Source organism: Pseudochaenichthys georgianus, chromosome 21, assembly GCF_902827115.2.
Source record: "Pseudochaenichthys georgianus chromosome 21, fPseGeo1.2, whole genome shotgun sequence".
In the NCBI taxonomy this organism is placed as follows: domain Eukaryota; kingdom Metazoa; phylum Chordata; class Actinopteri; order Perciformes; family Channichthyidae; genus Pseudochaenichthys; species Pseudochaenichthys georgianus.
Window position 1 is genome coordinate 25,401,392 of NC_047523.1, and position 71,532 is coordinate 25,472,923.

General features: G+C 41.0%; 4 protein-coding genes across 7 annotated transcripts; 2 read left to right on the forward strand and 2 right to left on the reverse strand.

Moving 5' to 3' along the window:
* Positions 1-17,366: 17,366 nt before the first annotated feature.
* ankrd10b (ankyrin repeat domain 10b) lies at positions 17,367-34,314 on the forward strand. The gene is made up of 6 exons (XM_034110519.2): positions 17,367-17,723; positions 18,530-18,682; positions 20,769-20,860; positions 30,387-30,652; positions 31,589-31,690; positions 33,654-34,314. The coding sequence occupies exons 1-6, from the start codon at positions 17,526-17,528 to the stop codon at positions 33,884-33,886; spliced, it is 1,044 nt and encodes a 347-aa protein (XP_033966410.1). The 5' UTR covers positions 17,367-17,525; the 3' UTR covers positions 33,887-34,314.
* Positions 34,315-35,061: 747 nt separating this feature from the next.
* On the forward strand, positions 35,062-40,773 carry ube2al (ubiquitin conjugating enzyme E2 A, like). Its single transcript, XM_034110664.2, has 6 exons — positions 35,062-35,264; positions 36,748-36,828; positions 36,923-36,948; positions 38,684-38,773; positions 38,853-38,941; positions 39,983-40,773. Exons 1-6 carry the CDS (start codon positions 35,221-35,223, stop codon positions 40,109-40,111), a joined length of 459 nt encoding a protein of 152 aa, XP_033966555.1. The 5' UTR covers positions 35,062-35,220; the 3' UTR covers positions 40,112-40,773.
* An 808-nt stretch (positions 40,774-41,581) lies between these two features.
* On the reverse strand, positions 41,582-45,347 carry ing1 (inhibitor of growth family, member 1). The gene is made up of 4 exons (XM_034110757.2): positions 45,182-45,347; positions 43,917-44,088; positions 43,213-43,361; positions 41,582-42,536 (listed from the first exon to the last, which is right to left on the reverse strand). The coding sequence occupies exons 2-4, from the start codon at positions 44,053-44,055 to the stop codon at positions 41,895-41,897; spliced, it is 930 nt and encodes a 309-aa protein (XP_033966648.1). The 5' UTR covers positions 44,056-44,088; positions 45,182-45,347; the 3' UTR covers positions 41,582-41,894.
* Positions 45,348-47,634: 2,287 nt separating this feature from the next.
* On the reverse strand, positions 47,635-56,295 carry naxd (NAD(P)HX dehydratase). 4 transcript variants are annotated; one of them, XM_034110465.2, is made up of 11 exons: positions 54,895-55,768; positions 54,341-54,787; positions 53,967-54,117; positions 53,812-53,857; positions 53,617-53,705; positions 52,845-52,953; positions 52,340-52,390; positions 52,132-52,236; positions 51,914-52,034; positions 51,668-51,791; positions 47,635-48,127 (listed from the first exon to the last, which is right to left on the reverse strand). In XM_034110465.2, the coding sequence occupies exons 1-11, from the start codon at positions 55,409-55,411 to the stop codon at positions 47,977-47,979; spliced, it is 1,911 nt and encodes a 636-aa protein (XP_033966356.1). In that variant the 5' UTR covers positions 55,412-55,768; the 3' UTR covers positions 47,635-47,976. The 4 variants fall into 4 exon arrangements, with proteins under 4 accessions (XP_033966356.1, XP_033966358.1, XP_033966357.1 ...); XM_034110467.2 differs by lacking the exons at positions 54,341-54,787; positions 54,895-55,768 and adding an exon at positions 56,116-56,295; XM_034110466.2 differs by lacking the exons at positions 54,341-54,787; positions 54,895-55,768 and adding an exon at positions 55,986-56,295.
* Positions 56,296-71,532: the final 15,237 nt, after the last annotated feature.

Sequence of the window (71,532 nt, forward strand, 5' to 3'; positions counted from 1 at the left end):
GACCAGTTTAAATGAGGCATGATTACTTACTTAGTGATGTACAATTCAATTAGACTCTTGTTTTGTATAGCGCTCACCCCACAAGTCAATATCCCACTAAACCTGCATGAGAATAACTAACACTGATAGAGGCTGCTGACATTACCAATGTGTGGATAAATTGCTGTTCAAATATTGTTAAACTTAAGCTCCCATGGTTTGTAATGCTGACTCCTACGATACTGGTTGGTCTGAGTCTGGGAAAAGATTAACAGCAGGAGGAAGCTGCTGTCTTGGGGGAAGGATTTGTACCTTTGACCTAGATAAAGAAAGGCAGGAAGAGGGAAATACTTGGGAAATGCGATGGCTTATTGCAGCACAGTCTGAACTTTATCCTGTGATTCTGCATGCTTTCTGAATGTTGTAAGCTACTTGCTTGGTGAGGAAATGAACAACACAGGGGTCCTCTACAGTGTATGTCAGAGGTATAAACACACACAAATGCACACACTGAATAATCCAACATTTATAATCTAGTTACAACTCAACATGTTTTAATCTGAGGACAGTTTAAATGGTGGCTGATACACTCAACAAGTTGTAATGGATATTTGCAGATGACTATGTTAACCATAAACACAACACATTTTAACTTGTTTATTTTATTTTAACTCCATGTTATTTGCACATATCCATAAAACAAAACCATAAGAGGAGAGATGTTTGATGGTGAATACACACATTCTTTTTGGAGAAATCATCAGTTTGGTGATAGTTCTCTCTTTTACTTGGTATGTGTCTAAGAGAAAGGAAAACTTTTCAATTTTTCTATTCAATTCAAATACTGAATTCTACACATCTGAGATATACAAATAAGACATCATCAACATACAGAGGTTTCTTATGATCATAATGTTTTGCTTTTAATATCTAGTATCTAATCTTTCACTATTTGTAAAGGTTTTAACCCTGTTAGCAAAAAGAAGCCATGAGGCATTGCTCCATTGTTAGGGTCTGAAAGTTACCATTCATTTGATAGTTCAATTGATCCTACAGGCTCTTCTTCACACAACTTCTCCCATCATTTTATGTGTGTACAAATGACAGAAACACTATGAATGCGGAAAGATTATGTCTTTAATTATCTTGCCCCTCTTTATATCAACAGTCCTTTCAGCCCTCTTTCCAGATGTAGATTGATGACATGTCACACAAACATGTTTTGTTAGCAGCCCTAACAATGATCAGCAATTATCTCCAGGTGTAGGGAAGGGCCCCAGGGTGGAACGATCAAATGCTTTTAATTGTTTTTAAATCGTTTTTTGAGAACGCATGGATGTAACCCCGTGTGACGGCCCCAGAGCCTGGGGCCTGTGAGTGTGCAGGTGTGTTGCAGGTCCTGCGATGGGGGTGGAGCTGAAGAGGCCAATCAGCATGACCGGGGACACCTGGCCGGAGCCGAGGTGCTACTTAAGCCCAGCTGCCCGCAGTCACAGGGCCTTCATGACTCTCTCCAATTATTCAAAAGATAAGATATCGAATTTAGAAAATAAAATCATTAACCCAATTTCAACATTTGAAGGTTTAGAGTCAAACTTGGTCAGTAAAATGACAACCTGATGACACATTAGATCCTGAGTAAAGATGTTTAAGGAACATGACATTACTTTGAGAAATAGGTAGAACCCTGTGTGTGAACTTTTTCTGATGACTTCACTTATTTTCTTAAGTCGAACATCTATAACCCATCAAACTCCCTGCTGTTTACCACACTGTTACCTAACACCTTTACGTCATTGCTCTTTCATCTGTGCAGGGCTGACTCAGTGGTGTATTTCAGACGTCAGCACATAATCCTTTGTACTCCTATCACACAATGTGAAGGGAAGACTGGGAAGACCATGTTTGTATGCATGACAAATGGGATGTGCTGTGCCTCAGACATACTCGCTCCTTGAATTCATCACATACAGAAATCTAATCTATTGTGTCAGTGTTGGGGCAGAGCTCACCTCATTCAGTAGGCTCATCATTATCGATGTATACGCTTAGTGGACGGAGGGAAACTTGTTTGGGGTCAGTCCCTCTGATCTGAGCAAACAGACAGTAGTCAGGCGAGATATTGACCATGGCTGATAAGCTATCAGTAGACATTCCTGCGTAGATGTGTAATCAGGGTCGGCGACAGAGATCAAGACATGAGAACTGACAGCTGGTTCATAAATTCACACAAGAGTGACGCATGGATAGACACAACGACTGATTAGACTGACCTAACTCTCATTAAAACTGAATGTGAATCTTCTACAAAAAGGCTTTAATGACTCTGCTTCAACTTCAACTTATAACCATCTATTACCAACGTTCCTTTTACTTTACTCTGAACGCTGTGTTCTTGTATAGTTATTTTGGTTTACAACGAATATTTTAGCCACTTACATACTTACTGTGCTTCCAGGCATTTTCAGGAGAGAGTTTGTCAGACATAAATCAATGTGTTACACGAGGGTGTGTTGGCAAGGTACAAAATAACCGTGTTGGCCTTATTGTACTGCCTGACAGCTTTAAAGTATTTGTTGTCAATCCAACAATGCAGTTCACTTTACACTAAAGCCGTACAGGAACAACTACAGCAGTACATTCACCACACTGATATGTATTGTACATTTGTTAATGCCGGTTGCTTCATGATGAACTTAGCTAAACATAATACTATCTCAAATTTGTACTTAACTTTATTAAAGCAGAGGACAAATAACGCGATTATGTTTCACACATGTGTTTTAACTAGGGATAAAACCAGTAAACTAGGGGGAATTGCATAGTTTTATAGAAAACTGTATCAGCAGTACTATCAAAACTCCCACAACACTGAGGTGGCATATTTCAATTGTTGATTAAGATCAAATTCCAATTGAAGAGATGTGCATTGGACTTTCACTTGGTGCAATAAAGACTCTCATAGTGCTGGTTGCTTTTGTAAGCTGTGAATAGATGTTTTCCTTTAGATAGATGAATAAAGATTAATTAAGTGTTCAGTACCCCTATGAGATCGATAACTGTTTTGAAAAAGATGCTGAAAATGTGTTAAACCAATGGAAATGTTTTAACACATTTGCAAGAGGTGATAAATACTAAGTGGACCCCAGTTTCATTACCTGTGTCTTAGTAATCAAGAAGAACAATACGTAAGTCTACATCATAGCTTATTGTAATGCATTCTTAACTAAATGAGTAGAACATGTTCCTGCATGTGGCAAAAAGTAATCTGATCTACATTTGGAACATCTGATCATTATTTCCTGTATCTATTTTACATTTTGTGTGTTATGCATATGATTTCATATGAATTGGGATGAGTTTCCAAAGTCATAAACGCTGACCTAAAAGTCACTTATGAAGAAAGGTGAAGGAGGTGACTTGGGGAAACTGGGAGATGAAGTGCCTTCACAGTGCATGTTAAACTGTTGTGCCACCGAAGTGGAGCCATCACACCATCACTGTAATATCAGTGTGACGCACGTCAATGGGATTCATTAACATTCCCTTCGTTCCAAAGACTTTCTTATAACAGAAAACAGCCCAGTGCATACTGTGATAAACTCCAGTCCACCACAACCACAGGATAAATTGCTTTATAAAAATGAATTGGTGGATATGTCCAGTGTTGGGGCTTATTTGTATATGCAAAACGAATCTTCAATGTTAATTAAAAAAACAATAATAATGTTAACAATTGTGATATCGCAACTTGTGTCATTTCTTAACTGTCTACACTGGTCAGAGCCTGAATGCATTTGTCTATTTCTTGTTTCTCACTCCCATCTTGTGGTTAATAAGAAACATAACACTTACTTCGAGTTCCCTAAGTGAAAATAGGCAATGGTAAATATTGTTTCTCTGTTTGTCTGTAGGAAGGAAACTGGAAAGAAATGATGGGCTGTGTAAGACATCCTGACTGTTGTCCATGGAGCCGGTCCTGGATGTAGTGCAGTAGGGTGGCGGTCACTGTTGCACTGAACCTTTTTGTCACAGTCTTTGGCTTGATGGCTGGTTGATGCACAACACCTAAAGCAAATGTTTGAATCCTTGAGATAGGCTTTTCTCTCATCCAGAGATGTATACCTGAAACCACGGCAATTCCTGAGAGGGTGTGGTTTGTGATGTAGTGGACATTGCTTATCTGGGTCGACAGCTCTTTTTGCTGCTGAGCTTTCATAGCTGTTATCAAAGTCTGCTGAGACCTCTGTCCTCCTTACAGAGACTGGCGTTCTCATGCTGGGTTTGAAAGGCTCCTCAATCTTGCTTATACTCGGACCACCTGTGAGCTGGGCAAAGCTTGGATCATTGAGTATCTTGGCCTGGTCACAAAGATACTTTGCAAAGATGAAGAAGGGTGGATACGATACTCTGTGTGTTCCTTTGTAACGTGATGCTAGAGAGACCCACTTGTCATGCAGGGAATATGGCAGCTTTTGGACGATGGGAGTGATGCCACGAGATGTGTCTAGGTAGCTCAGACCAGATAGAAATACATCTGTCTTGTCGGCTTCAAGCTCCAGAAGAATGTGTCCCAGCTCCCTCAACTTTTGATTTTCTCTGTTGTTGATTTTTGGGAAATCATCGACTTTTTTTGAGGAGTGCATTTTCTATTGCTTCAGGTGACCCATAACAATCTTCCAACTTTTGCCATAGTATATTGACACCTGCTGCCGCATTATGGATGTGAACCGATCTGATTCTCTTTGCATGTTCAGAGGATTTCGGTCCAAGCCATTTACACAGGAGGTCGAGCTCTTCTCTTGATGACAGGTTCGAGCCCTCTGTGGAACTCAGGAATGATGCTTTCCAGGCCCAATAGTTTTCCGGCTGGTCATCCAACTGCAATAGCCCGGAGCTAACCATTTCCCGACATATTAAATACTTGGCCAAATCTGCTGTAGCTGATGAACGAGACTCATTGGCTCTGGGTGAAACATCTGCATGTGGCTGAGCAGGTTGATGAACATGACTGGATGGTCTTGCTGCGTGTGACTGCTCATGATGGCTGTAGATGTTTCTGGATGGACCTTCAGCAGGGCTATATATCTGGCTGGCATCTCGCTCCTGATTGTGTGCATGTTGAGCAGGTAATGTAGGAAATCCACCTTCAATGAACTCACGTGGCTGTACCCCACCTCTTCCCATGTAGCCTTTAGCTTGCTCACGGTCGTCCATTGCGTGCTGGCGCCTCGGTGTGGGTATGGGTTGTGGTGGCTTTGAGTCTTGGTGAGAGTCAGGTGCTGGATTCCCTTTGTACCACTCAGTGCACGATCTGGATCTCGATATGCACCCTCAGCAGCTGCTTCGAGAACTTCAGCTTCAGCGATTTCAACAGGAGCAGCACTTTCTAGCCACAATGAGTTGAGACTAGCTTTAAGCTCAGCTTTCTTTTGAATCATGTCAGCTTCTCTTTGTGCAAAAGAAGCTTGGACACGTGCAGCCTCTGCTTTTGCACGAGCTCTAGCTGCCATGGTGTTGACTGAGGACATGCGGCTTGAACGTGAGGTGATGGAGCATTGTGATCGTGTTTCCCAGTCATCATTGTTGTCTGCCATCCTGTAGACCAGGGGTGTCAAACTCAAGGCCCAGGGGCCAAATCCGGCCCGTGACTTCATTTTCTGTGGCCCCACAAGAGCTTGCAAAGAATATAGTATGTTTGAATACGGTTACATGCTACTTTACAGAAGCACGTTGCCCATAAACTACATGTCCCACAATGCATCTCAAATCTGACCTTTTTCTCAGAAATTGATTTCTTCTTCAAAATATTCATATTTTCTCAGAATCTGACTTTTTTCCCAAAATGTTACTTTTCTGGCTTTTCTTTTTAAATCATTTTGTGACATTCTCACTGAGGAGACTTGCATTTTTTGCCCTAGACTTCTGCTTTCAGACGTAGTTAATTATGAAGTTATTACCCTATCCGATAATAATCCAATGCAGAGGCAATAATGTAATAATACATTATTTTATATATATTAAACATTTATATATGTATTACTATTTATATAGTCTTAAAGTTACAACCGGCCCTTTGAGTGCAACCATAATGCTGATGTGGCCCGAGATGAAAATGAGTTTGACACCCGTGCTGTGTAGCTTTGATGACAGGAGAATGCAGTTGTTTCTACTGGTATCCCATCTTCTGTGGCAAATCCTACAGGCGTGGTTGTCTTTTACTATTTTGCCCTTGCAAGAATATTTTGGAATTGCAGGCTTGGCAGATAGCTTAACACGATCAGGAATAAACACCCAGGAGACAGCAGGTCAGTTTAGGATGTTTACTGATTAAATTCCATTTCCATTTTCTTTCCATTTTAGTAAAACTGAAATACAAACAAAATACACAGTCACGAGACGTTGTCACATTAAGCACTAAATACAGATAAACAAGTGTAGGAGCCATATGTTAAAATGTATATTTGAATATTATTATCATTTGTTGTTAGTGCTAGTATATAATTTATTGGAACCAGCCGTGTGCAATTAACGGCATAGACGACCGCAGCTGTTCGTGATTACGAGACGTTATAGCCGACGTCAGCTGCTGGTGATTGAGGTGTGAGAAGGAGAAAGAAGCACCGAGCAACATAGTTTTTTGACCTGAGAGAATATGTGTTTGTACTTGATACCTTTTTGTGTAAGTAAAAAACAAACTATCCTGAGACGTATTTTGTCCGAGTCAAGCTTATTTGCTATCTGTGAGCCGAATTTTGGATTACTGGAACTACATTTGTCAAAAAAACTACGCTCTGGAGAAGCCGAGCTATGAAGGAGGGATTCCAGTGACGGCGACGCATGAAAGGAGAAGATAAAGACTGCTCTTCCACACACGGATAGGAGATCGGCGCATTCAGTGGGACATCCGAGGAACAAAAGACGGTGAAGTGGCCTGTTATGTTAATGTTTGAAGACGGATGGGAGATCGCTACACAGAAGAGGGATACTGAATGGATCAGCTGATTTCAACTACCTTTGCTTTTCGTTTGTAAAAGACATTTAAATAAGTTGTTCTTTAAGAAAGACAGTGCAACAAAGACATTTTCTATAAAAACGAAGCGTTTACTGTTGGACACCTTCAGTTGAGTTTAAGTACTGAATAAGTTTAATTTGAAAGAGCCATGGAAGAACTAACCGAAAGGAGCCACAAGAGGGAGCTAAAGCCCACGGAAAAGGCCAAACAGGCTAAATGGATTAAGGAGAGCGAAGCTGGGCCAGCTGACCAAGAAGGTTAATGAACTGAAACGTCTTAAAGAAAATGTTAGCAATGTGGATAAAATGGAAGACGAAATCCTGAATGAATTTGCTAAATTATATGGAGAGTTTAATGACATTAACAAAGAGTTTGTAACTCTCTTACCTCAAGAGGAGGTGTCTGAAGACCAGCAACACTGGTTTAATCCCAAATCAGCAAACATTGAACAGTTTGTACATATAACTGAAACATGGATTAAAGGAGGCGATGTTCTACCAGGTCAAAGTCCCTGACCATGATGCTGATCTTCTGCGTTTCTTATGGTGGCAGGATGGTGATCTGGACAAACCGATGGAAGACTACAGAATGACAGTGCATCTGTTTGGTGCTACCTCGTCTCCCAGCTGTGCATCATATGCACTAAGAAGAACAGCACAGGATGGAGGAAGCAAAACAACACCCGAGGTGGTGGAAACGGTTCTCAGAAACTATGTGGATGACTGTTTAAAGTCTGTGGATTCAGAAGACCATGCTGTTGCTTTGGCCAGGGACCTCAGAAATCTGTGCGCCAATGGAGGTTTCAGGCTTACAAAGTGGGTCAGCAACAGTAGGGCCGTCTTGTCGTCCATCCCTAAAGAAGACAGAACAACGGAAGTCAAAGATCTTGACCTGAAGCATAAGCAGCTTCCTATGGAAAGTGCCTTTGGTACTCAGTGGTGCACTGAATCAGACACCTTCAGGTTCAAAGTGCAACCACAGGACAAACCAGCTACAAGACGAGGAATCTTGTCCATCGTTAGCTCCATCTACGACCCCCTTGGGTTCCTGGCCCCATTGGTACTGCCAGCGAAGCTCCTTCTGAGAGACCTTTGCAGGGAAAAGAGAGGTTGGGATGAGAAGATAGACAGTGGGCAGGCCCAGAAATGGATGAAGTGGTTGGCCGACCTTGAGCAGCTGTCAACGTTTTATGTGCAGAGATGCGTCAAACCGGCAGAGGTTGAACCCATGAAGATGGCACAGCTCCACCACTTTTCCGATGCCAGCATGGATGCATATGGAACAGCTACCTACATCGTGCAGACAAACAATCAAGGCAAAAGAAAGGTTTCCTTGCTGATCGGAAAGTCCAGAGTCGCCCCACTGAAACACATCACCATTCCGAGAATGGAGTTGACAGCAGCAGCAGCAGTCGTCGCCGTCAAGGTCGACAAGATGCTAAGAAGAGAACTTCAGGTTAAACTGGAGCAATCTATCTTCTGGACAGACAGTACTACTGTACTGAAATATATTGAGAACGAACCATCTCGCTTCAAAACTTTTGTCGCAAACAGGATCTCAATCATTCGTGAGGCTACTACACCAAGCCAATGGAGATATGTGAACACCTCTGTGAACCCTGCGGATCAAGCTTCAAGAGGTCTGAAAGTTGAGAGTTTTATCCAAAGTAAGAACTGGATACAAGGCCCACGTTTCCTGTGGAAAAATGAAAGTGAGTGGCCAGAAAGACCAGATCTGTCAAGCAACGTACTGGAAGATGACGATGAGGTAAAGAAGGCACCTGCAGTCTGTCTTACAATAATAGACGAAGGAGTTGCCACAGTGAACAAGCTCATTGATCATTATTCAAAATGGTGTAAGCTGAAGAGAGCAGTGGGATGGTTTCTCCGGATTAAAGATCTGCTGCTGCAACTCAGTGGAAAAAGGAAAGAGTTCCAAGCCGCCTTTATTAAGTCAGAAGACAACCCTGCAAATCAAGAAACCGTTCTTAAGCAGCAGATGAAGAAATGCAGAGCCACACTAAACAAAGATCTGCTCACCGTGGAACATTTGGAGTTAGCTGAAAAAGCGCTTGTTCGCTTCAGCCAAAGGCAGGCATATCTGGAGGAGATCAAAGCTTTGGCGAAAGGACAGACACATGTTAAGATGAGTAGTCCACTCAGCAGATTGGATCCTGTTCTGGAAGACGGCATACTTAGAGTAGGTGGACGGCTAAACAACTCTGCTATGCCAGAGGAGGCTAAGCGCCCCCTCATCCTCTCTAAGAACCAACGTGTCGCTACTCTCCTTTTGCAACACATCCACAGAGAAGTTGGACATGGAGGCAGGAATCATACACTCTCAAAGTTAAGGCAGAAGTACTGGATTCCAAAGGCTAACGCAGCAGTAAGAAGGATCATAACTGATTGTACAGTGTGCAGGAGACTACATGCCAAGGCTGGACAGCAGAAAATGGCCGACCTGCCCAAAGATCGTGTATTGCCAGATGACCCCCCCCCCCTTTACCAATGTCGGAGTAGACTACTTCGGACCCTTTGAAATTAAGCGGGGACGCAGCTTGGTGAAACGGTATGGCGTGATCTTCACTTGTCTGGCAATCAGAGCAGTGCACATCGAGGTGGCTTACTCCCTTGATACCGATTCTTGCATCAATGCTTTGCGCCGCTTTATCAGCAGAAGAGGACAGGTGGCGATGATACGTTCTGATAACGGCACCAATTTTGTTGGAGCAGAAAGAGAGCTACGTGAAGCCATTGAAGAGCTGAATCAGTCCAAAATACACAATGCAATGTTACAAAAAGGAGTCAAGTGGATTTTCAATTCCCCAGGTGCTTCCCACCACGGAGGAGTGTGGGAAAGACAAATACGCACTGTTAGGAACATTCTTAATTCAGTGCTCTAACAGCAAGCCATGGATGATGAGGGCCTTCAGACCGTGCTATGTGAGGTGGAGTCCATTATCAATGATTGCCCCATCACAAAGATTTCAGATGACCCCAATGACCTTGAGGCACTCACACCAAACCACTTGTTACTCAAGTCTAAATCAAGTGTGCCCCCAGGGGTGTTCAGGAAAGAGGATGTGTATTCACGACGCAGATGGAAACAATCACAATATCTGGCTGACCTGTTCTGGTCAAGATGGACACGGGAATACCTACCTCTCCTACAAGAGCGCCAGAAGTGGACCACACCAAGGAGAAACTTTCAGCCAGGAGACATCATCTTAATTGTGGATGACTCAGCCCCTCGTAATTCGTGGGTGATGGGAAGAGTCCTTAAAGGAATGGTATGCTCATGACACTCATTTTTTAAAAATTATCATCCGATAAAACAGACCAGTCTCTGCCAGTCTCTCTTTTTTTTTTTTTAATCCGATGACATTATCAGTGATTTTAAACTGATTATATACCGAAATAACATCAACACTGTGGGCGCCGCCATTTCCCGGACGTGACGTAATCCATGCGTTTGGTTTTCGAAGACACGTTGATCTCCATGTTATTTACTGTAGTTTCTCTCTTCAAATATGCCTCACTGTATCGCGAGATATTGCCATAATTCAGATAGGAACAATCCACGGAATGCTCGGTTCCATCTGTTGCCAAAAGGTAAGCATAAGAAGTACATTCGGAGGCAGTGGCTAGCGAAATGTGGCCGGCCCGAACCGAGAGATTTACAGGCTCATGTATGCAGCGAACATTTCACATTTCCGGACGACTACTCAGAGTATGATCAAACATAACATGGGATTTATGGAACAACCATTACTTAATGGAGATGCAGTACCATCGGTCTTTCTGGTGTCATCACCGACCAGGACACCAGTTCGGCCAGTAGAGAAATCGCCCTCTGCAAGTGTGAAGCGACGGAGGAGCAGAAGTAGTGCTCGGAGTAAGAATAAGGTATGTTATAGCGCATTTCCATTGCAGCGGCTAGCCCCGTTTTAACGTCCTTTAGCGTCCAGGCCAGGCCAGTTTTTGGTGGCCTTTCCATATAGCGTAGTACCGGCTAGTGTGTATTTTACCCCAGTTTTTTCCGGCCCCATAAAATCGTGATTCTATGGCCAGGGACAACGAAGCTGAGTATGCTAAACTAGAGAGGGAATCGCTAGCAAGGGTGGTACTACATGCATACATATAGTATCTTATATTATTACATGGCTTAGTTGAATACTCGATTCTGATTGGTCAATTCAGAACACGTGACACGTTGTTAATACCGAACAGACAGACCGCTGTCAAGGACTTATTGACCGTTGTTAAGGACGCTCACATCTTCAGAAAGAAGTCCGGTCGATTTAACTGTATACAGTTGGGCCGAAAAGCAAACTGCATGCAGTTTGCTTTTCGAACTGGGACAAGAAAAACAGCGGAGAAGTAACGGGGCAGAAACCCTCCTTTTTACGCAGCGGTCCAGACATAGACATCAAACGGCGACACATATTCACTTGCCAGTTACTTTGTCATTAGGGCAGGGATAGCTAGATACTTTCCAATGTTTGACATCATGAATTGTGCTACTTTTAAAGCAAGGAGCGATGTTTTCAAATCTGTAATCAAAAATCTCCTCAAAAACGCAAGCAGGTCCTACCGTTGGCTTTTCAAACTGACAAGAGACGCTCTCACTGTTTTTCAAATGTAACAGTTTGAAAAGCAAGCAAACTGTCTGATTGTCTTTAGTTTTCCGCTGTCGTGTGATAGCAACATGGAGGATTTTAACATTCATTTTAATATATTTGGAGAGCACAGTAATTTGGAGTAATAGTTAGTGGCTGATGAGTCCCCAGTGAAGAAAAGAAAAAGACAAGAGGGACAAGAAAACAGCGGAGAAGTAACGGGCAGAAACCCTCCTTTTTACGCAGCGGTCCAGACATATACATCAAATGGCAAAACATACAGTGTGCAGTTACTTTGGCATCAGGGCAGGGATATCGAGATACTTTCCAAGGTTTGACATCATGAATTGTGCTACTTTTAAAGCAAGCAGGGGATGCCGATCTAGATCCCTCCGCTTCGCGTCGGGCTCCTGATCAGCCTGTCGGTGTTCTTTTCCCCATAATGACCGCGTCGCAGCACATTATCCCTTACTCATCTTCCCATTATACACACATGCATTTCCAAACATTTGGACTACCTATGTTGCAAATGTATTATCTTTTCAATTTACACACGGCATCTATTGCACGTCTGTCCGTCCTGGGAGAGGGATCCCTCCTCTGCTGCTCTCCCTGAGGTTTCTCCCATGTTCCCTTTAAACTGTGGGTTTTCTTCGGAAGTTTTTCCTTGTACGATGTGAGGGTCTAAGGACAGAGGGTCTCGTATTGTCATACTGATATGTATGGCTGAATTCCCCCATCCAATCTCTTCACATTGGTCAAAACTTGTTCCTCTGCTGACGAGTCCGAACTGAAATACTCCACCATGTTTCCGTGTGTTGACAAAGTGAACGCATGGATGACGTCACGACCATCACGTGACTACTGAAAATGGCAAACATGGCGGCGGCCAGACGGAATATACAGGTCTTGATAAAAAATAGCTATAAAATCATTATTTACCGGGGAATATCGCTGATTTCTTTAGGGTATGGTTTAAACATAACGTTTCACTAAATACTGAAGTTTTGATTAATTATCTAATGAGTGGACCATTCCTTTAAGACTGTCAGACGCCAAAGGCGCTGTACGCAGCGTCAGCGTGAAGACCAAGACCAGTGTCTTAGTGAGACCGATCACGAAGCTCTGTCTGCTTCTCGAAGCAGTGTGATGGCCACCCCCAAGAAAAAAAAACGGACTTCCATTAAAAGAATATAAGTTCTTACAGTTGCTTAATTATGTTTAGATTATATGGCCCTAATTAAGTGTATTTTAGTAATTGGTATGCTCCCCGCCTAGCCAATTAGGGGCCGGAAATGTAGGAGCCATATGTTAAAATGTATATTTGAATATTATTATCATTTGTTGTTAGTGCTAGTATATAATTTATTGGAACCAGCCGTGTGCAATTATTAACGGCATAGACGACCGCAGCTGTTCGTGATTACGAGACGTTATAGCCGACGTCAGCTGCTGGTGATTGAGGTGTGAGAAGGAGAAAGAAGCACCGAGCAACATAGTTTTTTGACCTGAGAGAATATGTGTTTGGACTTGATACCTTTTTGTGTAAGTAAAAAACAAACTATCCTGAGACGTATTTTGTCCGAGTCAAGCTTATTTGCTATCTGTGAGCCGAATTTTGGATTACTGGAACTACAACAAGACTAAACAGCAGAGTACCTGTTAGCATAAACGGTCAGTGTATGTTTTGGTCATTGGATTTTCTTTTCACAAATGGATATTCAAAAACAAAAAACGACTGGATATTTGATTTTCGTTTTCAAATTGAAAAACCAAAATTGAAATACAAGGCGTTTTTCTTTATCATGGTCAAACATTTATTTACTAAACATAAAAAACGGGATGATTTTCATTTTCTACTTCTCAAAACAAAAAATAAAATCACTGGAAAACAGAAACAAAAAAAAAACCCGTTTTTTCATATTCTGCTACCGGAAGTTGTCGTTCAAAATAAGAGCGCAGATGAGGACGGTCAATCCGTGTATCTCCGGTCCATTTGTTTTCACAACGAAAACAGCCAAGACACATATTGAGTCCAGAAAATGAATGTTATTAAGGGCTGTAAATATAATAGGCCTATGTCTAAAATGGACAACATTGTTAGGAGATTTAAACTATACAGCGATTCTGCACTGCGGTCAGCCGTCTCTCGAGTTTGTTATAATTGTTTCTGCCATTAGTTCTTCGTGAGATCGATCCTGTTGGACTCAGTAGGCTAGTAGTGAAACTACTCCCACAAGTACTATGAAGTAGCCTAGTACTTACTGTGTACTTTTTGACTAATCCTCTGTCAATGTCCCCTCCTGAGAACAAGAATGCATGTTTCTCTGCTATTTTTGAATCAACGTTAAAACAAACTTTCTTCATGAGACTGATATTGTTGGACTGAGTATTTTAAGAGGATATCAGCAATACTTCCAGTCAGTAGTCCGGCAGCAGCAAAAGTCTTGCTCGCTATTTAAATTGACTTTGATTGAAGTTAATAACAATATTGATATTCTATAGATATATAGTAATAGCATATTTGATGCAGTCTTTCTGAACACTTTTTAAATAAAATACTGCAAATGAGGAATATTTGTAATGTTCTGCACAAATTTGAAAACACGTGGCAGCTTTATTAATACAGCAGTTGAAAAGATTTGTGGAAGGATACATTCTTCATGGGCTTCAATGGCTCTCTCTAGATAAAGGGCGTGGTTGCTTGTATTATACTCAGATAGGGGTTTGTTTAAATAACTAGTGACATTTTAATAAATATTGCAAAAAAGGGCTCCAAAAAAGGCATATATCCTTAGCCAGTGTGTATTTTTTCAAGCACCACAAGATTCATAGTTTATAAAGTACTATTCTGGGTCATTGATTGTGTCATTTCTCCAAACACATACAGTAGAAATGCCTGTTTTGAAGCCTTAAATGGTGCAGGAAAAGGACTTTACATTGGGTTATACTTAAAGACAGGATTATTCAGTTAAGAGAAGAGAAAAAAGGAAAGAAAACTGGTATAATGGGTGATGTAACATTAATGACAGACATAATATGAGGTCCTTGGCACACATTGTGTGATCATGGGGCATCACCCTTACAGCATCAGGACAATATCATATGGACACTGGAAGTGTGCTGGAGGCGTTGACTGGGACTGATGGAAGGATGAGGCTGAGGAGACTGAAGAATCTGCGAGGAACGAATTAGCGGCTGAGAAATAGTTATATATTAAAAGACACCAGCATCATAAGAGGCCAACCAGAGCGACATAGTGTGTCAGTGTGCTGAAGGACAGTTGTGACCAGCTATCCAGGCCAGACTCTAAAGAAGTTCCAAGGTGTAAAAATGCTGCTGCCGGAGTACTGACTGGAAGTATTGCTGATATCATGTCTGTCATCCTCTTAAAATACTCTGTCCAACAATATCAGTCTCAGGAAGAAATGTTTTTTAACGCTTATTAAAAGAAAAACATGCATTCTTGTAGTCGGGAGGGGACATTGACAGAGGATTACTGGAAAAGTACACAGTAAGTACTTCATAGTACTTGTGAGGGTAGTTTCAGTAGTACTGAGTCCAACAGGATCAATCTCACGAAGAATTAATGGCAATACAAATAATTCCCTCATCAAACTTAGCAGAAGTGGCTGGATGTTGTTCTCAGCAGGGGACTTTGACAGAGTATTCTCAAAAAGTACACAGTAAAATTACTTCAATGTATTGTTAGTAGTAGGCTAACTAATACAAAGTCAAACAGTATCAATTTCATTCAGTGTTATAGCAGAATGTTTAATACAGTGTATTTCTGATATTCATTAAAGATCACATGGCATTCCATGATGTGTGTTATTGAGTTGGGTCACACACAGTTAGAAAGACAATGGTCGTTCTGAATTATCAATAGATGTATTCATTTTAAGTGAGCTGACACCGAGGTTAGAGGAAGTTCAGAGAAGGCCTCAGGTTATAAAAAACAGTTCACCTTTTTGTTTGTTAACTACTAAAGATGTCAACGATGACGTTTAAACATATATAAGTATAGCTTTCAGAGAGATAAACATGTGACATTTGTGTGGTAGGCTGCATGATCAAATTTGTGTGCGTTAAACATGCTTAGGGAAAATGTGTGTGTGTTCATTACAGTGGCTATATATGCTGTATGATTGTTGCTACTGTGAGGGGCATTTCCGCGATTGGCTGCTGTGGTAGCAGGTGATGTACTTCCCATTATTGTTTGTTTGTTTGTTTGTTTGTTGCAACAACTAAATAATAATTACTGATCAGTGCCGGCTGGAGCTGTAAAGGCACCACCGTCACGCGCATGCGCAGTGCCGGCTGGAGCTGTAAGCGTGACATCTCAGCTGGCTCTACAGCAGGAGATACTCACGACATCTGCCTGGGCTTCTCAAAACAGTTACACATTATCTGTTTTCACAAGCCCAGAGAGAGTCAACCCATAGAGGGGAAAAGAAAGAGGGGTTTTATCTATAATGCCCGCCGAGCAGAGTCAGATTACGCAGACAAATGTCCTCGTAAAGCACCCGCTCAACATGGGTCTCATAATAAAACTAAACCCCGCGCGCCACGGTGGCACCCGACTTTTCCAACCTGATCTCACCAGAATGCGTGACTCCACCACGACTCCTTAACACCACAATGCGTGGTGGAGTCACGAACTTTGTTACATTTACGTGTCAGCACCACGCAAACAACCCCAATGTAAAGTGAATGAGGCTCCTTTGTCGTGGTGCACACACGCATTTCTACAACGTCCCGCAGTGAGCTTTTATTCTATAAAACGTTTTTTAAATCTACTTTATAGCTTGTAGTAACTCACGGGAGGCTTCTTTTATTTTATTTGTATTCATAATCATTTTTATTTTTCGTCAGAATGTAAAAATTACATTAGTTACGAATTTTTGTTCTCAAAAAACTGCATTGTGTGTAATACAACTGTGATTTTTATTAAATTAGTTAGTTTTTAAGGAAGGCCAGAGCTTCAGCTGTGTCAAATAGATTGTTCCCTTTAGTTAACGTTATTTAAAAGATAATGATCATGTCCCCTGTATTGTATTACGAGCGTCCATTGGATAACGGAGAATTTTACACCCGGAAGTAAGTATTCTCCTTACTGTCGATTGATTTTACAGTGATATCTGCACTACTCGTCGACTAAAAAACACCAGATTATCCTTGTTAATTACACAACATTGATTGGTTTGAATTGTGTGCAATGCTTTTGTATTTTCCCCCTTGAATTCGGAGAAACAAAGATTTTTTCGGAGTTTTTATGAAGCTGACAGATTTAGCCTGGAGCACAAATCATAATAACACTAAAACAACAGCAAAGGCAAAGTGCAGATAAAATACAAGTTGACATGTTAAATAAGGAGGCAAGCAAACGCTAATCAAATCAAATAAGTACACATCCATGGTAATATATAGCAGCACTTAAAGGACGTGGACATATTCAAGTATTGAAAGAGCCAGTAATAACTTTATTTAATTGTAAAAATGAAGTGACTATTGTACATAAGCAATTGCATTGGAAACACGTTTTTGAAGTTCTTCTGCGCCCTGGTTACCATTGAAGAAAAATAAAAAGGCATTATTTCCAACAATGATTCAGACCCACCCTACTCTCCAGAAGGGGGCGACAATGCTCCAGGACAAGAACAAAGCCTGTAATGGTAAATCTAGTCCAGAATGATGCAAATCCAGTCCGCAGTTTGCAGCTCACTCGCGTTTCTCAAGTTTCCCCCCGGCGCGTGCTGTCTGCTTTGTGTTGTCAGGCAGAAAGACGTACCAGGCAGGGTGGCGCGTGTCCTGATACACAGGCACCCCAACAACGACCAGAATAAAACAATAGATAGTCCTTTTTGTTGTCTGTTTTGGAGTAGTTAGCTATTATTTATAGTTTTTGCTACAATGTCGGTGGGTCTGGAGTCTGGATTCTCGAGTGAGGAGGTCTTAAACAGCCGCTTCCCTCTCCACCGGGCGTGCAGGGATGGAGATGTCGGAGCCCTGTGCTCCCTCCTTCAGCGCACCTCAAACCCGGCTGACCTCTCGGTGGAGGACACCTTCTACGGCTGGACGCCCATACATTGGGCCGCTCATTTCGGAAAGGTAACTTGCAACTGGGTGTTTGGTGGTCCAGTTTTTTCTAAATGGTTTTCCAAAATGAGCGCCAACGCACAAGCCTCGTCTCGGCCATTTCCTGATGTTTAGCCTCACTGTAAGCGGATGAGACTTAAAACGCAGCCATCGTTTACTGGATGCAGACAATGGACCATACACGTCAAATTAACGCTGTTCACCACCTTACTGTTTTTTAAGAAACTACCAATTCTTAATTTTATGTGAAGTTACATGAAAGCGTTGGCTTAAAAAAAAAAAGTTACGTTGATACGGAACAATTTTATTTGAACTTAATGGCCGTTACATGAGACGTTGTCAAGAAACTGGAACGTTACAAGAAAGCTAACGTTCACTCAACTGACACCTGCTAACTGTTACTATTATAATAAAAAGTTGTGTCTTAGCAACAGTTATTATATATATGTATTTGTATATATGTGTTTGTGTTACTTCTTTCTTTTCAAAAGCCTCTCAATGAAAACGAGTGGCGACTTGCAAGTCAACTTTAAACGACACCTTTCCAACGAACTGACCTAAGCCACACAATTACATGTGCCAATATCTGTTTTGCTAACGACACCCTAGGAAGGGCAGGCCTGAAGTCAAATAAATTGGATGCAAGCCAACCAGTAATAGATATGAAGACTTCAGGCCACACAATAGTGTTGCATTTTTGTCTCTAGTCTAACACGCTTGTCCAAACGTGCCCAATGTCTCTGTGGGAAGTAATGATTGACTAAATCATTGCACATTATACTTCTGACTCCTGATGCATGGGCTTTGTGTCTTTCCAGCTGGAGTGTGTCATGCGTCTGGTTCAGGTGGGCTGTGGAGTGAATGCTGTGACCTCCAGGTTTGCACAGACGCCCACTCACATTGCTGCGTTTGGGGGCCACCCTCAGTGCTTGTTATGGCTACTTCAAGCTGGTGCAGATATTAACAGACAGGTATGACATCAAGAAGCACACTCGACACATCTGCATAAAAGTTCATTTTAGGACTTTGACCAAACTGTTCAAGTAAGATTCCCTGGAGAGATGCATGTAAACATGATCTTTCACCAAGCATACGGACAATCCTACCAGGAAAGCAACACTTTACAAAGGGGCTGTTACACTGTCACTCAATTTAACAGCAAATTGCAACAAAAACGCAAATGTGTTCAGGAAGATGTACACATGCATTGAGAGACAAAGGTTGAGCAATACGAGGTTAATCTTAGACTGATCCCATCAAGGAGGATGACTCTAAGTGGGGTCACGGGCCCAAGCTGTTACTTTTTACTGTTTATTCATAATATGTTTATCTTATTTTCTAGTAATGCATGCTCTCAGAGTGTTATGAGTATTGCCTGTCACTTATTTTCCTCTCTGTGTATATTCATGCAGACTCATGCACTGGGGCTATATTTTCTGCTCGGCTGCACTGCTGAGAGAAATCAGATTAGTAGGTCAGGATTACCTAACAACTGTCGTCATCATGAAAATAGTTTCTATCAATTGCCTTTAGTTTTGCTCTGCACATGTTGGAATAAACACTTTAGGAAACAATTTGTGACTTTCCCTCTTTTGGAGGGAACATTTGGACATGGCTGCTTTTGGAGAGCAGAATAACTCAGTATTTAAGCTCCGCCCACTGACAGCCTTCTGGGCTGAAGTCGAATAGTCCATTTAGCTTAGGAACCTTCCTAAAGGAGTGAAATGACCCGGAAGTCCCTCAGTGGCAGCCATGATAAGTGCCGTTCGAATTCTCTAGAATGATGAGAATGATAGGAAAGGAGGTTTCAAACTTCCTTTATAACCTCCTTTAGCTTAGGAACCACTGGACCTCCCTAACCGACAGGAGAAGCGAAAATGCTGCCCCACAATGCCTTGCAGTCGCAGCATTTGCCGTCACTCAACAGTCGGCCGTTCACGGAAACAACCGATTATGACCGAGAAATGATATCATGAACGTTACGGTGCTTATTAAGCATTTTAAAACATAGGTGGTAAGTTGCCAAAGTGCTTTGTTTTGAACGTTCATCAGTATTATAATCAAAAAGAGAAATATGAAGGTTAGTTTTTACTGAAATTATCAAATAAAGTCAACATTTCACAGTCTTTACTGAGCTGTGTGGAGTTTGTTCAACTTTTAAAAGATGTTTGAATGGTGATATACACAGTGATAGATGTTAAGGACTAACGTTTATAATAAATACATTTGTATTGATTTTAAGATCTTTAGTTCATACAATCATACGTATTGGGATCATTTGTATTAATGTGGACCGGAGGGAGAGGGTGACGAGCATAAGTTTCACTTTCCTTTTTTATTTCAATTCCAACTTTGGTCATGAAGAATATGTTTCTCTGTTGTCCACGTTCATAAAGCAAAGCAACAGCATCAGAGCACGGTGCAGAGTCTCTAGATGAGTTTACAGTAGTCCCTCGTTCTTATTAAACATCCATGTTTGTAGTCCGCTGTATAGAAAACTGTAGTTTCCATAGTTTCCCCACAGCAGCAGACGCACATCCATGACGTCCGCTGGCGCATCATAAACACGTTGGATAGTGAAAGTGCATTCGGATTCTCTAAAGTACCGCAGTCTCTTCTCCTAAGTCCTTTTGAATTCTCCTGTCCACTATCCCTTAACCCCGTGACGTTTCACTCAGAGGTCAAGGAATAGACGATAGGGTTAGAACTTAGGAGCTGATCTTTGGACTATTCGACTGCAGCCCTAGTGTAGTTTTTCCCCCTCTCTCTCTTGGATCTGCCTTCCTACTAATGTGTAACTGTAAATGTGCGTGGGCGTTAGAGAAGTCTGGTTGAAAAGTTCAGGCTCTGCCCTGCAGAGTTACGCCCTGTTGTCGTTTGTTTTTTCAAACTGTGGAAAAAGAGAAGGGAGGGAGGCAGTTAGGGAGGGATTACTTGATTTAAAAACATACTCCTTCATGTTAAGTATCTTATGCAGGGTTTTGGCTACTACTACTGTAATTGTGCACAACACAGGCATGTTTGTTTGTGTAACTACAGTCTTTTGTCATCTATCAGGATTATGTGGGCGAGTCGCCCATCCACAAGGCTGCTCGTGCAGGCAGTCTGGAGTGTATCAACACTCTCTTGATTCAGGGAGCGAAAGCTGAGTAAGTCCTGTGATCAGATCTGTGACTTCATTTCTTTCTCTCTGTACTATCCAACATCAGTTACACCTTTGCAAGGGATCACCACCAAACTCAAATCAGAGCAGTGATTACATTTAAATTACCCTTCCACAGTATTTAAAATTCAAGAGTCAAAGGCTCAGCAAATACAGTTTACAGGTCTGAATGTTAGATTCAAGAAATTATGAATTTGTAAAACATGCAAATACTTAAACGTCATTTAGAGCTTAACAATTGTATACTATGGCTGTTCTTCACAGATGCAGCTGGATGGAAGCTGCTCAATTAAATGCTAACTTTACAACAATTTACTTTAGGCTCTATCGTAAATAAACACTGCTGGACATAAGTTTAAAAATAAGCACAACTTTTAAGGGAAGTGAAGACTTCGTCTTTTAAATATCCTGCAAATAAAACACCACCTTGTCCTGCTACTGTGAGTTTAATGCTGGTGTTCAAATAAACTCAAAGGAATTGTGTGAAACATTTATATATTTTGCCAGTGGCTTTAAAATAAGCTGTGTGCAGTTTATTAAACAACAGGACATTTTAACTCCTTTTTATATAGCTTGAACCCTTTTTTGGTTGCATAATGCTTAAGTTTACAAGACAAAATCATTCTTTAACCATCCAGCTTAAATGGTTTGAGGATGAGATGAGTTTTAAAATAGAAAAATAAAAGAATTGGTGGTGGTCTCTTGAAAACGTGACGCATTTTGTTAATCCTTGAAATTGTTGTTTATCGTTGCAACAATTCACATTAAGTTGTCCTCTTTGTGTAAAAACATTGGCGAGGAATATTAGTTTTTATCAGAAATTGTTTTAAGTAACTTTCCTTCACATTCAACAGAAACTTTCATACTGCCTTTGTGATTTAAGGAAGAGCTACACTGCCCTTTGAATACAAGTAGATCATTAACTCGCCGCACCTTTCAACTGACGGCTTTGTAAATCTAGAACAATAGTTACACATACCAGAGGACAACGTGATGTAAAGGTTGATAAACTGTTCTTAGTCTACTAGGCCATATTGCATGATCTTTGTTCAATCTAGATTTGTGGTTTTCTTTGTTATTAATATTTGTTTTGGTAAGTGTCTTGCATATACAGCTTGGCTAGATGACCAAATGCACATTCCCTCTTTTTTTCTGAGGCCCTTTTACATTTAGTAAGAAAAGGCTATAATTTTGTTGCAAAAAATGAAAATACATCGATCATCCATGATTGTTTGCATATTTAAATGATTATGAACCTGCACAATAACTGGAATACCATATCTCCTAGTTTAAAGAAGCAGTTTTGGATCCTGCCTTCGTACATGTGTAAACGCATATGTCAATTGAGCTAAAGCATACAAAAAAAGCTCTGAGCACTACGAAGATAAATAAAAACCAAAGAAAACAGATGATCAGATAATGAATTTTCCGTAATGAATGCTACCCTGTGTCTCAGTGGTATTCAGATAGTGTACGTAATCTTCCTAGTGCTTAGTCACACCTTTTTAGTTGGCAGCTCTTTTTGTCTGTTACCATTCAAAAGAATACATTCTGTTATTGTTGGTGCACCTGAAGCGTGAAGAAAGGCAGAAGAGACACAACCCATATTTCTTGTTTCTTAAAATTAAATCTTGTATGACCTGAAGAGACACAAAACCATTACAATGGATTACGTTTGTGTTGCCTTTCACGTCTTAACCGATCATAGTTGGTATTTCCCAAAGACCATGTTCAGCCGTCAACACAAAGGACGAAGCGCCTAACCTAACTTCTAGCATATCTTATTCAAGCATGGAAATGTTACTATTTGAGCTGCTTGTAATTAATACTTTTTCATAGTTTCTTTAATTTATCTATATTTTTAAAACTAGAGTAACAATATAAAATTACATGACGCTGATATTTAACACAGCAGCATATTTTAAACAAAGATTCATATTTAAATCTTAAACCTTTTCTTTCTTGGCTATTCTTTTACTTGCAGTTTCATTTTTTGCAACAAGCCATATGCCTTTTCCTTTTATGCCTTTTGACGTCCAGAGATCCAAAACAAACCAGGGGTTTCAGAAGTGCAAATTATCTGTGTAGCTTTTTTAATGTTTTTATCCAGAGAGAATATGGTGGTCTTTATAAATCTGAGCTCAGCTAATTACGGCAAGAGAAAAAGTAATATTAGATTCACCATGGTGAATGTAGACTCTACTTATTAGCACTGGTGCACACGAGGATAGATCACATTAGTATTTAACATTTAATATATATTTAATTCAGTTTGATACCAGTTATGCTGACGTTTGGGCCTCCAGTTAATTCTGGTTCCAAAGAGGAATGCAAACAATGCTAACACACATTTTTTTCAGGGTTATTGAAATATTCACTTATGTTTATGTATTCACCTTGTAGTTTGTTGTTGGCCTTAGTCACATAACACATACTAGATATAAAAGGCCTTAACACATTTTTATACATGTGTGTTGTTCCTAATTGTTGAGACGCATCGATTTTTTGTTTTTGAATTATAAATCAGACTGTAAACTACGAGGTGATTAGATTTATACTCTTATTTAAACCTTCTTTTTCTATGAAACTCCTGGTTTATTTGGCTGTTTTAACTAGCGAAATTAAAGTGAATTTGTTCATGTATACATGTTTAAAACATGCTTGATTTCTTATCTGGGTCTTGTAATGTGCATTTGGTTATCAGCTGATGAGTAATATATATGATGAAAATGATGTGTGATTTATTTTTTCCCTCCTGCAGATTATAGGTAGTGCATTTAGTTCAGTTTATTATCAGGTTATCTTTTCAATGTATGACCCAGAAATGAATAGAGGTACAACTGGGAGGGAAGCTATGAGAGGCACACTAGGCGGGAATGAGGCTCATGACAAAATAACTAACTTCAAAATGAGTATACGTATAAAAAAAACTTATTTTAAAATGTATCACTGATCCTTCTTATTAAAAATATCCATCCATCCATCTTCTCCCGCTTATCCGTGGTCGAGTCGCGGGGGTAGCAGTTCCAGCAGAGAGCCCCAAACTTTCTTTTCCCTGGCGACATCAACCAGCTCTGACTGGGGGATCCCAAGGCGCTCCCAGGCCAGCGAAGAGATATAATCCCTCCACCTGGTCCTAGGTCTACCCCTTGGTCTCTTCCCAGCTGGACGTGCCTGGAACACCTCCCTAGGGAGGCGCCCAGGTGGTATCCTAACTAGGTGCCCGAACAACCTCAACTGGCTCCTTTCGACGCGAAGGAGGAGCGGCTCAACTCCGAGTCCCTCCCGGATGACCGAACTTCTCACCTTATCCCTAAGGGAGACACCAGCCACCCTGCGGAGAAAACCCATCTCGACCGCTTGTATCCGCGATCTCGTTCTTTCGGTCATGACCCATCCTTCATGACCATAGTTGAGGGTAGGAACGAAAATGGCCCGGTAGACAGAGAGCTTTGCCTTCTGGCTCAGCTCCCTTTTCGTCATAACGGTGCGGTAAAGCGACTGCAGTACCGCTCCCGCTGGTCCGATTCTCCGGCCCATCTCACGCTCCATTGTTCCCTCACTCGAGAACAAGACCCCGAGATACTTGAACTCCTTCACTTGGGGTAAGGACTATATATTAAAAATATGAATAATAATACGTTTATTTTGTATAGCACCTTTCACAGAAATAAAATTCACTAAGTGCTTCTCAAGAAAGAACAAAAGTTCAAATTAAGACTACAGAAACATAATTATAATAACAACATGAGGCATAAATTAAGGTTAACATAAAACCAAACCAAGACCACGCAGTGTCCTGAAAAGCATAAGAAAACAACGCATCACACGAATAGCGGGGTCTAACGTAAAAAATAAAGATTACCCAAAGTTAAACAAAATTGAAAGGCAAATAATCCTTAGGCACTTCGATGGAGAAGCAAATATATATTGTATTGATATGCTGAAGAAAATATTCAATAAGTTAATAAATACAAATATTTGAAATATTAAAATAGCTTGGCATACAATCTACATAACAATCACTAATCCAGGTTTGATTACTATCCCGTTTTCTTTTCTTTAGTAGGTGCAACACAAATGCATTAAAAACAGTGGGTAATTGAGTTCAATAGGCTGTGAAATTAAGTTATAACACATTTCTTTATTGTAATATTAATATAGTAATATTTAAACAAATCAACAATATACATAATACATTACATCTGTCTAAGTATTCTCCTTGTAAATAACCGATAGCAATTGACAATGAACGTCAATTTAATTTAATCTCAATTAACTTTTATTCTAGGCTAAAACCTGGGTTAGATCTTATGAATGGCCTTTTTAAAGGTAACTCTTTACTGGATACCTGCAATCTTTCAGTCTACCCGCTTAAGATCTCTTGTCATTTCGCTGGTCTGACGCGGGCTGGTTTCTTTCATCTGTGAAGACGTTGCATCAAAAGAAGTTCCTCCGCGCTTCTGCCACCAAATCGAGACGCCAGTGAACAATCTGCAGTGAAGCGCGATACACTCTTTGTCCAGTATTTCAGGAGATAAGCTCAAGCAGTGTTTCCGCCAGGGGGGCGTCTTGCCGTCATTTGACGGCCTTATTCAGCTCGGAACGCCCTGAACTCGAGCCGAGGGCGTCCCCAAGAGTTTTTATCGCTTGAAATGACGAAAAGGACAAGGACATCCCTCTGTTGGAGGGGCAAAGGAGCCTGGTGGGATTCTTTTCGGAGTATTGAAGATCGTTTCCCCGACATCGGCCTCTTTTCAGCTTTTCACATCTTGGACCCACGGTGACAGGACAACACGGAACGTGCACGATTTGGACTCGATGAGCGGTGGAGCACGCGCGTGAACTGCGAGCGCCGGAGCCTTGCAGTGGCAAAACTGAGGCTCCGTGGTAAACTGGTCAAAAGAGCCGGCTCTTCTTCTTAGTGAGCCGTGCCAAATGATCCGGCTCACTAAAAAGACCCGTAATTCCCATCACTAACGTAAGGGACGACTCAATTCAAAATTCAAGTCACGTGACACAACGTGACGTCACTTGGAAGCCCTCTCAGCCCTGGTCTGGCGGAAACACTGAGCTCAAGTGAAGAATTATTTCTTGATTTATTCGTTGGAGTAAAATGGATATATATTTTTTTTTACCTTGTTGAGACCTTCTATGAGACACTCGTATCAAAGTATAGGGCCGTGTCCACATCCAACTTTTTAAAGCGCCAGCGTCTTTTTTCAGTTGATTCTGATGCGAACAGAGTGCATGTGCAGCCACCTAGAGAGCGTCACGCCCAAGGTCTTTTTTTCCCGGTGCATCGCCTCTTTTGTGCGGCTGCTCTGAGCACTTCGAGCAGAAAATATTTCAACTACTACTAAGGATTCCATGTCAAAACCTAGACACTGATGGCCCTATTTTGCGCAGGAATTTTCACTTGGCCTGGATAGCCCCAATTCCTGCCGATGGGACTACAATACATGTAGTATTTGAATGACAGAAGAGTAAACTGCGCTAAATCCTCAAGTGATGCTCATCCTTGTCCCATCTGAAAAAGGAGAAGAACTTTCCATTGGGTCAGAAAGTACTACATCTGGATTATTTTAGTTCAGCAAGACTGGAACACTCTTTTTGTCTTACCATCCTTGATGAAAACTCTGGTCTTATTTGATTGCTTCCTCTTCCTCTTATCTTCAACCCATCAAATTGTTCGTTCACAGTCCTTACGAGTTGCAAAAATGAAGAAATAACAAACTTTAACTAAAGGGACTTTTTCTTAAAGGAAACTTTAAAGAATAGAATTCAAATCTATTAGTCTCAAAGAATAAAATAGCCTTACTTGATCTACTGTGGTTGAAAATGAAAACCTTTTTATATTAAAATAAATATAAGAAAAATGGTCTAAATGGATTATATAAAACTAAAAGAAAATTGGGAAAAAACGAATTCAAAAAATTTCAACAAAGCCTTTTTTTATCATTTGTCATGAGCCTCGAGATGTTAAGGTGTTCTATTAGCGAGCTAGCTGCAGGCAGGAGTGAGTTAGGGCTGCCGGTGACGAGAGTAGAGCAGAGACAGAGGCTTAGCGGAGTGAGATGAGTTAGATTTGCATACCATCATGTACTGAACTGTGTAATGCTAACAATCATCCTGTTGCAATGGTTATTCACTGTCATTTCACTGTACCAAATATTTTACTTCATACACAGAAATGTTTTATTTTGAATGTCACAGTATTAACCCTATACAATATCATAGTCTGTTTTGACATCTAATCTTTGTCACCTTTTCCTTTATGAAAGTGACAATAAGTTTTAAAAAAAAGTTTTTTTATACTGAAACAGAATCGTACGTCTTAATGTTTTGCAGCCATTGAATTGGAAATGACTTGGTTTTTTCAAGTAATCCTAGAAAGGGGAAGAATAGACACTGCTGAGTCTGCCCCGTTCCCTGGGATAGCCGCACTGTTGTGGCATTGAGTGTTCTCACTATCGCTTCCTATCTACACACTGGCAAACTGTTGAGGTATTTCTTGCGGTGATTGGTTTTAATGCTAGGTTTTTATGAATCAAAACTAAAGTTTTAGACCTGCATGCTTTGCTTATTATCCATGATTGTTCCTGTATCTAGTCTTTTTGTTTTTATTTTATAATTTTTTATTTTATTTTGTGAACTAACCATAGGAGCCCTTTATATGGACAGGTTTAATCACGTGAGTCCCATGTCAACATGTAGCATGATATTAGGCTGCCTCTGGAAGGTTAGAGGATAGTTAGAGAAGATGCATATTGTGTGCTTAGGACGGAAAAGCAAAGCATACCAGGCAATTACAAAGAATTAACGCTTCCTTTTCAAATTTCCACACAACCTGGGTAAATAAAATACTCTGTTATCCTTTTTTTGGATCAGCGCTTACTGTAGATGTCAGGTCTCACTTAAGGAACACTCTTTTAGGACATTGTGAAGGTACTATTGATTTTGTATGAACTAAGTTAAGTATACAGAATAGAAGCAAGTGAAAAAATGAATACGTTTTATAATCATTCTTATCTCATTTAAGCTAAATATGTGTGCTCCAATCACCTATTTAAAATATCTCATTTTTCTTTTTGTGGATCCAAGACAAAAACATATTTCTCAACATCTGCTGTTGTAATGCTACAGCACCGTATATATGCAATGCTTATTTTTGGTCCAATCATTAAACAAGGGTTGGATGAGCAAACATCTGGAAATCTTTGTCAGTAAAAACTAGATGTTTTATTCCCTGAAGTGAGCGGATGACTTAACAGCCACCCTCAGTATAACAGTTTTTTAGCTTGAGAAAACTGAGATAGCCAGATTTGGCGACATGGGAAGGTTAAGTGACTCCAGAGGCTGCAGACTTAATCACTGCACTTCCTCTACTCTAAAAATAGTACTTTGTGTTATTTTAAACATGGAAAAAATTGAAATAAATGTATTTGACAGTTATTGATATTTGTTAAAGGTTAGGATTATAACATCAGTTCCTTAAAATTACATTTGCGAACCGCAGTGTTTTTATTCACTGGGGCCTCAACAAGTACAGCATTGTTGAGTCTTAACTTAACTGTTTTCAAACTCAAAAAAAAGTTTTAACCGTTTTGATTTCTACATGCATGTTCCTGAGAGTGAGACCTACCCATCTATTTTACCATTAAATTGTTTAAATGTAAAAATAATCTTTTGGATTAATCCTTTGGAAGCGTTAATTTGATGGGGACGTGTAATGTGCAACAAAATATTGTGTGATTTTATTTTTATTTTTTTCAGTCTTATATTCTTTATGAAATGTTTTCCATGTGCATTAGCTGTTGAACTGTTATTTTTTTGTTTAGATAAAATGCAGAGAAGTTTCAGAACAATTGTTATACAGAATGAATGACCAAACAGTAACAGTGTATTTTAAATTAATTCGATTGCTGTATGGAAGTCAATGTCACTTGGTTTTAACACACCAAATGTAATGAACAATTAAATAAATACAAAATAATGTTAGAATAAACAATTCAAAACGTTTCAGTAAGAATGCTGCTAAATATACAATTCCTGCTGTCTCGTGCATATATACAAATATAAATGTACCTGCGAATGATATAGATTTCTGTGTCTCCTTTGCTTGGATGCGGGCCAGAGTCCCGCTTCTCAGACAAAGACCTGACTGTTTGCGTAGAGAACTCATTTTGCAGAGACATTTAGACGGAACAAGTGCCGTATTGTTGTGTAATTGGCCAATGGAGACGGGAGCATTCTCATCATTAGGATAAACGGCCTGTGTTGGTTAGAGGAAGACTGGCAGACATTTATCCACCACAATAATCTCACATCAGCATGAGAACATTTTATCTGGGAATCGCTGCACCAACAGCATTTTTTACTTAATTACGTATACAAATAGAGTATTCCTTATTACATTAGTATTACTCATTTGCAATAATAAGTTTATCTGTCATGGTTTTCATTTGCAGTGAAATTGCTTCCATGCTGAAGTGCCATGTTCTGGTAAGAAAATGTAAAGGTTATGACACGGCACTGTTTGCTCATTCATTATTGAACTAAAGAAAAACTCCCTTTTTGCTGCAACTGGATATGATTAACACAACTGTACACATTGCAACTACTTGAATTGGACTTATAAATAGTTGTACAATCTCTCTTTATGATTCTTTCATGCTCATCATTCTTGAAACAAGAAGAAATCCTTACAGCTTAACCAAAAAGGCGTAAGGATGTCTATTGGTTGAAGATTTGTCTTCGTTTCATTCTCCTTCCTAATCCTTGGTTCGAGTTTCCTCTGAAGATACAACTTGCATCAGGGCCTCCTTTCTGAATGATCGACCTGTACCAGAAGAATTCTACACTCTTGCTTTTAATGGAGTACATGTTAATTTCCACTTGACACGCACACACACATTATACACAGCATACAGGGACTTGTGCGCCGCTCCGAGTATTATTTGCAACTTTAATCTGAGACTTGGCTACATCATCGACTGGAGTTTGGATGCAGCCTTACAGAAATCCTTGAAGTATTCCTGGTGGAAATGTGAGATGACGGCAGCCTTTCACCCTTTGCAAAATCCCCCTTGATGACGCATTTCTCCAAGACCAAGCTGTTTACATCTCAGAAATCAACGGATCTTTTTATAGCAACATCTTAGTCAGATTATTTCACATTCTCATCAAAACAAATGCACCTACATTTGTCTTAATCATGTCTTCTTGCAGCAGACATGTTTCCCTTATTTTCTGGAAACTGTCAAGGTTTAAGTTTTATAGAAGATGCAGATGATCCAAAAGGATCAGTCGTCATCTCATGAGGATGACGAAGAAGATGTGAGAGGGTAGAGCAGCACAGGATATTTCTTTACATCTGTGTCTGTCTGTGTGTGAAGAGTCTGTATGTGTGTGTGACTGTGTGCGCGTTTGGGTGTGTCTTATTTTGTTTGTTTTTGTGTCAATCAAAGGTACACTGAGTGTCTCTAACACGCCTCCTTCTCGTTGTGCAGTATGAGGAATGCCAGTGGGCTGACGGCTGCCAACCTGGCCCACGCCCAAGGATTCCAGGAGTGCGCTGAGATTCTCTCCAATGCCCAGAACTTCCAACAAAACATGGCTCAGTCCCACAACGGGACTTTTCTGAATGGCATGACCCAGATTGGGGGCAACGGTCGCCCCATGATCCAGGGACGCAGCTTCTTGAATGGCATGCCCAACAGAAAGAGGTCTTTTGATGGCATGGAAGCAAACCCAGGGAAGAAGGCTAGACCTAATGGTAGGTCACTCAGCTCATCAGATTCTATTGTTACTTTGGGATTAAAGGTAAACTTCCCTTTGCTCCAGCTGGAACATCTATTTTTAGTTTAGACTGCTGCACATTAAGTCATGCTGGACAGAATGACCAGACACGGCTGCTCAAGACAATTACTCAGACAATACGGCCCCATGTGGAATCTGTCTGTGTGCATGACATGATCAAAAAGGTTAACTGTCATTAAATGTACCCTATCTGTAGACAGAAATGCAGTCTTCACTTATCGTACAATCCACAAGTGGTTTTGTATTATAAAACCAATTTTTTATGTAATCTTGCAGAATTAGAATGCCATGTGTTAAAGAAAGAGCTTCTTTATCCTAATTGATTCAAAGGTTTTATTGTCATATTCACATAAGCTAAAATGTAGAAATGGCAATGAAAATCTTATGACCCGAGCTCCTCCAACGATGCAACATATATAATAAAATACAAATAAAAAATATTGCAAGAAGTCTAGACTCTATATACGTACATGTAAATAGAATATGATGTGTACAAGAACAGAATGTGAAATTAAATATTGTACATTAACACAAAATTAAATACGGTTTATTGCGGTGATAACTATTTAGATAAATAAGTAGATTCAGATTGCAAGATGACAATCAGATGAATGTTTATCTAGGCACTCAACAGAACTCAGGTGTTTAACAGTCTTATGGCCTGTGGGATAAAACTGTCCCTGAGTCTGGTGGTTTTACTCCGGATACTGCGGTACTGCCTGAGCGCCCTGCAATAGTGAGCTTGTACTCTCTAGTCTTCAAGTAGATGCAGGCGCATACAGATATGCAGCTGGGGACTAACATCTTAACCCAGACTTTCTGTCATGTTTGAAGTTAAAAAGTAATTTTTCGAATATCATTCCTATTGTTTGTGTCTGCATCTTGCTCTCAGGTCTGGGCATGCCAGCAGAGCTGCGCAATGGGAGCGGACCACTGGGTGGTGCTGGAGAAGCCCAGATGGAAACCATGAACATGGAGTCGACTGTAACCTCAGGTGGGCCAGGACCCTTTGCTTTTGGGCTAAATGGGGTTGCACCCCCACAAGTGCTGGGGGCCGTGGATCAGTGTGCGGACAGAGGGGGGCCGGAGTGGTCCTGCCCTGGCACTAAAGAGCTGGAGGTCATCACTGTGGCATCGATGCAGACCCCATGTCGCTGCACCAACTCTTATGCCTACCTGTAGAGGGCTTGTGCTAATGTTCACATTGTGCAGTATATCTCTTTGGTATCGTCGGGCACATTTTAATTTAAATGTTGCATACTGCATGCATAAAAGATACATTTGCTTTGATTTGGTGGTAAGCTACATTTGAACAATGTATATCAGTGTGTGTTGTATTTTATACTTTTCCATGTACCTAACTATACTCTGACGGATACAAAAAAAAAGAGATTTCTTTGTTATACTAAATGCATCCGTCCAGTTATACAGATAGTTGTTGTGTATACCTTTTTATTTTTAAGGTTCATGATAAAAGGAGTTTTGTTTTGCACAATTATACGGCAGCATCCCAGATAACGCAAACTTATTGGCATTCCCTTCAAACAGCAGTGCAACCGAATGTAGGTCATATTGGCTCAATGGATAAAAATAGTCGTGGTCGAGTTCTAAATAAGTCATGACTACCTGTTGCATAATAGGAAAAAGGTCAACTTCATTGGTCACCTGAATATGTTACTACGTTAACGTCTGATTTTCCGTATGGAATGGCTAAAGTATGATCATTCCATATAGCTTAGAAAAAGTGTTTCTTTGCAATCCTATTAAGAGAAATCTATATAGACATGATATGTAATATCCACATGGTGATTACCTGTTAGTGATATGTTGAGTTTACTGAAGCTGATTGATTATTATGACATTTATATAAAAATGATTAGGGCCTTGGCACTCTTTTAATATACACTTTAGCTGACGCTGTTTTGTATTCCAGAATTTGTATATGCCAAAGCATATCCCCAAATGAATGTAGCTCGTAAAGTATAAACGATGCAGCTTTCCTGTAGTTTGTAGATGTCATGTACTCTGACATTGTGTTCCATTAACTTGGAGTTTGGTTATTCCTGTTTTTCATGTTCGTTTATTTGGGCTGTGCTTATTTGATGGTTAAATATGGTGAATGTTTATTAGGCAACTATAGCAGAGCTTGCACATCTGTATGTTATATTCTAAAACCTGATTTTGTAATTGGTACTTGGCCATTTTACAATGAGTAGTTATGAGTTAACCATACCGCTCAAGAAAGTTTGCATGGATTTGCAAAAAGCCTTATTTCTTGAGCTGTATTGAGTAGTGGAACAATAACTTTTGGTAAGGGACATTCTTCTTTCTGAATTTTGTGTTTCATGGTACAGTTTATTTCGTTCGACATGGCTGAACATTTGAGTGTATAGACTTTACCTTTGGAACATCCGATGCTTAGTACTGAAAAGGTTGAGCTTTGTACTTTATTGTGTGAAATCATTAAATGTTGATTAATTTGATAAATGTGACTGTGGTGGACCTTTGTTTTCTTGATGTACTGTATCGTCATGCATCTGTCAAGTCCTGTTTCTGGAGTGCAAAACAAGGACTAAACTTCTCTAATTTGAGTTGGGATTATGCCAACATGTCTTGTAGATTTAAGGTTTCCTTGAGGGGTATTTTAAATATTAAAGTGGAGACGGAAACGTTTACTTGACATACAGCTGTAACTAGGTCAAAGCAACCTCCGATCAGGATTGAAACAACAGGAAACATGTGGTTTAATGTAAGGCTTTGGAATTTACTTTGAAAACTGTTGATTTACTTTTTCTAAGGGTTTTTTCTAAAAGTATTTGCTTGTAATGCCCTTCTAATAGTTGTGCAAAACAAAATCAATCCTCCCTGTCTCTCTTGTTATATTTAAAGAAGCAGGAATATGGTAACACTTATTATATCCAGTATATATCCCCTTTGACAATTTGTCTCATTTTCAGTGGCAGGTGAGAGACTCTGTGGGGATTTTCTCTCAAATGGTCACAATCTACCACAGCCTTCAGTTTGGTGTGATCCTGCAGCTGAGATCCTCCAGAGCCAGCTCCTCTACAGCGACTCCTCTGAGAGCGGTGGCAGCGCAGGTAGCCAGGTGGAGCACCAGAGGTCTGTGAAGGCAGAGCAGCTGTACGACCATGCCTTCTTCACCACCATGCTCCTTTACCATGGATCCTAAAGTACAAAAGATGTTGACAGGCTGTCTGCTTTTGCCTGTATGTCATATAAGCCTAAAAAAAGTGTTGATTTGCCTTAAAGCCATTGAGTGGTGCTGTTATTCATTGAATGTTTTTGGTTTTGGAAAGGGCAGGCCCATTGTTGTGGACTGATATATGTTACTGATTGATTGTTGATTAAAAAGTGGATTAGTTTGTTTTGTTAAATAGAAAGTGTTTTTTGTTTATAATTAACGTTTGATCCAGCTGTAAATAGCCTTGTTCTAATATACTCTAAACTAAGCATTAACTAATCAGTGACAATACTTACATTTTGTTTGTGTCAAGTGGGAGTGTGGGAGGTCCCTGCCTCGTGATGTTAAGAAAAACATTGAGTTCATCCCATGTTACTCTAACGAATAAAAAAAAAAATGTTTTTGCAAAAGTTAAAGTTTGATGGAATTTACTTTTTGTTGCAGAAAGAAAGAAAACATTGTTACAAATGGCTCTTTAACTTATTTTATGTAACTTTTTAGACCTATTGTGCACGTTTTGTTTGCAGAATTCTAGAAGCATTATGCAAGTGTCTGTAAAAGGAGAATACAAAAAATGTGGACATCTGTGGACTATCTTCCAAGATGTCTGCTGGTGCATCTGTTATTCATATCAAAACGATGTATGAGTGCAGTCAACTCTAGGAACATGTTAATGTTGCATTTATAAATATTCATTAATCGTAATACACCATTGGGTATAGATGTATAGCTAATTTATATCAACTTAAAAGAGGATGCTTTTTCCTTTATAGGCTACTTGTAGAGACACAAATATAAACTCGCTCCAGCCTGCACAGCTTCAGTTGTGTACTTTCTGGTCATCGAGCACCTGTCTCCAGGGGCGGCCGTCGTCAGAGCTGCGCTGCACAAACAACGCGTCACTGTGACCACGCCCCGCGGCAGACGACGCCCCTAATGCGAATGGGGGGAAGGAAAAGGCTGTTCTAATACAATAACGTAATACATAACTGCATCTTCCCTGTATGTAGAGAAATGCATTAACACACATGTATGTATAACGTTTCGGATGTATGTACTGATATTCCAATGCCAGAAAGTGTTGTGAAACTTATCATTTGAAATGGTTTCCTCCTCTCCTTGATTTGGTATCGTCCAGTAAACCTCGCTGGTCTAACCAGGGAATCAGGATTATCGGCACGACAGAACGACTCTGGCTGCTGCTAGTGCTAACAGGGTCACTGTGAAGGTGCCAAATAACTAGTGAAAACAATATTACCTTTTGATAAATACGCACCTGTTCACGTTTCAGTGTTACCATTACGTGTTTCACAATTTAAACCATGTCCACCCCGGCTAGAAGGAGACTTATGAGAGATTTTAAAAGGTAAGTCGATGATTTGTCAAAAACAGCTAACATTAGCCTAGCGTTAGCTTGAAATAGCTCACCTGTATTTCTTTCATATTAACAGTTGGTTTCAAACATTCTAAACAGTAACACATTAACGTATCGCAAACAATCTATCGTTAATCTTGAGTTTGTATGAACCTTGGACATTGAAGTGAAATAAAGCTGATTTTGTAGAAGAGCTTCGCCCGTAGCTAGAAGCTAACAGTGCTAACTGATAAATGCTAGCAGAATATTCGATATAGTTACTGTCCCAGTTTATGGCTGTTAGCTGGCAGTTAAATATATATTTATTTTTCCATTGACAAGATCAATTTAATGCCATGTAGCAAACGTTAGTGTTCCGTGAACTTAAACCAGTCGCTGTTTTGTATTATATGCTAAATGGTAGCATTAAAATAGTTAGTAAAACGTTTGTTAGTAATTATAGATGGATTAGCCGTTTGTAAAGATCTAGCAACACGGATTATTATATTATAGTGTTGTAGGCAAGAACAACATAAAGCCAAAGAAAAAGTATACTTCATCTTCTACAGTCACCACGAAACGGTCTTGTTATTCAGTAACAGAACACGTTGCCTTTTTCACTCAGGCCAATATAACGAAATAGAGAAATCCCTCTATATATCAATTGTCTTCCAACGTGTGGACACCTCACTGTACATTTAATTTTCCTCAGATCCTTTGATTGTCAGCTTGTTTTATCAATTCTGACCGGAAGTGGTAACCTGCAGGGATTTGGACAGGGCATTGTTGTGGAGTTCAGATATACAGGACCCCTTATTCAAGACAGTCCTTTTCAAACTAAGTCTGTACTCAGTGGTCATTACAAATGTTTCTACATAAGCTAGTGAAACCTTTTACAAGTAGTGGTTGTTTTTCTGACTGATAAGAATAACACAGATATGGGTCCTTAGGTTTATGTCGAAGGCTTTTTAGATTTTTCTTTGTGTTATTATTGTTCTAGGGTCAATAGAAAGAAAAAGATAGAACCAATGCCTACACAATGTTTTCAACTTGGACTTTGAGCTTCCCCAATATGAAGGTCTCTGTCCCATCCTTAGTTTGCTAACTGGTGATGACATCACAGTTTCTCTCAGCTGATAAAACGTTGAGCATGATGGCATTGACTTCAGGGATTTACAAAGACTGTTGCTTAGTTTCTTTTCATGATATGTATATATTTCTTTCTAGCTGGCTCAATTGTTTTTTGCAAAACTTTAAAACCACAGTTGAATGTTTTAATGGCACAGCCAAGGTAGTCAAGTAATCGATCTGTAATCATTTGAATGTGGCAATTCAGTCCCCTTTACTTCCACTTTTGCTTGTTTGTTTGTTTAAAATATCATATTTGTCTGTGGCCTAGTGTTAAAAGGTAGGATGTCATTCGATTACTGAATTCACTAAACTCTGGCTAAATAAATAACCTTTCTTTCTTTCTTTGTTTTCTTTTTTTATAAAGGCTACAAGAGGACCCTCCCGCGGGTGTCAGTGGTGCTCCATCTGAAAACAACATTATGGCATGGAATGCAGTCATATTTGGGTAAGACATTACTACAGTCATCATTTACATCGAAATAATTTGTGTTTGACGTTCAAAATCAATGACCAATCTTCTTTTTTCTCTAACCTCACAGCCCTGAAGGAACTCCCTTTGAGGATGGTATGTTAATAACTTGTTGTTTTTTGTAGTCAGGCATATTGTCACTGTATTGTTTAAAACAACACAAACATAGAAACTTTACAGCATGCAAACCCATTATTTAATTTAGAATATATTTAAATAGATGCTCATTTTCAAACAATCGTTTAAATGACGACGCTGAAGCAGAGTCCTGCATCGGGTCGGGTACCCGACGGGTGACCCGCAAAAAAGGTGATTCGCGGGTGGTATTTTTCCAAACGCTTTTTTTCCGGGTTCGGTAAAACAAAGATGATGCGGGTCGGGTCGCGGGTGTTGCATAATAAATATATTGAAATAATGATAATTTTGTTTAATGTTTAAATCCTCAGACCTCTCCCCCGCGGGACCGTGCATAATCATAACCTCTGCAGCGCATCAGTCTGCTGCTGAGCCGCCACATTCGAAATGGCTGAGGTGAAGCTCTCTAGCGGAGAATACAGCATTTTCAATAACACTTCCTCAAGAGCGAAACCCAGCGTCTGGGAGGCTTTTGGTTCCTAGATGGAGAAAATAACCAACATCCCACGCTTTTTGAGACAAATATGCAACTGCGTGTGTTAATAATTGCATGTTTTCACTGCTCATATATAGGCTATGCGGGTTCGGGTCGGGTCGCGGATCTTGTGCCGACGGGTCGGGTCGGGTTGCGGAACTAATTGGCAATATGTGCGGGTAGCGGGGCGGGTTCGGTATTGCACGTCGCGGGTGTGGGGCGGGAGCGGGTCTTGAAAATCAGACCCGTGCAGGACTCTGCGCTGAAGTTGGCTTCTGATTCAGAGCATCCGATTAGGCAGTTAAGGGGAAAGTTAAGGGACATTTAATTTACAGCGCTGAGCGAACAATCCTCCGTGTTTTAACCTCTTAAATCACTGCATAGCCGATTTATTTGGACTGGATTTTCCCAGAGTCTAAAGATTCTTTATAACCTAGTTTGAGATCTGTGAAACCTTTATTCTATTTGTGAAAATACAAAAAGGGAGATTTCAGTGCTTTTTTTACATCCTGACCACATTAGACCAGGTCCTGATCTGAAACCACTAGACCTACACTCATCAAATCTGGACTGGATTATCCCACGGAGGCTAAAGATTCTTTATAACCCAATTTGAGATTTGTGAAAATACAAACACAGGTGGAAGGCTGAGGTTGCTGCAGCAGGCCAGCATCAGAATCAGAGAGTGAACCTCCCAGCTGGGCAAGCCTTTATGCCTTCTTGTATTTTCACAAATAGAATAAAGGTTTCACAAATCTGAAACTGTGTTATAAAGAATCTTTAGCCTCCGTGGGATAATCCAGTCCAGATTTGATGAGTGTAGGTCTAGTGGTTTTTGATCAGGACCTGGTCTACATGAAAAAAAACAACAACAAAAAACACTGAAATCTCCCTTTTTTGTATTTTCACAAATAGAATAAAGGTTTCACAAATCTCAAACTGTGTTTATGAATAATCTTTAGACTCTCTGGGATAATCCAGTCCAAATAAATCGGCTATGTAGCGATTTAAGAGGTTCAAACATGGAGGATTGTTCGCTCAGCGCTGTAAATTAAATGTCCCTTAACTTTCCCCTTAACTGCCGAATCAGATGCTCTGAATCGGAAGCCAACTTCAGCGTCGTGTTTAAATGGGTGTTTTTCTGTTGTGTTAAACAGCCGACTCGCAGTCCGGTTTTAAGGCTAACAAATAAATGGTTTTTGTGTCTTCTCTTTGTCCCAGGCACATTTAAACTCATTGTAGAGTTCACAGAAGAATACCCCAACAAACCCCCCACAGTACGATTTGTGTCAAAGATGTTTCATCCAAATGGTAGGAATATGTTCTTATCTCTTCACACATTAAAGTGTTAATATTTATGTGCAGTGTGTAATTGTGTTTTCATCCACAGTCTATGCAGATGGCAGTATATGCTTGGACATCCTACAGAACCGTTGGAGTCCCACTTATGATGTGTCCTCAATTCTTACATCTATCCAGGTAGGAAGTGTCAATAAACAATGACTTAATACATATTAAAACCAAAAAGGAAAAACTAAGAGGTACTCAGGGTTAAGACATATGAAGCAGAGCAAATGACTTAAGATTAAGAAGCTGTAAATGCACATATTGTATGTGTTTAACTAGGCAAACTGAATTGTTTTAATATCAGAATTTAAATAAAGGTTCCTGTTGCAAAATTAAAATCCTTCAAGTGTTTGCAAATACAGTCAATGGTAATACTGATTGGTAGGATTGAAACTGAAAATAGTTTCCACAGCCTAATCTGACGTCAAATCTCTTCTTTTTTTTCGCTTAACAGTCAAAGATTCCAGTTAAAATCACCTTACACAATAAAAGTGATTAGCAGCATCATTCTTGGAAATATATTCATATATTCAGAATATTTGTTGCTGATTGCTAAAGTTGAATGAGCCATTAAACAATGAATCGTTTCTACCCATGTAGTCTTAAGCCCTGTTTAAAACAAATGTTCTTTACATTTAAATGAGAACGTGCATTTGTGAAAGGGTGTGACTGAGAGAGATCGGATGGACCTTTATTTTCCCTGTGGGGAAGTTCAGGAGTTTAAAGCAGCAACAGAGAGAGTGAAAAACAGGACGGTACAGATTCACACGAGGATAGTCAAATAAAAAATATCATTATATTAGTAACTGTTAAAATCACAACAAGGTAAACTTTGATAATTTGAAGGAACATTAATACATATTTGAGTTTGAGTTATTAAATATATTTACATGTGTGTGTGCAGATGCAAGTGCAGGTCATTTGTACAAACAGGGCATATGTTATGTATTTACAGTGTGGGGGGGGGGGGTTCTCAAGGATACTGTCAAGCTTCCTCCTCGTCCTCTCCTCTGCCACCTCCAGATAGTCCAGTTTTACTCTACCTACAGACCTAGCCTTCCTCACGAGCTTGTTCAGCCTGTCAGTGGATGAATATGGCTACAGGAAGATGGTTATATTCCACTAAAAAGGTCTCACCTTCAGTGCTTCTTTTCTCCCCCCCCCCCCCCCCAGTCCCTGCTTGATGAACCAAACCCCAACAGTCCAGCTAACAGTCAGGCCGCTCAGCTGTACCAGGAGAACAAGCGGGAATACGAGAAGCGTGTGTCGGCCATCGTAGAACAAAGCTGGAGAGACAGTTGACCTGATCGTCCTGCTAGCTGCTCTCCATTGTTAAGCTGTGTGTGCTGCGAGTTTTAGTGGAGTACCTGTTCGTTTCTGGGCCCCCCCCTCCTTTTTGATTTTAAGCTTTTATGCACTTTACCTTCGAACTCCATTCATAGAATGTTTTTTTGCCCGCTAAGAGGGATTTGTTTTGTCCTATTCCCCTCTTCATCGGGGGAAACGTGCTGAATCTTGCCTTGATGTTTCGTCGGTATGGACTTCTGGGCGATTACCCACAAATTCTGGTGTGTTCTTACTTGCTGTAATAACTCCCAATGATAAATGATGTTTAATGTCTTGGAGGGTGTGTGAATTAAGTCATGGGTCCTCTTCTGTTGTGCTCCTCATCTTTTCTGCCAGTTAGTTTTCACAGGGCAGTTTATCGGCTCCAGTGTGATCATCGTACCCTTCCCCGTGAGAATGAACAGCCTGAGCATCACGGACTGAAACTAAATCAGACGTATTTACGTCTTTTGCTGTGTTGTGAACTCTGTTACATGCATGACAGAAAAGAGTGTATTCACGTTCCTGTTCAGTACTCATGTATATACGAAGTCTGCATCTGAATTTATGTACAGATTTTGCACTGGTTGTTCCCATGTCATTTTTTCAGCACTTGTAAATAAAAGAAGGATAATCCATCTTTGTGAGGAGCTTTTATTGTGACTGCAGATGTGATGCTATTTGACCGATAATACTTTGCTTGTCACATGAGTTGGTTCACCATGAAATCTCAGGTTTTGAGTGATATCAAGAAGACAAATCAATCAAATGGTAAAACATGGTTTCACATTTTCACCGAGTATTGCCAAAGAATATTAAACAAGCCAAACAATGCTACTGCTAAGGATATTTATTTAGAATTGTATGATGTAAAATCTAAATATTACATTGTGAATTGAAGGCTGACAATATCCATAGATCTCTATTGCCCAGAAATGCTTTTTAGTAAAAAAACGACCTTGTGATTGCTTTAGCTCAGCAAACATTTGTCAGAAAAATTGACTTTTCTGCTTAAAAGAAAAATATTTGTACTGTCTGACCTTTAGACTGCTGAAGCCTCATATTAGCTTTATCTGAACTTTAGATGGCAGAACGAGGACTTTGGATTATGTTGTTCCCAAACCACAGAGAGGCATTTAGGAGATCTCTTCATAGACAGTACAGTCGGGGACATACTAGTGAATAATGATCCTTTTAATGTACATAAGGCAATTCGTGTTTTTTTCTTGCATTTCTGGTTGGCTACTAACTGCATTTCATTGGCTTGTACTTTGCACAATGACAATAAAGTTGAATCTAGTTTTGTAAAAACTAAATGTGAAACTAGCTTTTTTAAATCTGAAATCTCCTCAGTTGTGTTCAAATAACCACTCTTATCTTTGTTGTCTCTACGAATTCCTCAGGGTTAATATGTATGAATAACATTTGACAAAAGTCTTCACAACATCCTGAAATTCTCCTTTATTAAAAAATGTTTTATTTGTTAACTGAGCATATATAACGGACTGGGTTAAGTTGCATGCATGATGAAAACAAAGGGGATGTAACGTTAATCCAGGTTGTACTGTTTCTATTCTTTCCCAACCAGGAAGGACAAATATTTTTTCTCACAGCTATGCAGCAGTTACAAAAATAACTATTTACAGCAGCCTTCTTTACATTGCTTATTTTTTTAACACTGTTGACAATATGGAAAACAAAGACACTACATAAAAATGTAATTTGTATGCAAAAGTGTTCATGAGGTGGATGGAGCGAGCTACCTGTTGTAGGCCCGCTCCTTCTTGGCCCTCTCTAAGGCCTTGTCCATGGTCTTCTCGTTCTCCCCCCGACACTTGGGGCAGTACCACTTGCCCTTTGGCTTGTGATGGAGCCCCACACAGGAGAAATGGAACCATTCGATGGGACATTCATCGTTATCACAGCCAATCATCTCTCCGTATGACACCTGCTCACAGAGGCAGTACGTTGGCTCATCTGGGTCGATGGGCAGGTCTGGGGGGGACACTTCTCTCTCAGACTTTCCTTTGGACCTCTTCTTCTTCTTTGAAGATGTTTTGGCCCTCTTTTCCCGGGATGCACCCACTCCCACATCCTCGGGTTGATCCAGAGCCCCGTAACTTTCCCGATTGTCTCCATTTTTCTGACGCCGCGAGCGCTTCCCTCCAGCCTTGTCTACACCTGCAGAGCTTGGAGTTAACTCATCACGCTTCTTGTCGTGATGGCTAGTTTTCCCTGGAGGTACGGTGGCTGAGGATGACGACGAGGACGACACCGTGGACGCTGCGGTGGTTGTCACGGAGGCCGGTACGGGGACCGGAGTTTCTGGGACTTCTTGAGAGGAAAGGAGGAGTTCAGAGTGCCAGTCTATTTGTCGCGTTCGGTTCTCGACCAGCTCCACCTGAAATTAAGAATGTTTAAATGTTACTGCAAAGCCCATGCTGCTGTTTGAACAACATGTAGTTATCTATGTGCTTGCAAATTGAACTAGAAAATAAGACTAAACTTGATTAATTTAGAGAAAGTAGTAAGTTGAAGAATGGTGTTCTTCTTATAATACGTTTTGATGATTTTGTCTGTAAAAAAGAAAAAGTTTACTGCCTAATTCGACAGACTTAAATACAAATCGAAGCCACTTCTTGTTATCTAGTAATACATTATGTTACGTTGTGCTGATAACCAGAGGTGGAGAGCCACAGGCTCTGTATTGGTTAACCACTTTTCTAAGAGCTAAAACTGAAGTTGTATGTTTATAATATAACTGTTTCCAACATCCCTTGTACATATGTTTTATAAGAGATACATATTCTTGTCTATATTCTATTCTAAGTCAAAGGGGTAAGTTGTATTTGTATTCAGTGTGAAACTATAATAATAAGATTCTGCAGTTTTCAGATTTTCTTCACGGTGTCAGATTTGGAGAGTCTTACACAAAAAGCCCTTCAAGAAGGTCTAAAAAACCTGTTTTTATTTACTCTGGGTATGCTTTCTGAGCCCATTCATTCCAGGAAAGCACTTTCAAACTTTAAGACCTGGAGGTTTGCCCCCTGAAGCAGCGCAGGGCGTTCATAACGTACCATTTGACCGGCAATCTGTATCTTCTCATCTCCGAGCTCCTGACTGCGAATCAGTGCCCTCTGAATGGATAACTGAAGCTTCCGCCTCTGCAGGGAGTCAGACTCCCGGCGATACCGCTCATAAGCGTCATCGAGCTCCTTCAGAACATCTGCCAAACAAGAAATCAAGTGGGATAAGAATACTGTCATTTAACATATTCAAAAAAAGTTCACACCAAGTCAATATAAACTTTCAGCTTATATTGAATTACCTTGACTGTGAAGGTTTTTTTTTTATTGAATAACAGGTGAAATAACGAAAGGGGTCGAGCATGACATTTGTTTTAGCTAGGTGTCCTTGATAAAATAGCAACTGAGAATTAATGTTTGGTTCAGATATGTCAGTTAAATCATTGAACTATTATCACTGCATTCGTTTTTGTTACATTTACGAAAGAGACACATTGGTCAGTTTTGTTTTGGTGGGTGAAGTAAGGAAAAAACCGTGTGATAAATGTAAGTCACTCTCCATAAGTGCTCACACACTAGCAATACTAATGTATAACAAATAAACAAGGACACATCCTTAGAAATCAGAGCCACACACACATTTATGTATACAAATCATTAGGGAACTATGTTGTGCATCTTACAATATGATTATTGTTACCTTTTATTTTTGATTGATTTATAAGAAAAATGTCCACACTGTCTATCCTCTTTACCTTGATACCTGGCATCAATTTCCTTCATGAGGGACACACTCCTCTGCAGATCAAAGGGCAGAGACTCCACCAGGTCCAAATACTCCTCCACATAATTCACAACGACGTTGCCTGGGTCGCCATTTGTCGGGTTCAACATTGCAGATCCCTCCTTATCCGGAGACACCTGCACCTGTTGAGAGTAAATCAATATGTGTATTGTTGCTGAAACGATGTTTAAATGCTGGTTTTAGGGAAAGTAGTTCATCGTTTAGTACCACTACACTTCTCTGTTGTAATTGTGTACAATATGTGTGCATTCTGTCTCGTTTATCAGTATGGATTATCTGAAATCAGTCCGGAAATATTGACAATAATGGTGAAGATATGAAAGGGGGAGGGGACACTGATCTGGAGTCAGCCATCCTGAAAATTGCTACGTGTGCTATGAATCTGCCAACTGAGAGCTCACTAGTTCGTGGCCAAAGAAAAAGAACTCATTTCTAGATATAATAAATAACTATAGTTAACAGATAACTATGGATAGATAACATAGTAACATATAGTTGTTGCTGAGTGGACCTCAGGATGTCCTTCTCCAATCCAACGAAGAAGACAACAAAGCTAAACAGTAGCATGATTTAACATTAGCTGGGTGAACTAGCGTATGACTAGAGATAGTGAACGAGTTAAAAAAACACACCGATGTTTTAGTGTGAAATCAACCCATAACATTCACTGATCAAATGAATAATCTATCATTTACATCAGTAACAACTGAGTTTCCGTGTCTAATTTTAGTCGAGATGATAAACGTCAACGTATCCTGCTACGTCAAGCAGTGTTAACCAACTTTCTTTCTTAGCAACTTTGGGATTGGCTTAAAAAGCATAGCACGAAATAAAATGTTCTTTAATCGCTGGCGGGCAGCGCTGACAACCGACACCCCAATGTGTCAAAAACAAAGATTAACGCTTAGCCTCTTCATTCAACCACAAAGTAAACAATCACATAACACTTACATCCATATGCTAACATTACACCGACAAATCACTGTAATAAAAACCATAACACACATTATTATCAATTACTTTTACACTGTTAGTGGCCTATTTTCTATCACGATTGCTTGTATTTAACTGCTAGCCAAATTAGCTTTGATTAGCTTTCAACGCTTTGTATTACTAAACGAAGCTTTTAATAAGAATAATAGAAACAACTTTAATGGGACTTAACCAAACGTATCTAGGTAAATTGGTTTCCAGGTGGCGTGCAGAGGAACTTACCTGTGTGGATATTATTCGTTTTTCTGTAGCAAAAGTCTGACGTCTAACCCTCCGTGATGCAGCGACTGTTGATGCTATCGCTAGGTCGTGTGTGTGTGTACGGCGGATCCGTGGGTCCTTCAGCAAGCTAATGTTAGCTGCTAGCCAAAGTGCCTGAACAAATATTTTTAAATATGCGCCACAACAAAGCTGCTATGGCAACCAAAGATACAAGTGAACTATTTCATGTACTTCCTGGCGCGTTATCTTTGAACAAATGTATTTATTTATTGGACAGTTTGCCACCAACACCATCAGAACATTTAAATGTATAGTAAATTATGTTTTGTTTTAATACAACAGCTATTTGAATGGACCCAAATCACACTGCACTTTTATTAAGACTGCAACTTTGATGCAAATTCACTCTTTTTGTGTGTACGAATGTTATGTTGTACTGTGTATTGTGAGTGTTATTTTATCTTATTTGCCAGTGCCAAAGACACATGTCCATGTTATGTAAATGCAGTGTTGGGAAAGTTCACTTTCTACATGAACTAGTTCAGTTCACAGTTCACACATTTTAAAATGAACTAGTTCAGTTCATAGTTCATAATTCAAAATGTTGAACTAAAGTTCATGGTTTCAAAAATGAACTAATTTATAGTTCATAGTTATTTTTTCAATACGTTGCTGCGAGCTATTATTTGTCTCCTGGATGTTAATGGGCCATTTCAATTTTTACAATATCCTCAGAGGGACGTACAAGTTATTGACCTCTGCTTAAAAAAACTAAAAATCACAGCCCATTCATTTCATTCTGTGCAAAGAAAAAGCAACCTCCTAATCCAGATATCTCACCATGACTCGCGTATGCATGCACGTGCAGGGTGTGGCGTGACCACCAAAACAGAAAGATAATTTATGGACACAAGATGTGTGGACATGTATTTAGTTTCCTATCCATGTGATGTGAACATGATTTAAGTGGGGGGGACCTAACCTCCTCTAGAGGGGTCCGGGGGGCATGCTCCCCTGGGAAGACTTGTTGCACTTTGAGAGCAACATTAGGAGATCTATGGACACATCTCTCAACACCCAAACACAACTGTAAGCAGATTTTCTTTTAATGTATGGATATTTGACAAATCACTCCCCTTTGAAACTGTATTCTTCTTTATTAATAACTGTCATATAGTATTTTATACCTGTTTACTTTATTCTCTTATTTTTTTATAACTATAATGATCATATAAAGATGTGCCTTTACCTCACTGGTTGTAGACAAAGCTTCTTATATTCGTTAGCATAGCTAGCTAACCAGATGCTAATGATAACAACACAGTTATTGACTGTCTGATCAGTATGACAGATGAGCAGATCGCCACTGGGCTTTCAACTAAAGACACAGACACACAGAAACTGCGGCATGTGTATGGACTTATCGGTACTGCAATTTCTGAAGTGCTGGAGTGGCGTTCTGGTGCTCTCCGTCAGAACTGCACCCCTGTCAGTCGAGACATATACCACGTGATGACACGTTAGGCTCGTGTTGTGTTCAAGGACCCTGACCTTGGCCAGGAAAAACAGGTACTCGCTTGTTTAATTTTTTTGCGGTCTAGATTTCTTTCATTTTTTTATTTTTTGCGTGTGTTTATAAATTACCTCGAGGGCCGTACCAAATTGTCTCGCGGGCCGTATACGGCCGGAGGCCGGACTCGGAGGTTCCCCACCCCTGCCGTAGAGTCTCACTCTGAGCGAGTGCTGCTGCAGCTGCTCTCGGCTTCGTCCATACTAATTCATTCATTCATTCAATGCTCGCCGGTTCCGCGGTTCCACATTGTTTGTTGTGAGGAGTCTGATATATTTAGTATATTTATATTTTAGTGCGACAGCCAGGGGTGACAGGCGCGTACGCGTCACAGGCAGCTTGCTGTTGCCAGATTGGGTGGTTTTCCGCATTATTTTGAAGCCTGTTTACGGTGTGTTTTAACTGGGATTTCGGCTGAAAGGCATATGAAATCTGGCACACTTTTGAACGCCGTTATAATAGAGTGCTGAGAATGAACGCACTTTTGAACGCCGTTATACAGCGCTGAGAATGAACGCGTTCTCAATTACGTTCAACGAGCGGAAATACAGTACGTTCAGTTCACGTTCGCCCAAAATATGAACGCGTTCATGAACGATCGTTCATTGAACGCGTTCAGGTACATCACTGTGTAAATGTAATGGCCAATAAAGTATTCTGAATCTGAATCCCTTCTACCATACGTTTCACATAGGTCCCCTTATTTCGGCACAAAGTATCATTCTCTGCTCTCAATGATTTAGCAATGACCCATTTTAAACACATTAATAAAGCAGCAACAAACCACAAGACCATGGTCCAAGTCAATATTGCCCTCTATGGCCACAAAGGGAAGTTACCATAATGGTTTTCAAGAACTTGGTTAAAAGTAACTCCAACAAAATTTGATTTATAATTTATTTCAAAATTCAAACAGTTTTTTTTTACAGTGGCCCCAATTATCTTACCATCTCAGTTTATTTGGTGGGTTGGGAAAAATGCATCTACCTCATATTTGGTGAATGTATTAATGATCAAATGGAAGACAGTGTTTGTTAGGCTTCATTTAAAAAATACTTAAAACAAGTCAGTGTGTATTTATTCGTTTCAAATGTGATAATTCAAATTTAACATTAAAACATTTTTCAGTGGCCCACCAACAGGCTATATTACGGCTTCAAGAATGCAAAACTTAGTATGTATATATAGTGTTTAAAACAACAGTTTTGATATAAATGTGATTCTTTCAGCTTTCAAATAGCTTTTTGAAGGCTGAACCAATCTCCTGGATCATGTCCGTTGTGGTGGTGGAGCGGCCATGTCGCTGGAACGCTTGGTTGTTGCACTGTCTTGTTAGAGAACAGGCCCCGAATGCTGCAACCATTGATGGATTCGCACTGGAGAAATAATAACAAAAATAATGGATTAGGAAACAAGGAGACATATACTTAACATGTGTTTGTTCATACAATACTACAAGTAAAAATAGCATACTGGTGGTTTAACTTTCAAAATGCACTATCAAGTGAAAATAAGAATACATGAGGGCTGCAAGTAAGAGATTACTTTCATATGTATCTACGAAAAACTAGAGTATATTGGAAAAAACCCACTACAGTTTTTTTACCATTTTCCATGGTATATAATTTACAATCGTTTTTAATCATATTAAGATACATAATTGTATTAGCTTTACAAGTTTAGTTTTTTACACCAGAGGCCTGTACTACGAAGCCGGTTCAACCTAACCTGGATATGTTTGAGTTACCCGGCTTACCTAATCCAAAACAAACGCGCTCTCGCTAAACTGTCCTACGACACTGGTTATCAACTCGTTAACTCAAGCCAGCTTTGCCCTATCAAGTTAGGTGCGCGTTCACATAAAAGGGGTGGTATTTGGAGCATTCGACCAATCACAAACATGGAGAAGCGTACTGACAGCGCAGCGTCATACTTCCTGAATGAAAAGTCAACTATAATATTAGACAATGAAGACGTTAAACTTTAAACATCCATGACTTAAACACTTTATCCAGGATCAAAGCCACATAGTTGCACCTGCAAGGTGAATACAGCTGGTAACAGAAAAAGTGTTTGAATGCGTACATTAACAGGTTTATGATATCACTGCCCCGTCTAAGACACGATCTGACTTTAATTACATTTGACTTGAGTGTTTCGTCAACTTAATGTGTTGCTTAAAATAATACTTCTGCATACATGTGACACTGTAAGTGTTGCACGGCCAGATACAGCTCAAGAAGCTGACTCAGATAAGGAGATATGATACATTATGATGTGAATGATAATGGGACACATCAACGTCTGCACTCACAGTGCCGCGGATTGTAAGTAATGTTACTTTGATCCGGTTACTTATGATTTGGCAGATATGTAAGTAAGCTTTCTTAACGCTAATGTTATAATAGTCAGATTGCTCTGAAGATGAGAGGTGATATTCTATTAATTTTCACGCTCACAGTCGGTGATTTTTGCCGGCCGTCTTTCCTGCAACCGCAATTTAAACTGTATTTCCTTTCTCCTGTAATATGACTTGATCGCTTTAAACTCCGTACACTGAACTCTGATTGGTCAGCAGGCCGTGCTTTAACTGACTTGATCTCTTAGCCTGCAACCTAACCTGCTCCGGACCAGGTTAGCCGCTCAGCATAACAGGGATGCAAACTCATCAGGTATGAAAAAGGTAACAAGGATCCGAGCCCCCCGACCCCACGGAATATCGGCTTTAAAATTAGGAATAACAGAGGATTTTAGCAGTCAGAACAACTAAAGCAGCAGTGTTACTAAGAACAGAAACGCCAAAGAGTCACATCTAATATAAATATATATAAAAGCATTTATTTTAATTGTGTAGCAGTGAGTTTAACATTTTGGCAGCACTGTTGAGCATTTTGAAAATGTATTTTGATGCCTCTGTGCAAGGCTTAGTCTTTCTATCTGTATAGCCACTGGTGTAAAGTAACTAAGTTCATAAACTCAAGTACTACTTGGGTACAATTTTGAGATACTTTATTTAAGTATTTCAATGTTTCTTTTGCTACTTTGTACTTCTAATCCACTACAGTTCAGAGGTACATGGTGTACTTTTACTCCACTACATGTATTAATCCCTTTAGTTACTTCACAGATGTGGATGAATGATGTGAAATCTAATCAAGTGTTAAATCAGACTTTAGTTCCACCTGGAGTAAATCCACAAGCTACCCTGCAGTATACAAAGTCATTCAAACTAGCTGCACCTTTACCAGCTTTGAGAACACTTTCATGATCAATCATTATAAAACATATCAGATATATTATTCTGAAATGGACCAATCTGCACAATGACTACTTTTACTGTCGCTACTTTAATACTTTTACTTGAGGAACATTTTGAATGCAGTACTTTTACTGTAACAGAGTATTCCTACACTCTGGTGCTTCTAGTACAAGACCTGAGTACTTCTACTTTTACTGTCGCTACTTTAACTATATTTTGATGATAATACTTTTGTACTTTTATTTGAGGAACATTTTGATTGCAGGATTGTTCCTACACTCTGGTACTTCTACTTTAACTCAAGTACAAGACCTGGGTACTTCTACTTTTACTCAAGTACAAGATATATACTTATACCACCTCCGTTTCTAGCCTATGAAAAAAACTAATAGAAAACGAAGGCTAAAGCTAACGTTAGCAGATAGTGATGCTAGTTTGCTAGTTAAGTTTGCTCAATGATAATATAGCGACAGAAAAACGTTTCAGTGCACATCACGCTCTGCCGCTCCGACAGGGAGCTCTGCTCTGAACACCTGAACGGCCCGTTCTAACAGCTGTTCACCAGCGGTCCAGTCTGTGCCACAGTGACTCCGGACAACACAGTTAATATTAACGAACGCACCCGTAGGTAATGTGGCTGCTGAAGCTAGACCATCATCGCGGAGCAGCAGAGCCGACAGGCAGGAAGACTCGAGCACACAGCTCGCGCTTCATTATAATATATAAAAAAAGAACACCATGCGTGTCATGATGGCACATAGCAGCTTGCGGCTGCAGATTACCGGGTCCCAGATACTCCAAAAATATTTTTTTGCAGATCTACATGAATCACACAAACGACCTATTTTGGATTCAAAACAGCGAATTTCGCCGAAAGGTAACAAGTTTGCATCCCTGGCATAAGTTACCATGGAGATCTAGCCCGCTAAGAAGTGAACCAGCGTCGTAGGACCGGAAACAGAGTTTTCCCTGAAGTTAGCTCGCTAAGCCAAAATCCGGCTTCGTAGTACAGGCCTCTGGCTGTCAAGAGGCTGAACTCTCTCCCCTCTCTCCCCTCTCTCCCCTTCCTCCCCTCTCCCCCACTGGACTATAACTCCCCATACACTCAGACACTCAATTCCAGAACCAGACACTTTTTTTACGCTGCTATGGATAATCTTACACTATGTACATTCCCTAACATATTGAAGTGACTGTTATTTTGTATATATTGATTGTTGTGTTTTATCTTAATGTGTGCATATGTGTATGTGTATATATATATATATACATATGATATACATATTTGTATTGTTGTATTTTGAATTGTTGGAAACGTTATTTCGATCTCTCCGTCTGTACAAACACAGAAAAATTGACATTAAAGTTGACTTTGACTTTACAATATATAAACCAAAAATAACCCTATATTAAGTATGATGAATTACAACTCACACAAGTTTAAACTCTGCAATTTGAGTTTTCAATGCAAACAAATCAATGGGGGCTGTAAAGGTATATCATTTATCCTGAAACGTACATTAAAATAGTTCACATTTAAAATGGTATGCTTTTTGTAAGTATTGTTTGAAAATAAGAACACTTGGTATGGTCCTTAACAAAGGAGCTATATACTACAATTAAAACAAGATGTACAAGCAGCCAATCATGCCCTCACCTTCTGCCCACTCCAGCTGCAGAGGCAGCGTGGGCCCAGTGTGCAAACACTCCCAGAGATCCAGAGAGAACATCCCCCTGTCCACCACATCTTCTCCCACTGCCCTCCACACTGCACGTGATCACTGAAAACAAAGTCAGGAAGTCACCACATGTCTCCAGAGTAACATTGCAAAGGGTGATAGATCAGCTGGAAAGTGTGTCTCCTAAATATTGTTTTCATACTGTGAGAAATCTTGACACTTACCTTTACCGCCATCTGTAATGAGATCCTGTTCTCCTTTTAGCACCATAGTGATATTGCCCATGGCAACACTGAGCTGAGTGATGCTGCGCTGACGATCACTGATGTCCATGGGCTCGTGGTGCTGAGACAGCAAACACACATATGCGTACATTAACACAGAATAATGTGTTATATGCCATTATTTGGTGTCTAAATCAGCTCTGCGGAAGAAGACCCACCAGCGCCTCATACAGTCGCGTGAACTCCATGAAGTTAGGTGTGAGGATGCCTTTGTGGTACCCGTGAATAACAGATGGTTGCTGTGTAACTAGCCATAATCCATCCTGTTGGAAATAAACAAATATAATAACAAAACAGACTCATTGTTCTTTGTACAGCTCTGCGAATAAAATCCCATCTGTTCAACAGCTTGATTTTGAGACTTACTGCGTCTATGATGATCGGGATATCTCTTGTTTTAGACTTCTCTATCACCTCCTAAAAGACAGGGGAAAGATAGTTATTTTGAGATAATGATGAAGCAAATATGCAAAGAACAACAACACTTAGGTTAAAGAAACACACTGTACAGTTCTCTCAGGCTGCACCAAAGAAAATCTGTATATACACATCAACTTGTTTGATCATTCTTGGCAAAGTTGGGTTACAACTCGACAGTAGAATTACCCAATTTATATAAAATATATGTAGTTTAAATTGTATACACGTTTGCCAACAAGGGACTGATGGATTTAACTGTCTTTTTAAGAGTCTCCTTTGCATCAGTGCAGATGATGTCCACAGAGAGGAGTTGTTTCATGTGCAGTTTTCAAGTTCATCACTGTATTATAAATATCAAAAATGTAATGTTAGTACAGTTTTGTGTTTATGTACAAGCATCTGTTCCAAGAGACTGTTTAAGTGCAGGAGGGAGTGAATATATTCCACGTGCCTTGGCTGTTTTCAGTAATGCGTCTTCTCTCCCTAGACCTGGTCCCACCACCAGGGCGTGAAGTCTCGGAAGCCATTTGTCTATCTCTTCCACTGCATTAGGACTGTCCCTATATATATATATATATATATATATATATATATATATATATACATACATATACATATATATACACACACACACACACACACACACACACACACACACACACACACACACACACACACACACACACACACACACACACACACACACACACACACACACACACACACACACACACACACACACACACACACACACACACACACACACACACACACACACACACAATTTGTTTAAATACACTACTTTTGACCCAACATGGTATTGCTCTTTTTTCCAAAAGCCATATTCTTTTATGCCTTAACTTGCACATAAATAATCCAAACTTTTTCTACTAGAGATACTACTACTTTATGACATACACAGGTGATGACCAGTAGTTGGAAAGAAAGATGTGTACATGCCTGATTCTCAAATAAATTGCATGCAGGATGTTCACAGAGTTGTTCTGGGTTACTGTTTGGGATATGGTACTTGCACTACACTTCTATTACAACATATTACTTTTGGCACGTTTATATTAAGTATACAGGCATAATAAAGTTGCCAGTGTATTAAAAAAATGTGTTGGTGTTGAGGACTATTACATTATACAGAGGGGTGTTCTAGTGAACAGGTTATTAGAGGACATTCAGAGAATAATTGGTCCCTGTGGATCTGTACTTACAGGACAGGATGAACTATAAGTTCAGGGCTGAATGATTTGATGACAGAAGCAGCATCTTTGGTGCAGAACACATGAGACAAGTCAGCCCCCTGGAGAAAAACAAAGGTACTGTCACTGCACCAGAACTACACTTTAACTGTTGTATATGTCATGCTGGGTAATATTAATGATAATTGTCTCATAATTACTACATACCGCTTTCAATGCTGAGATGGCGGCAAAGTATGGTGCTCCAGTGTAGCTTTAGAGGGCGGAGATCAAAATAATTAGAGCAAATGTATTAAAGAACAAACAACCTCAACTGTGTTTGGTGAAGGATGTTTGTGTTGAGAACGAGTTGTGTTTCATACTCTTGGCATCCTCCAATGATTCCAATACGTCCATCTTGTCCCTTGTGCTTTTTCGATGTCAGTGGAGGGACGATGCTCTTTACTAGTGAGAGGAAGTCCTCATCCATGCCTCTGTGTGACGTAGATCCCGAACTGTAGTAGCGTTCAAACACTGAGGGAATAAACAAAGTGATCGTTTTAAAGTGTGGGATAACAGACTAAAGATGACAAAAATACACAAATAGCAATACTGAAAAACAAGATCAATTAACAAACCACCTAACGTAAAAATAAAACGTGTACTGTGGTGACAGCTCCTTCATGGAGCCTTCACATTGAAGCTGATTTGCCTTTTAATTCCCCCTCGAGGCTGCACACGACAGCTAAACTAATACCTATTGCCTGTGGATCTGGGTTCAACAGTTGACTTTTTGGGGCACAACAGTCTGTCTGGGCTGAAGGGCGTTTGAAGTGACCGGACTGGCCTTGTTTACATGATGGAGAGGCACTGGAGAACACTGGAGCACGGGCAGGAGGAGCTGTTTTGGGGGGTTCTGCTGCAGATCCAGCTCTGGTGGAGGAGATGCTGGAGAACATCTGTCCGAGCATCTGAAGCATGTGCAGCTCCCTGGTGTGTTCCGTTTCTCTTCGGGTGTCTTCTGCCTGCAAGCGCTGCTCCTCCATTCGGTAGAAGTTGTCCTCAGCATGGACGCTCTGCTCCAGGAACTGCTCCATTAGTTTTTCCATGGGGAAATTTGTGCGCCGCTTCCTCTGCCGTTTAGGTATCCTGGCTGACAAGTTGCTGGCCAGCTGGCTGCTGTTATGTGGTCTCACTGAAGTACCTGAAGGAGAGAGGGGCAATACAATGTTTGAGGCATATTTGAGCACATACAATCAAATCATCAAAGTATTAGAAATAGATAAATGTGGAATAGGAAGGAGGACTTACTGTTTATGCCCACTGTCACTTTAACCGGAATTGGGATGGGAATAGTAGGATATTCCAGCTTCACTTCAGTCTCTGCAGGGTAAGGACACTCCCCTGTGCTCTCTGAGTAAGCATCCTGAGCATCCTCTGCATCCTCCTCCTCCAGGCCCTCCCCGGCCTCCTCTCCCCCCGCCACACTGTCTATGAACTCCTGAGGGTCAAGAGCAGGCCGGTTGCTCAAAATCCTCTCCATGGTGTCATAAAACTTACAGATCTTATGATACTGCCCGTTGTTCCGTAGATTGCCTTCCTTTGCCAACAAGTACTGTCTCTTGAGGCTTTTGATCCGCACCCTGCATTGCTCCGGTGTCCTCTCAAACCCCGTTGCCCCCAGCCTCCGGGAGACGTCGCGGTACACGAAGCTATTTCGGAAGTTCCCATCTAGCGCCGCCTGGATGTCCTGCTCCCCCCAGATGTTCAACAAGGTCCTCGTCTCTACGTCCGACCACAAGAAGCCCCGCGTTGTGTTCACTTGCATAGCGGATCCAGACAGGCGTGCTTACAGAGCAACCTGCAGCCCCAGGAGTTGAATGGAGATGTTGACTCTGCGGATTATAATGGGCGTCTGGATCTTGGCATCAAAGCCGAGGAGCGACGCTATCCCAAACAGCAACAACTGGCCATTAAAATAGCTTAGAAGGACTTGTAAGGATATTAATAATTGTTTTAATCTTGCTAACTATTACAATCTATTGTCAAATCAACTCTTTGTTTTCTAGCTAAGGCATAGCTTTCTATGTTTATCCTTTTACGTCGTTAGGAAATGCGTAGCTAAGTACGTTGGGAGGAGCTGACTGGGGATCGGTGTCCGAAGCCCTTTTCACAATCTCATCTTTTATTAGCGGGAGAAAAACTGACCTGTGATCAGCAGTCTGGTTATAACTTCCCTTTTTTCTGCCTCGGTAAGGTGTCTGCGGGGTCCTAGAGCTACCAAAAGCTTGTCATTACCAACATGGAGGAAAGGCACCACTAAGATTAAAGGCTGCTAGCTAAACTAGCATCACAGCTAACTGGGCGGAGCGATAAACTGTCACACTTTTTATTCACTTTACCTTTCTCGTTTAAACAGACCAATGTGACGAAAAACGACAGAGCAACTGAGATAAAGCAAAAGGCGAGCATCTGAACCTCTTGCGGCATGTTGTCATTCTTCACCTCCTGGTTGTAAACAGTTATTCTTACCTAAACTGGAGCTGCGTTTCAGCTTTACACAAAGTATCCTGATCATGAGGCTCCACTCAGTCCTGCAGTACAGGAGGAAACGATGCCTTTAAAGACGCCTCGGACAATCCTATATTAATATAGGCTGAAATCTGTCAACAGTCAGCAGCAGCCCACACAGCTGAGCAGCTCAGCCAAAACTGCACTTCTTCTGATGGCCGCTCTATGATGCTGGTTGGAGCGTTGAGGGAATTGATGCTCCAATAATATAATACAAACTACACTTTAAAAAAAAAAGCATTTATCACTTTATTTCTTTTGTGTTGTGTTATGTTGAATCTTTTCAATATCAGGCCTGTACATTTGGCTTGTTTTATAATATTATAATATATTTTTAGATAAACAATTAAAATTGTCTCTGTATTTCTTTGCTTGGAATGTGGCTATTAAATGTTGCACTTAACAAAAAGAAACAATTGGAGAAAAAACACCTTTAAAACCACATACTAAAACATAAATATGTTTCCTGAAGTTTAGAAATAATCATAACACATACAATTCAATCTTACTTAAACTACAAATTGCTGTTACATTTATTGTCCAATGCTTAGCATAAAGGGATGAAGCATGGCAGGTATGGAATGCCATTCAAGCCAAAATTAAATAAATAAATAATTAAATAAATACATAAATATAAATATGCCTATGAAATAAATTGTGAAATAAATAAATGAGGCAATAGGCAATACATATACATGTACATATAAATACACATTTATTTATTTCATGGGACTTTTATTTCATAATGACACATTTATTTATTTCAAGAGACTTGTATTTCATAATGACACATTTCCATTCCTTGTATGCAAATGAACGGGGCGTGGTTAGCTCACAGATCCAGACCAAAGCAACAGCACCACAACACAGACTCAATAGCTCGTTTCACACTCCAGTACTCTTAATAATAAACCAAACCGGTTCCGGTTCAAGAACCGTTCTTGTGCTTTTCTGGTGCTTAACTGGTTCTTCTCTGGTTCTGAGTCCAGAGCCAGTTCCGGGCTACAGCCTGATTTAGCTCTGGTTCTTCCTCTTTCAGCCGCAGCGGAGCCGGTGTTGTGCCGTAGGTTGAAGGCTTGCCGTAGATTGAAGCCCTGTTCGCGGGGACGCACAAAGTTGACGTTATTGCCTGTATTGAGAGTTAGCTTGTTTCTCTCTTTTGAATGATATATTTCCCATCAGATTAAACAGCAAACGGCTGAATAAATAATGTGCATAATATTGCGAGGTGGCTCGTTTTAAGGACACAATCTTCGTATTGGAACAAACTTCAGTTTTTAAGTTTAGTCCCACTCTGTTATGTTCCTCGGTCCTACAGAACAGACAATGAAAGGATAAGATGTCATTTGTCAGTATAGTCCTTTTTCTTAAAACCTTCTCTGTTGTTTAAGTGTCTGATACTTGATAACCACGAATAGTAAGCAATGATATAACAGTAATGATATAACATATGATAATGTCAGACACTGTGTTATTTTCAATCAAGCCTAAAAGATAATTTGCTCAAACTGGCTTCACTCGCTTGAATTGCTCCTTTGAATGTAATTTTCCTCTGTGGTTTCCTACTCAACACATTTTTGTATTGTAATGCCACTCATATTTCATTTTTTATTTTATTTTAAAGTGACATTGAATATTTTGAAAGGTGCCTTAAAATAAAGTGAATTATTGATCTTATAAAGTGTATTATTGATCTTATCTTGTGGCTGCCGGATTTGGAAGCCCCCCTATATCTTTGTCCAGGATAGTCACAACTTCACCAACATCATACTGATGTTTGCTGTTCCCCTTTGTGCTCACCAAAGCATTTTACTCTGGGCCCAGCAGGTAAAAAACTAAAGAGGGGCTTCCATATCCGGCAGAGAAGGAGTTGTGGCTGCCGGATTTGGAAGCCCCTCTTTAGTTTGTTACCTGCTGGGCCCAGAGTAAAATGCTTTGGTGAGCATAAACTAGAGGGGAACATGCAACACCAGTGTGATTTTGGTTAGTCTATGACTATCCTGGACAAAATGATAGGTGGGGGTTCCAAATCTGGAAGGAGAAATACCTGCTCTGCTGAACATGTTATGGAGAGAACAGTGCAGATCTTCCCTATTGACACCAGGAAAAACCTAGTCTAAAATAAGGAACATCAATAGTGTGATATAGGCACAGATATAAGATCAATAATACACTTTATTTTAGGGAAATAAATATATCATTCAAAAGAGAGAAAGTAAATAGTACAATTAATTTTTCCGCTTAGAAAACTAGGCGAACGCTCAATAAGCGGGTTGACGTCACCTTTGTGCGTCCCCGCGAACAGGTCTTCAATCTACGGCAAGGCTTCAACCTACGGCATAACACCTGTGGCTCCGCTGCGGCTGAAACAGGAAGAACGAGAGCTAAATCAGGCTGTAGCCCGGAACTGGCTCTAGACTCATAACCAGATAAGAACCAGTTAAGCACCAGAAAAGCACAAAAACGGTTCTTGAACTGGAACCGGTTTGGTTTATTGGCAGTTTGCAAACCACTTAAGAGTACTGGAGTGTGAAACGAGCTATTGAGTCAGTGTTGTGGTGCTGTTGCTTTGGTCTGGATCTGTGAGCTAACCACGCCCCGTTCATTATGAAATACAAGTCCCCTGAAATAAATAAACGTGTCATTATGAAATACAAGTCTCTTGAAATAAATAAATGTGTCATTATGAAATACAAGTCCCCTGAAATAAATAAATGTGTCATTATGAAATACAAGTCTCTTGAAATAAATAAATGAATGTGTCATTATGAAATAAAAGTCTCTTGAAATAAATAAACGTGTCATTAGGAAATAAAAGTCCCATGAAATAAATAAATGTGTATTTAAATGTACATGTATACATATTTATTGCCTCATTTATTTATTTCAGAATTTATTTCATAGGCATGTTTATATATATATATGTATTTATTTAATTATTTATTTATTTAAATTTGGCTTAAATGACATTCCATAGTCACGGTTTTACGATATTTACGACAGTACTTGAACGCAGCATATGAGAGGCTGAGGCTGCAGTCGGATAGTTTAAAAATCAGCTCCTAAATTCTAACCCTATCGTCTATTCCTTGACCTCTGAGTGAAACGTCACGGGGTTAAGGGATAGTGGATAGGAGAATTCAAAAGGACTTAGGAGAAGAGACTGCGGTACTTTAGAGAATCCGAATGCACTTTCACTATTCGACGTGTTTATGATGCGCCAGCGGACGTCATTGTGTGCGTCTGCTGCTGTGGGGAAACCATGGAAACCACAGTTTTCTATACAGCGGACTACAAACATGGATGTTTAATAAGAACGAGGGACTGCTGTAAACTCATCTAGAGACTCTGCACCGTGCTCTGATGCTGCTGCTTTGCTTTATGAACGTGGACAACAGAGAAACATATTCTTCATGACCAAAGCTGGAACTGAAATAAAAAAGGAAAGTGAAACTTATGCTCGTCGCCCTCTCCCTCCGGTCCACATTAATACAAATGATCCCAATACGTATGATTGTATGAACTAAAGATCTTAAAATCAATACAGATGTATTTATTATAAACGTTAGTCCTTAACATCTATCACTGTGTATATCACCATTCAAACATCTTTTAAAAGTTGAACAAACTCCACACAGCTCAGTGAAGACTGAAATGTTGACTTTATTTGATAACTTCAGTGAAAACTAACGTTCATATTTCTCTCTTTGATTATAATACTGATGAATGTTCAGAACAAAGCACTTTGTAACTTACCACCTATGTTTTAAAATGCTTAATAAGCACCTGTAGTGCCGAGAGATATGGAGTCAGAGGCGGTGCAAGGAAGGTGCAAGAATAGCAATTTATTTACAAGCTGCAAAGGACATGTTGTCGGGTCGCAGCCCGGGTCGACAAGAGAGAGAGCTAAGAGGGCACACACTATTTATAGGTAACCCATAACATGTCCGTGTGGGAACAATAACCGCAACTGTAGTTCCAAGTTTGAATTATGTCCCAGTGGTTAAATAGGTGGTCACCACACAAGCCCCCCCAGAATTCAAACATAAAAAATATATCCCCACGTCCGTGGAGGAAGCACCACAAGGGCCGAGGAGGGTGGGGCCGCAGGTGAGGACCGGGCCATGGAACGGGCCACGAAAGGGGGCCGCAGGAGAGGGCAGGGGCCCTAACGAGGGCGAGGGCACCCACACCGGGGGCGGGCCGTCGTAAGGGGGCCGCACTAGGTGTTGGGGAGAACCCAGCAGGAAAGAGGGCAACCCGGCCGCAGGCAGATGCACAACGGCGGCGGGCATGAAGTCCTCGGCAGGTGTCGAGGTATCCCCGGAAGAGAGGGCAACCCGGCCGCAGGCAGACGCACAACGGCGGCGGGCATGAAGTCCTCGGCAGGCGTCGAGGTATCCCCGGAAGAGAGGGCAACCCGGCCGCAGGCAGACGCACAACGGCGGCGGGCATGAAGTCCTCGGCAGGCGTCGAGGTATCCCCGGAAGAGAGGAGCAGTCCCCCCGGGAGGAAGGAGCACAACCCGGCCGCAGGCAGACGTGCAGCGGCGGCGGGCATGAAGTCCTCAGCAGGTGCTGAGGCATCACCGGGAAGCAGGAGAGGCCAGACAGGGTCCCGGAGCGCGCCACCCATGGGCCGGTGGAGCATGGGCGACGTCTGGAACTGTCGAGGCGAGAGGGGGTCCAGGAGTGCGCCACCCAGGCGTCGATGAACGTGAGTGGCGTCTGGATATCCCCGGAAGGCAGGAGAGGCCAAACAGGCTCCGGAGCGCGCCACCCACGGGCCGATGGCAGCATGGGCGACGTCCAAAACCGTTGTGGCGAGACGGGGTCCAGGAGTGCACCACCCAGGCGTCGATGATACCGTGAGTGGCGTCTGGAACCGCCGTCGAGGTGGTGAAAAAAAATGAGAGTGTCCACATGAGGTCAACCGGCTGGTCGAACCTCCTCTCCGGCACCGGAAAAAAAATTGTTAACAGTCAGATGTCAACACGTCGTTAGTTGCTAGCCGTTAGCTGCCGCTGCTAGTTGTCGTTAGCTGTTAGCCGTTGTTAGCTGTTAGCTGTCGTTGTTAGCCGTCGGTAGCTGCTAGTTGTCGTTAGCTGTTAGCCGTTGTTAGCTGTTAGCTGTCGTTGTTAGCCGTCGGTAGCTGCTAGCCGTTAGCTGTAGTGGTTAGCTGTTAGCTGGTGTCGACGGCCGCTAGCCGGAAGCCGTTAGCTGGCTGCCATGGGTAGCTGCTAGCCGTCGTTAGCCCCTCGTGGTTAGCCGCTAGTCGTCGTCAGCCCGCGCAGCCAGGACGTGCAGCCGCACGCCCCGAAGAAACAAGCCCACGAGGTAGCAATCGGTTTGCTGGTCGACCCAGCAGGTCGTGCATCGTCCCCCTGCTGGTTGGAAAGCCGATGCAGGAACGGCGAGCAACGTCCCCAGCTCTTCTGCGGGGCGCGCACCGAGCCTCAGTCCGCGTGCCGGTGGCAGCCACGGACGATTCCAAAAATCCCCGGCATTTCGAGAAAGAAACATGAGTTCCTTTTGCCGTGTTCGGGTCCGTCCCGGAAACTTCTCGAGACTTGTCGGGGTCACCAGTGTAGTGCCGAGAGATATGGAGTCAGAGGCGGTGCAAGGAAGGTGCAAGAATAGCAATTTATTTACAAGCTGCAAAGGACATGTTGTCGGGTCGCAGCCCGGGTCGACAAGAGAGAGAGCTAAGAGGGCACACACTATTTATAGGTAACCCATAACATGTCCGCAACTGTAGTTCCAAGTTTGAATTATGTCCCAGTGGTTAAATAGGTGGTCACCACACACCGTAACTTTCATGATATCATTTCTCGGTCATAATCGGTTGTTTCCGTGAACGGCCGACTGTTGAGTGACGGCAAATGCTGCGGCTGCAATGCATTGTGGGGCAGCATTTTCGCTTCTCCTGCCAGTTAGGGAGGTCCAGTGGTTCCTAAGCTAAAGGAGGTTATAAAAGAAGTTTGAAACCTCCTTTCCTTTCATTCTCATCATTCTAGAGAATTCGAACGGCACTTATCATGGCTGCCACTGAGGGACTTCCGGGTCATTTCACTCCTTTAGGAAGGTTCCTAAGCTAAATGGACTATTCGACTTCAGCCTCAAACTGTGGAGTTGATTTAAAATCTTAAGTAATTTAAATTGAACATAAATGTCTAATACAGCAGTTTTAAAGAATAAAATGTGACCTACTGTCACTAAATGTTATTGCTTTATTTAGATTTCTCCAGTGAAAAAGTATTTTTGGCTTGCTTTTAATTTAGTCTGAGTAACATACGCCTACTTTCTCCACAGACCAGATTTATCTCCATGGAAGAATGTCTGCCATGATAAAGCTCGAGTGTGAAAACTATAACTCCACCACCCACGGGATCGTCCCATGGAATTAATTTAAGGGTGATACAACGTGACACATTAAGAACGAGTAATACGTGTAGTTTTTCCCTGAGTTTGGCCTTCAAGGTAGACATTAAAATCCCTCTCAAATTGTTCTGTGTAAAAGTCCTTCCTGCGTCATTTAACCTGGAGAGCCCAAATAGCATTTATTTGGAAAAGACAGCCTCCCTGTAATCAAATGTACTCTAATTTCAAAGTTTACCTTAAGCTTTACTGTCATTTTCAATGATCTGCATATTCTCCTACTCTATCTTGTTAACATCCCGATAGCAAAGTGCTTTGACAAAAAATTCATAAAAAAAGGTAATCTGTGGAAGCCGTAAGGCAAGGCAAGTTTATTTATATAGCACCTTTCAACACAATCCAATTCAAAGTGCTTTACAAAAAACGAAACACGTTAAGAAAATGGCATTTAAAATCAGTCATTAAAAAGAAAAGATAATAAAATAAACATTAAAAGAAAAAATACATGGATAAAAGTTAAAGTGCAGTTTAAGATGTGAATAGTTCAATCTGGATTTAAAAGTAGTCAGAGTTGCAGCGGACCTGCAGTTTTCTGGGAGTTTGTTCCAGATATCTGGAGCATAATAACTAAACGCTGCTTTTCCATGTTTAGTTCTGACTCTGGGGACAGAAAGCTGACCAGTCCCTGAAGACCTGAGAGATCTGGATGGTTCATAATTTAGCAGTAGGTCATTAATGTATTTTGGGCCTAAACCATTCAAAGCTTTATAAACCAGCAGCAGAATTTTTAAATCTATTCTTTGACACACAGGAAGCCAGTGTAAAGACTTCAGAACAGGAGTGATGTGATCCACTTTCTTAGTGTTAGTGAGGACTCGAGCAGCAGCGTTCTGAATTAGCTGCAGCTTTCTAATAGAGTTTTTAGTGAGACCTGTAAAGACACCATTACAGTAGTCCAGTCTACTGAAGATAAAAGCATGGACAAGTTTTTACAAATCCTGCTGTGACATTAGTCTTTTAATCCTAGATATGTTCTTTAGGTGATAGTAGGCTGATTTAGTAACTGTTTTAATGTGACTGTTGAAACTCAGGTCAGAGTCCATGACTACACCTAGATTTCTGGCTTTATCTGTTGTTTTGAACATTGCAGACTGAAGCTCAGCGCTAACCTTTATACGTTCTGCCTTGGCTCCAAAAATCATTACCTCAGTTTTATCTTTGTTTAATTGGAGAAAGTTCTGACACATCCAGTCATTGATTTGTTCAATGCACTCACTCAGTGTTTGAATTGGAGCATAGTCTCCTGGTGAAATTGTTACGTACATTTGTGTGTCATCTGCATAGCTATGGTAACTTATTTTGTTGTTCTTCATTATCTGAGCCAGTGGTAGCAGACATTAAAGAGAAGAGGCCCCAAGATGGAGCCTTGAGGTACCCCACATGTCATATTTGTCAACTCAGATTTGTATTTACCTATAGAAACAAAGTTGTTTCTGTCCTTTAAGTAGGATTCAAACCAATTTAGAACTGTTTCCGAAAGTCCCACCCAGTTTTCTAGTCGGTCTAGTAATATGTTGTGGTCAACAGTGTCAAACGCAGCACTGAGATCTAATAATACTAACACTGAAGTTCTGCCACTGTCTGTGTTTAAGTGGATGTCATTGAAAACCTTTACAAGAGCAGTCTCAGTGCTGTGGTTTGGACGAAAGCCTGACTAGAACACATCGAAACAACTATTTAAATGCAAGAAATTACTCAACTGTTGAAAAACAACTTTTTCAATGATTTTACCTAGAAATGGGAGGTTTGATATGGGCCTGTAATTGTTCATTACTGAAGCATCTAGATTATTATTTTTTAAGAGCGGTTTAATGACTGCAGTTTTCAGGGCCTGTGGAAAAATACCTGAGTGAAGAGATTTGTTTACTATATGAAGTAGATCTGAGGCCATGCAACGAAAAACGTCTTTGAAAAATCCTGTTGGAATAATATCAAGTCAGCAGGAGGAGGATTTCAGAAGTTGAATAATAAGGTTTTTATCATTAATCTGATGGAATTGTGTCATGGTGTTTGAATTGATATTAGGTGGACACAGGGACAACACATGTGCTGTACCTGATACAGAGGCACTGACTGCTTGTCTGATTTTCTGAATGTTGTCAGTGAAGAAGGAGGCAAAATCATTGCATGCCCTGGTGGATAGAAATTCAGAGGCTACTGATACTGGGGGTCTGTCGAGGGTAGCAAACAAGGCACGTGCATTATTTTTGTTTTTGGTAATGATGTCAGAGAAGAAAGACTGTTGTGCGTTTTTCAATTCCAAATTATAAAGGCCAAGTCTCTCTTTATTAATGCTGTCAAAATTATCGCGTTAACAGCAGTAATTAATTTTTTTAATTAATTGCGTTAAAAAAATATTTATCGCATTTAATGCATGTGCAGAATGGCCCGCCCCATAAATCCCTCCAGTGGCAGCACCAGGGTATGGCTGGGGTAGGCTACACCCATACCAAGAAATGGCTTAGCCCCACCATGAAAAATGATGTTAAAGTAAGCAAAATAAAGTCTGCCAACTCGCGCGGAGTAAATTGCACAGACAGCAGTTAGTAAGATTGATTTCAGTAGCCACTTGTCTGGAAATACCGAAGACCAGAAACGGTTTTGAAAACTTTTGTCACGTAGTGATCGTCTTCTCAATAGAACATCTTTGATAATGTCTTCTGGCCAATCAGAATCAAGATAACGGCGTGGTGTTGTTGCAGGAAGTCCCGACGGAGAATACTTTTGCTGTAGGTTATGTGCGTAATCTGAAATGCGTACCGTCACTTGTGTCACAAAGCGCATTTGTGTACCGACGTACTTGTGAAGCTTTTCCAGAAGGCGGTTAGATCACCGGACGACAGAGTCGGTCTCCGTGTGCACAGACAGGGCTGCTGTTAACGTCGGTCTGTACAACGGAATTGTGCCAAAACTACGCCAACCGGCTGCGGAGGGAGACTCCCCCCCTTCACTGGAGAACTACGCTAAAACAGCTGATCACAACGTTCACACTCTGTGGTCACGAAGTACTCCACTAGCGCCCCCCCCGTCGACTTTCCTGAAGTACTCCCCGTTGATAGAAATCAACACGTAATGAATTAAGACCCCACGGTTTGATGATTGATAGGTGCTCTCTTGCATTTTGACACACAGAATTTTTTTATAATAAACATACATACTGTATGTTAAATGGATATATCCGCCTTCTTTCATTTATCTTTCCATTCCCACAACAATATACATAAAGAAATGGCATATTTTGGACATAGTTCGAATGGTGATGAATCATGATTAATGAATTTTTAAGCTGTGATTAATCTGATTACAAATTTTAATCGTTTGACAGCCCTACTCTTTGTAGATTTCAAAGTGAACCTGGAGATTGGTTTTTCGCCACCTACGTTCAGCTTTTCGACACTCTCTTTTTTCTGCTCTCACGGTCATGGCCTTTCTCCATGGAGATGTTTTCTTTCCAGTCACTTCCTTTACCTTAGTTGGAGCAATGGCATCTATAACATTTTTAATTTTGTAATTAAAATGATCTGTAGTAGCTGTAGTACTGTAAAAAGCACGACCAATCATTTTAGCCAGCCCGGATGGCCTACCTGCCTGTCAGCCTTCCATCTGTGCACAAACTTATCTTGTGCCCTCATTGGTCATGTGCGCATTCGTGTTGGAGGAGGGGCTCCGTATGCTGTGTTCACACTGGACGCAATGCGAATATTCGCATCGCTCCAATCGCTCAAGTTTCACCGCGGCTTGCAGTTTCACCGCGGCTTGCAGTTTCACCGCGGCTTGCAGTTTGTTTTATCGCGTCATTCAAAACAGACATACCGTTGACGCGCCGCGCCGTTGACGGACAGTTGAGGTTGTTTACACTTCCATGCAAGATCGTTTGTTATTTCTGTCTGTAACGGAGGTGATCTCTGGGGCCATAGATCTCGGCCTCCGTAAAGGCCCTGTCACACTGTCCCGAAATTGACACCCGATGGACACACGATAAAGGAAATGTTCAAATTCGGCTGTGATCGTAGCAACATCGGGCCATTCGTGAGGGCATCTTAGCCATCGTATGACCGCCGGTGGAGTTTCTCAGGCTCCGGCAGCAACTTCGTGAGCGGCAACTTCGTAAGGCACTCGTGAGGGCATCTTGTCAAATCGTGTCATCTTCGTGTTATCATCGGTGCATTCACATTCACTCTGATCGGGGCGAATGCCCGATGGCACCGAGGATAACAAGATGCCCTCACGATGGCCTTACGAAGGGCAAAATTGACACACAAATTCAACACGAAAATGAACCTTCGCAAGGTCCTTCGGCAATTTTTTGGCATGCCAAAGATTTTGCCTCCGCTCACGAAGTTGCTGCCGGAGCCTGAGAAACTCCGCCAGTGGTCATACGATGGCTTAAGATGCCCTCACGAATGGCCCGATGTTGCTACGATCACAGCCGAATTTGAACATTTCCTTTATCGTGTGTCCATCGGGTTGTTTTATTGCACAACAAAATCATGTAAATATATTATGTAAATAACCCAATTTGTGTTCTGTGAAACTAAAAAGGATATAATATATTATTTTGAAGGACAGTTGACAGGAAATTGTTGTTGTTATGGAAACAACATTACGGAGAAAACGTAATATTTTCTACATATAAAGACGGATAAAGTAAAGAACAAAGTCTGAAGATATCAGTACAGTATCATAGTACTGTAACATAATTGTTTTTGGTACTTTCATTGCAGTTGTATGTCTTAAATGTAATGTAAATGTTGCCTTCGTGTGTGGTTCGGGGCCATCTTCGTGCGAAATTCACAATTCCATATTCGTGTGTCCATCGGGTGTCAATTTCGGGACAGTGTGACAGGGCCTTTACGGATTGTATAGCTTTGTTGGTGTTAGTATGTGGATTTGTGTAATAATAATTATTTGTACTTTCTGCTGACACTAGGTGGGGCTGTGCCATCTGTGGAAGCCGTAGTACTGTAAAAAGCACGACCAATCATTTTAGCCGGCCCGGCTAAAGTAACTGGATGGCCTACCTGCCTGTCAGCCTTCCATCTGTGCACAAACTGATCTCGTGCCCTCATTGGTCATGTGCACGTTCATGTGTGTTGGAGGAGGGGCTCTGTAAGGAAGTGGCAGATTTTTCCCGGCTGTGTATTTTCAAATTCTAGCGCACTCGAGCTGGTTTCTACAAAATTACCTACTCCACTGTTTGATGTTCTCATAAACGAGTCATGTTTATCATAGAACTTGGTTTAATAACCTTAATAGTGACGTAGCAACATTACATACACATGGCAGTTATCACAACACTACTCGAACCCCGCCTGTAGATCCCTACATCCGGTACTTTATCTGCAGAAGGACAAAAGAGGCCAAATGTGAATACTCTACATCCCCTTTCTTTAGCTCTTCCTACAGTAGTGAACACAACTGTTATACTGAGCACATGACAGAACATACAGAATGCTGCAAATGTACATATTATCAAACTATGTGTGCATTTAGTCACTGATGAACACAGAGGCTATCTCAAAGAATGAGTGTAGCAATTAACTCAGTAATTACTACAGTAACAAAGTAGATTACTAAAATAGAATACATTTGCACTGTGAAACAAAACTTTAAGTCTCAATATGGCATAACTGTGTGAACAGTTTAGAGTCATTGTTCTCAGAGTGGTATGCTTATGCATACATGACAAAGCTTCAGTCTCTGTATTTGGGATTAGGCTTGATAGCACGGCCTGAGCGTGTCCTGTAGACACTCTCAGGAGTGTCTGACAGCAGTTTAGCTGTGGGAACATCAGCCCTCATGTGTTCACTGTTCAGTGATTCCTGTGTGTTACAATCTGTAAACTCAAGTCCTGTGTCCTGATGATCAGTGTCACTTGTGGAGGTGTGTGACGGGACAGGCTCAGCTACAGGCAGAATGTGCCTACGATTCCTACTGCTGTACAGCTTCCCGTCTGAGTGGACGACGTATAACCGGGGTTCCTTGCAAATCTGTTGAATCATTCCAGTCCTGTTGTAACCTTGTGGAGTTTGCATCCTAACAACCTGTCCTTCCATCAAAGGTTGTAGTGGTCGGCTTGACTTATCATAGCACTGTTTTTGATACAGCCTCTTGTTTAGAAGCTGGGCTTTTACCTCTTGTGGATGACGCATGTCTGGCTCAAGCAGCTTCACCGAGACTGGGAGTGTTTATATCAGTCTCTGTGCAGGAGATCCTAATTTTGCGTCAAGTGGTACATTCCTGATGTTTAATAGGTTAAGAAAAACATCAGTTTCAGCTAGTAAACTGCCTCCCATTGTCTGACATAAGGGTGTGAGGTGTTCCATGAACTGAGAAATGTCTTTTCAGCTTTGTAATGACTGTTGCTGCAGTGATATCACGAAGCATGTCTATCTCATACCAGCCTGAATATGAGTCCACTAGCACTAAGTATTGCTGATTGTGCCACTCAAAGATGTCAGTTGCTACAGTTGACCAGGGCAGGTCTGGAACTGGATGCAGATGGAGTGGTTCTTTCTGCTGGTGTGGTTTTGTGCTGTTACACACTGAGCATGGCTGTATTTCTGTGTAAATGTTGTCTGTCATAGTTGGCCAGAAAACAATGCCACGTGCTCTCCGCTTTGTAGCTTCTTCACCAGGATGTCCTCTGTGCATGATGCTGATGTATTCTTTCTGTAGTGACAGAGGAATAACTGCTTTGTGACCCTTCATTATGACAAAAAATTTCAACAATCAGTTTGTCTCTGAAAGGAAAATACGGTCTAATGGCATGTGGAAGATTATGCTGTTTAGCGGGCCACCCGTGTCTGATAGTGGTAAGATAAGATATATAAGCTTTATTGTCTCCCTTAGGAGAAATTTGTCTTGGGCATCCAGATAATACACATAAAACATTCAGGTCAATCAGTCATAGATACAGAACAGAGATCACATATCACATGGCAAAGAAACAAACAAGAAACATACAGGTACAGCACTTTCCCTATTACACATACATAATCAAATATTGCACTTTTCCCTATTGTATTTATACATAAATCAAATATTGCACTTTCCCCTATTGTATTCATACACAAATCAATATTGCACTTTCCCTATTGCACCTATGCATAGTGTCCGTAAAATTGCACATATCCTATTTACACATAATGCACTTCCCCTATTTAACCTTCTCGATTGCACAAACTACACTGTAAACATTGCACCTCCCAACAACTCCTAACACAGCATAATCACAATTGTTTCTGACTGTTCAGCAGCTTGATTGACAGTGGAATATAGGAAAACGTGTACCTATAAAGGAAAACTTATACCTACAAACAAACATTCTCTCCCGATCCCGAGTCGCGTGCAGTGCCGCGTGTTTGCAGAGTCATGTCTTCAGCGGTGTGCCTCTCTAACTCTTCTAAGCGAGAAGAAGATATGTAGTTAATAGTCATCACGTCGAAGTTGTCCTCTTCCTCAGCTTGCTGAACTGTGGAGCTGCGGGGAGCTCGCGACAAAGTGTCAGCCAGGAACAATTGCTTTCCGCATTTGTACACAAGAGTGATGTCGTACTTTTGTAGTCGTAGCATCATTCTTTGTAGTCTTGCAGGTGCTGTGTGTATGGGCTTTTTTAGTATGGTGACGAGGGGCTGGTGGTCTGTTTCAATAGTGGTTTACCATAGATATAGTCATTGAATTTTGAACATCCAAAGACCACTGCCAACAACTCTTTTTCGATTTGAGCATATCTGGTTTCTGTTTCAGTTAGTGTACGCGAAGCATACACTACAGGTTTTCCTTCCTGCAAACACGCTGCACCGAGTCCGTACTGTGAAGCGTCACAGGTAGAGATGTCCCGATCCGATCACGTGATCGGGGATCGGAGCCGATCACGTGATTTTCAAAAGATCGGAATCGGGAGAAAAAAATCGGGGTTCGGGATTTTTTTTATAAAACATTTTTATAACTTTATTTAATGTTACAAAACAAAAATGACCATGTTCAATTCTTAAAGTCATCCTGAGGCCTTAGTTTTGGTTTAAAATTACACAACATTATGTATGTGTTGCTTCTTTTTGTTACGGTGAGTGCAGTGAAATGCAGAAAACACTGAAAATACCTTTATTTCAAGGATATGGCACACGTTGTGATGAAAAGGGAGCTGAGCCAGAATGCAAAGCTCTCTGTCTACCGGGCCATTTTCGTTCCTACCCTCACCTATGGTCATGAAGGATGGGTCATGACCGAAAGAACGAGATCGCGGATCTCTAGATCAAAACTAGGGCCACCAGGGTGGGTGGAGGGGGTCAGGAGGACGGGTTTGGGCTGACAACCCAGGAGCACAGCGGAGGACCCGGAAGGGATCTCGGGCGGACGGCCCGGGGCAAGGCAGAAGCCAAGAAGGGGGACTCGGGCGGACGGCCCGGGGGCAAGACAGAGTCCAAGGTGGGGGTTATGGAGGGGCGAAGGCCACTGCGGGCGAACTCAGGGGGCCGGGCAGGAAGGCGCTGACGGGACAGCGCCGAAGGCCGGGCAGGACCCGGTGTCGGCCAGACAGGAACCGGAGCTGGTGGGACAGGCCTCGGCAGGATCCCCCACGGAAGAGGACCAGGACACGGGATTGGCAGGACCCCCGGCAGGAGAGCAGTCGGCGGGACCTCCAACGGGACAGGACATAGGGTTGGCAGGACCCCCGGCAGGAGAGTAGTCGGCAGTACTCAAGTTGTAAAAAAAAATCAGGGGGGATGGTGGATTTTATCATATGGGGACATAATTTGTGCTGATAACCCGCAGAGGGTGGGAGACCAACCAGCATGAAGATAATTATTATACTCCTAAAACAACATGCATGTGATGGATGTTCAGATACTCCTTTCCTTGCTCTTGACCAAGGCACCTCAGAATTAGAGTCGGTCCCCGGGCTGCCATGGCACCACTAACATTTAGGGTCAAATGC

What these genes read in the sequence shown, in the direction of transcription:
- ube2al (XM_034110664.2), top strand. Translation starts at nt 35,221, where the DNA reads ATGTCCACCCCGGCTAGAAGGAGACTTATGAGAGATTTTAAAAG. An exon ending in TGGAATGCAGTCATATTTGG is followed by an intron (nt 36,829 to 36,922) that starts GTAAGACATTAC and finishes CTAACCTCACAG; the next exon opens with CCCTGAAGGAACTCCCTTTG. An exon ending in CAATTCTTACATCTATCCAG is followed by an intron (nt 38,942 to 39,982) that starts GTAGGAAGTGTC and finishes CCCCCCCCCCAG; the next exon opens with TCCCTGCTTGATGAACCAAA.
- naxd (XM_034110465.2), bottom strand. Translation starts at nt 55,411, where the DNA reads ATGCAAGTGAACACAACGCGGGGCTTCTTGTGGTCGGACGTAGAGACG. An exon ending in CATTACTGAAAACAGCCAAG is followed by an intron (nt 52,391 to 52,844) that starts GCACGTGGAATA and finishes CCTGTCTTTTAG; the next exon opens with GAGGTGATAGAGAAGTCTAA. An exon ending in CATTACAGATGGCGGTAAAG is followed by an intron (nt 51,792 to 51,913) that starts GTAAGTGTCAAG and finishes CTTTGTTTTCAG; the next exon opens with TGATCACGTGCAGTGTGGAG.
- ing1 (XM_034110757.2), bottom strand. Translation starts at nt 44,055, where the DNA reads ATGTTGAACCCGACAAATGGCGACCCAGGCAACGTCGTTGTGAATTAT. An exon ending in AATTGATGCCAGGTATCAAG is followed by an intron (nt 43,362 to 43,916) that starts GTAAAGAGGATA and finishes CTTGTTTGGCAG; the next exon opens with ATGTTCTGAAGGAGCTCGAT. An exon ending in TACAGATTGCCGGTCAAATG is followed by an intron (nt 42,537 to 43,212) that starts GTACGTTATGAA and finishes TCTTAATTTCAG; the next exon opens with GTGGAGCTGGTCGAGAACCG.
- ankrd10b (XM_034110519.2), top strand. Translation starts at nt 17,526, where the DNA reads ATGTCGGTGGGTCTGGAGTCTGGATTCTCGAGTGAGGAGGTCTTAAAC. An exon ending in GGGCCGCTCATTTCGGAAAG is followed by an intron (nt 17,724 to 18,529) that starts GTAACTTGCAAC and finishes GTGTCTTTCCAG; the next exon opens with CTGGAGTGTGTCATGCGTCT. An exon ending in GGAGTCGACTGTAACCTCAG is followed by an intron (nt 31,691 to 33,653) that starts GTGGGCCAGGAC and finishes TCTCATTTTCAG; the next exon opens with TGGCAGGTGAGAGACTCTGT.